Genomic DNA, 72,089 nt, shown 5'->3' with positions numbered 1-72,089 from the left:
TCTATCCATTTAAAGCATTCAGATATCACTTTCATACATATGGAGAACCCTGGAAAATGTAGTTTAAGGGTGCTATCAACTGTAGTTCTGTGAGGTCAGCATCCTTGGGAAACCACAGTTCCCAGGATTCCTTGGGGGAAGCCATAACTGTTAGAGTGGTATAAAGGTAAAGGTAAAGGAACCCCTGACCATTGTGCTTAAAATATGTGGTGTGGATGTGACCTGACACTCAACATTCGGTGGCTACTAAGCATGCCCAATTCTCATTGGGCTGGTTTTGTCGTTGCTTTGAACCCTTAAGTTCCCTGTTTACACACACACACACACACACACACACACACACACAAACACAAACACGAGAAGCTGAGTTTGCTATTAGAGGGAAGCAATTGAAGTAAAAGAAAACAAGAGATAGGAGTCAGAAAAGGGGGCACCAAATGCAGATAACACCTGGTCTTTTCTCAAAAATGGTTGTTTTAACATGACCTATGATTCTCATTCTGTTAGCAAAGGGATTGAAGATGTGCATTTCAATTAGCCTGTAGATGATCAGTTCTAATTGCAATCCTACAATGCATTTCAATTTTTTTTGCAAATCTCAGTTCCTTATGTGGGAAAAACATGCACCCCATGAATGATCCTGGTCTTCAGTCATAAGGTGGTTCTATCTCCACTTCTGTAGGTTCCCGTATAGCCTGGGAAAATGTCACTAGATCTGAAAGTATCTCATATGACCTTTTTCACCCAGTTCCTCTGTGAAATCACTGCACCAAGCTAACTGATTAAACTTCCATAATAAATTAAAATTTGAAGAGACTGGAAAATGCTGAAGTTCTGCAGTATGATTACTGTGGGGCTGTAAAGCATACAATATTAACAAATGAGAATTGTAGCTGCTCCCTGATAAATTGCCCACAGCAGAATCACAGGCTTTCCATTTTACTGAGCAGATTCTTCTGTGCTGCTGAAAATTAGCAGCATAGCACAGTCATGAATTACACTTCTTGCCTTGCTAGAACACAGCTCCTACCACCACCTTTGCACTCCCTGCCAATGTGGATTAATGTAGTAACTTTATACCATGATAGTTGCTTTAATAAAACCACATGTTTATAGTTAATCCATAGGTCCCAAAAGTGCTATACACATTAACATATAAATAACTACCGTATAGCCTTTCTGCTGGAAGAATAGTCTGCTCAAAGAGTTATGCTGTTGTTGAGTGTGAATATGAATGCTCTACCACAACAGCAAAATTAACTCCAAGTGTTGGCTGGATTAGGGGCTAAGGTCTTATTTCTATGTCCGAATGTCACTGATTTTATTGAATACCACAGGTGATGTATTGTTTAGCCATGTAAACCCTACAGCATAGTTGTTACTGGTACTATAGCAGAAGCAAAGCTATGCAGAGGTAACAGAAAAGTTATACAAATGGTGTGTCACTGTCATACCCTCCAACATTTCTCCAATGAAAATAGGGACATCCTAAAGAAATGCAGGATGTTCCAGAATCAAATCAGAAACTGGGACAGCTTTTGTAAATCTGGGACTGTCCCTGGAAAATAGGGGTGCTTAGAGGGTCTGTGCTAGTCCTGCTTCCCCAGGTAAGGACCCTTGAACATAGTACACCCCAGTGCAAGTGGGATTCTGTTAGCAAACCTCAGCAGATATATGTTTTACATACACATGTTCTAGCACAGGGGTGACCAACTCCCAAGAGACTGCGATCTACTCACAGAGTTAAAAACTGGCAGTGATCTACCCCCCTTTTGTGGGGGTCAGGTCAAAGTTGAGCTTTTTTTAGAAAGGAGGAAGGCCCATTTTTGGGTCAAAGATGTTGAGTTTTTTCAGGGAGGAGGTAAAATGTTGAGCTTTTCTTTTCTTTTTAGGGGAGCCACAGTTCAGCTTCTTTGGGGGAGCCAATGATCTACCAGTGATCTACCACAGATGTCCAGTGATCTCCAGTAGATCACGATCTACCTGTTGGGCATGCCTGTTCTAGAAGATTTGTGAATTAGGATCTTTAGACATTGGCAATGCTATGGTCCATAGGGTCACGAAGAGTCGGACACGACTAAACGACTAAACAACAAAGACATTGGCAATAGCATGTCTTGGCAAATTTACCCAGCAATTTACACATACACGTCTTAAAAAACTGGGATATTTATTGCACTCACAGAGAGAAAGGGAGAGAATCACAACATACACATTCATCATTTCAATAGGGAATGCCTCAGCAAAAATGCAATCTATTAACATCAGTGGGGATAGCTCAGTCACAGTATCTTTATGTTTGTAAAGCTTAGCTTAATAATACTACAGTGGTACCTCGACTTACGAATGTAATGCGTTCCGAACGCACATTGGTAAGTTGAAAAAATTCATAAGTCGAATCCCATAGGAATGCATTGGAAGAAAGAATTCGTAAGTGAAAGCAACCCTATCTAAAAATTCGTAAGTCAAAAAAATCCTATCTAAACCGCATCCAAGATGGCGGACGGAGCTCCGTTCGTAAGTAGAAACATTTATAAGTCGAGTCATTCGTAAGTCGTAAGTCAAGGTACCATTGCCATCACCTGCTGCTTGTTCGTGGGCAATGCCAAGGATTGAACCTTCTTCATGCAAAGGATGTGCTCTACCATTGAGCTGTGATCCCTGCCCCATTAATGGCTAACTAAGGTGGGATTTGAACCAGGGATTCAGTGGCTCCCACTCATAGTGACTGCATGATATCTGCTAACATGTTTCAAATCTTCAGCTCCACATCAGATGCCCTTGGTTTCCCTGTAAGGCCTCCAATCCAATTACTTAGCTGGGCACAACCTTCCTTGCGTGTGAGATCTGAAAAGATCATAGCCTGAGGTAGGAGGGCTGCTGGGATTTAGCATTTATTCACAAATCTTAATTAGAGATTCTTTTTTGTTGTGTTGCTTTTCTCCTGATAATTAAAAAATAACAAACACAAAACAAAAGAGTCATAGTGAAACCTGACAGCCGGCAAAGTTAAATGCAACAGAAACAGCAGTGCTGACATTAGCACTTCAAAAGAGGGTAGCTATTTGAAAATTTAACTGCCTTACAAACACAGGCAGAGAGAGAATAAAATAAAGGGTGGAAAAGGGAAGAGGAGAGGAGGAGAAAAGCAAGGAGGGTAAGAGGATGAACTTGACTTGTTAACAGATGTGCCAACTCTTTGGTTTTAAACTGGTCTGATGGTTTTTGCAAAACACCAATTTAAAGGATAAAAGATTCTGTTAATAATGCTCAACATCAGGCAGTTTTGAATATATCTATCTCCTGCAATGAGCTATGGTTGGATTTTGTCTTTTTATGATAGGCGGAAGTCTGCTGTCTCTTTATTGCTCATTGACATCTCAATAACAAGGGGGAACTGAACTGGCCTTTTCAATACAAGACCAGACTAGATGGCATCAGGTGCCTGAAGCTTACTCAGTGTAACTGGCAAGGAAGAATCCCAACTGTACTGAATGTCAGGCTTTGTTCTTGCCAATTGTTGTATCATTATGATGCCTTATGTTTTCTTTCCTGTTTGTGGCTCTGTTGCTCTTAATTTATTCATAAGCAAAGGAAGAAGGCAAGAACTGCTACAGTGCAATTTGCTGAAATTAACCATGCTACTGAGTAGATTTCCCCAGTGAATCAAGTCCAAACTTGAGAAGATATTTGCCACATGGGATACCCTAGCACACAACATCTTTTAAAGAAAAGTTGGCAAGGGGAGAGCCATTTATGTACCATAGTGGGTAAGGGATTCCTGCTCACTTCTGCTATTTAGAACGAGAGAATAGGTCTCTCTGGCACCAATGAGAGGCTTACCTCCTGTTGTGAATAGAGGTGGGCAAGATTCCAACCAGAACTCCAGCAGATGGCAAAGGGTTAAAGCCCCCCCCATATTCCTGATCCAGTCCATCACTTCGTGTTAGCTACATACACACCAAGCTAATGAGGTAACACAGCACATATACATTAGGAGTGAAGAATCTCTCAGTTTCGGCTTGAAACAAAATATAAAAAATTCTTTCCAGTAGCACCTTAGAGACTAACTACGTTTGTCATTGGTATGAGTTTTCGTGTGCATGCACACTTCTTCAGATACAGTTTTGGCTTCTCTCTCTCTTTCACTCTTAAATTCCATTTGCCCCGTTTCCACATCGGTTTGCAATTTTTCAGTAAAAAATGCACACCTTTGTGCACAATTCTCACAAGCATGCTTTTCATGTATTCCTATTGTGTCCATTGTTCTTACTAATGTTTCCTATTGTGTCCATTGTTCTTACTATTGTGTGCATTTTCGCACATTTCTATATGCATTTTTGGCTAGAGAACCTGCAGAGCAGAATTTGGAGAAGTGTGGATTTCAGAGGATAGCTGCTGCTTGGTCTGTGTGGAAAACGCATGTTACATGGGCGTACCCAGGATCAAAACTAGGGGGGGGGCAAGGGGAGGGGCCAAGGCACGGAAGGGGAGGGGCCACAAAGTGGGCGGGAACAGCGAACTCGCGCTCCGCCGGGCTGTGCCCCTCCCTAGCAGCAGGGCTGGTGGGCGGAGGCGGAGGCGGAGCCCAGCCCAGCGGAGCGCGAGTTCGGCGTTCCCGCCCACCGCGCCGCGCTCCCTGGTTCCCCGCCGCGCTTGGCCTTGCCTGAGGGCGCGCCGGGGAGCTGGAGGGAGGGTGCGGCGCGGTGCGGCGGGAATGGCGAACTCGCGCTCCGCCGGGCTGTGCTCCGCCTCTGCCCACCAGCCCTGCTTCTAGAGTAGGGCAGCTGCCCTAACTTGCCGCATGGTGGGTACGCCCTTGCTTAAGTAGGTTTTCCCTGAAATGCAAACCAAGCAAATTTCTCCTAGATAGGCCTTGGGTAACAGCACATAGAATTTTGTTTGCATATGAAAACAAGGCATTAAACATTCTCTGGACACATAGAAGAGGGATGGTTGCTTAGCACTGGAAGATTTGCCACAGTAGCAGCTGTTTAATTGCTGTCCAGAACAAACAGAATAATAGTAGCGAGAAGAAGCTCTTGGAGTGCTGCCCAGAGGTTCCATCTACATTAGGATTTGGTTTAAATGTTACATCAGCCTATAACCCTCTTTGTGTATTCTGGCAAGAAGCACTTCCCCATGGTAATGTGGTGTAATAGGCCAACCTTGGCCAACCCAGTGCCCTCCAGATGTTTTAGAGTCTAAAATTTAGTCTACAACTAGACTGATAAAAATTGTAGTCCAGGTTGGTGTATGCTGTACTATAATATCAGCTTGTAAGATCCGCTGCTCATCTCTTTAATACCACAATTACATGGTATTTCTGTTCTAAAGCTACGTTAAAAAAAATATGAAAGGATATTCGGTGCATGAGCTGTACTCTTTATTGTCCTTATCCTCTAGTCATGGTAAGTGAGGAAGCAGTGTCAGTAAAGAAAAAGCGATTTTTATGTGTTGTATGTGTGATATAACATTGTGCCACTAGATGGCGGTGTGGAGTCCTGTTTTTCTCTACCTGTTTACCCTGTTTAAATTCACAACGCTTTAAACTGAAACGTTTCTTTGATGCGTCTAGATCCAGCCCAATTCTGAGCTCATTGAATTCAGAACAGGGAAAAGAGCAGCAAAACCATGGCCTCATACCTTGTGTCTGACCACCAATTATTTATTCAGGTCCATATCCTATTGAATCATATTTGGGCGCTTGACACCGTTTGGCTCTTTCAAATACTGTATATATCCATTCATATGGGTAATATAGGTCTATGGATATATTTTTTTATGGGATCACTTGAATGGTGATTAGCCTTATGAAGAGGTAAGCAGCAATGTGCATGTCCTGGATCAGGAGTGGGTGATGATAAGACTTCAAAATTCTTGGTCACTAATGATGCTAAGTGACAGAGGTGAGTAGGTGGGATTCAATTATAGGCATTTCATAGAAAGGGACTGGAGATCATGCAATATTTGAAATCACCATATTCTCTTAGAAGCAAATAGGAATGGATGGATGGATGAAATGTGAGAATGGGCCATGACACCAGAACCTTGGTTGATCACAGTGGGCTGGAGCCTGGCATAAGCCATGATGTACATGATGTTTCCCTTTTGCCCTTCACGTGCTCTGATCCTTTTGTCTCCGTAGAATGCTATATGGCATAAAAACAGGCACCCTGGCTTTAATTGCAGTGTAATAGCAACTTTGAAGGAAGGGTCTCAAAAGCAGGCCTTGAAGGATTATTATCCAGTCTTGTTGGCAAAACACTTCCACAGGCTAGAGGTGAATTTCCCCCCAATTATTCATTATTTGTGGAAAGACTCAGGAGTAGATCTAGAGTTCTTTTTCCTCCAACCCTGAAACCCTTATTTCCTGCCTTCAGAGATATCTCTTGGGGATGTATTTTGCAGTCTGGATCTTAAGAAAGCACAAAGGAAACACATATCCTTAACAAAAATTGCATGTCCTGATTGAACAGTTGCCCTGATTGGAGAATATGACTCAGGAAGGTAGGAGAAACCCCAAGAAGGGACATGAACTCTCTTGGTAAAAAGTAATGGGGCTGTGAATGTTAGTAGACTTTGAGGATTTGCAAAGGGAGCAAAGTTCTTAGGGTTTGTCTGTTGGGCCTTGAGTAGCTGGGCTTGTTTACATACCCAGGCTATACTTTATCATGTTACTAAGAGGCCAGAGAGGGATTTCCTTCAAGTCACACTGAGAGGTGACCTATATTATCATAGCAGCATCCTTTGCATTGTTAGGCTGGGTTGCTGCAGTTATCTAGGCATATCTTTCTAAGCAGGACAACCAGAGTTAGCAGCACACATCAGTTCTTCAGTGTAATTGTGTTTGCTTGCTTGTTATATTCTTTACGGGTGCTTTAAGGGGGGGGGAACGGATTTGGGAGACAGGAAGAAAACAAACACTAGTTATTGGTTGCAAAGTTATTGAAAGAACTAGTGTTGTGAGTTTGCTTTTTCCTTCCTCCTCCCTCCCCAAACCTTTCCCTTTTGTGCCTTCCTTTTTAGATTGAAAGTCTGACGGCTGTCTTCTTACTGATGTTTGTAAGTTCCTCTGTGAGTGGGGTAAACATGCTTCCAATAAGGAAACACATTTTTATTTCTACTTTCCCCAAGCCCACCATCCAGGTGGTGAAGGATTCTACCTTGGCATGGGAGGGAGGGGACTCAATTGCCTTTGAGTCCACTGGTAGTTCTGCTGTTTCAGAATCCCCAGAGGTCACCTTGTCTCATAAGAGCTAATTTAAGTCCAAGACTGATTGTTTGCATAATGACATAAAGGAGACACATATTTCCATCTTTGTGTGAGAGGGTTATGGAAGAGATACCTTATTTTAAAAACTGTTCCACATTAATTTTTTGGTGCTGAGAAAATTGAAGCTGGGAATCTTATTTATCCAGGCATTGGGGAATGATCATTATCCTCTTTATCAAGTAAAAGATTCATTATGGTGTAACAGATGACAGGGATACTTGCAGAAGAAAGAAATGCAGAGAACAAAGGGAAGGCTTGCTGGCATTACTGCTTTCAAAAAGAGAATGTGGAGCCCCATCAGTCAGTGAGGTAGACTAGAGGCTGACTGATATATGATTATATTTTGTCCCTTCTACTTATTTGTTCTGACTTTTGCTTTTGTTATCTTAGCATGTGTAGGAAAGTTCCCACATGAAAAAAACAGAACACCGTTTTGATTTCCCATTTTGTCTTCATAATTGGGTTACCATCATTTAATTTTTTTTAAAGGTAAAAATTGGGATTTGATAGACATGCTTAAGACTTGAATTTCTTTGTGGTAGCATTTGGGAGATCCTGGCAACAGGACTGGATATGTAGAAGTATATTTTGAAAGAAATCTCTTTCCTAAAAAAAAGAAGAAGAGTAGTGAATATCAAAAGGTAAATGGTAGGCTCCATTAGATGAAAGGCTTTTGAGTTATCTTTGCTTCCTGCACAGATATACCCATTTTTATTTAAAGGAATGTGAGAAATTGTGAAGTGTTATGAATATACTATGATGGGAGGGGAAATAATGTCAATGAATGGGTTAGTTAGTTGACTGAAATCAGTGTCATTTTAAGGATTTCCTGCAAAATTAGTACATGCCTTTACGTAATAACTTTGTCCTTTCACTTTGAGAAGGAAACAAATCAGCATATATCTTAACAGTAACTAAACATGCACCATAGACCAATCTGGCTATACTTTGATTCGGAAAACAATATACTTCCTTTGGATGAAATTAGTTTCAGCGCCAAGAGCTGGAGACTCAGATTATTCTACCACTGTTTTAAAAACTGCTGGCAATTTGACAGAACTTGGCAGAACATCTTTTGGGGGACTTTTTTGGGGGGGGATGATTTAAGGAGTGACCATCCATCCAATCCTATCCCCTTAAAAATATATGAAAATATATTGCCTGACTTCTACATGAAATGTACACACATCAGTTGTTGTGCAAAAGGTCTTCTTTGCATGGTGGTATACTTTACTGATTGACATTTCCATCCTGTCCTACCTGATACAAGGTGATATAAAAATTTAAATCACCTCCCTGTGGCACCCTCCACCATCAACCCAATGCCCTTGTTTTGGACTACAATTCCCATCAGTCCCTGGCAGCACAGTTGGCTGGGGCTGATGGGAATCATACACTGCAACATTTGGAGGGTACCAGCTTGGCCGAAGAATTGATGCTTTTGAATTATGGTGCTGGAGTCTTCTTGAGAGTCCCATGGGACTGCAAGAAGATCAAACCTATCCATTCTTAGCCCTGAGTGCTCACTGGAAGGACAGATCCTGAAGCTGAGGCTCCAATACTTTTGCCACCTTATGAGAAGAGAAGACTCCCTGGAAAAGACCCTGATGTTGGGAAAGATTGAAGGCACAAGGAGAAGGGACAACAGAGGACAAGATGGTTGGACAGTGTTCTTGAAGCTACCAACATGAGTTTGACCAAACTGCAGGAGGCAGTGGAAGACAGGAGTGTCTGGCGTGCTCTGGTCCATGGGGTCACAAAGAGTCGGACACGACTAAGTGACTAAACAACAACAATAACAACAGCTTGGTAAAGGATGTCCTATGGGCAGCCCAAACCACAAACAGCTTTCATTACTGCAAAAGGATACTGCAATGGAATCTTTTCACATGCTAGATTGCAAGAGAACAAGTTTAGCTTAACTGAGCTATATTGAGTTTCCAATTGAAAAACAAACCATATATTAATACAGGTCGTGAGGTTCAAAGCTGCCTGCAAGGAAACACATGGATTGCTTCTTTGAAAGTTGATAATGAGAAAAATATCTCACAGCTATGATTGCTACATGAAAGGCTTCGAATGTCCTAATTTAAATATATATATATATATATATATATATGGAGAGAGAGAGAGAGAGAGAGAGAGAGAGAGAGAGAGAGAGAGCAGGTTGTGTGTGTGTCCCCTCCATAAATGGTGATTGTCATTTCATTTCATCGCAACAGCAATGCTAAAAAACATCAATTTTATGAAATTTGCACATGAATAAATTGATTCACAATTGCAAATAGATATTTGGAATTTTGCAAATTCATATTACATAACAGTAACCAGGCATCCCTTGCAACTCCCACAAACAACAACAACAACAACAACAACAACAACAACAACAACAACAACACAGTTTCTTTACAAAAATATCAGGATGTGGAACCAAGTAGGAACCAAGGGAATTGCCATGGGTTGGAAATTCTAGACATGAAAGCAGACCCTAGAAATGTTGGAATGATGTGGAATGCTTACCAATTTTTTAAAATAAATAAATAAAGGTGTTTATTACCTGTGTGACTAGCTGTGGCCTTCCTGCTTGTCTAACATTTGCATTAGTCCTTTTATCTGTTATAATCCTCCCCACTGTGAAGCAACACCTCACCTCACTTGTTCTTCTTTTCCTGCCTTTCTCTCTCCCCTTCTCCATCTGCTTCATTCTCCTGATCTGGAAATAGAAGCTTGGGCTGCTAACACCTTCAACAAGACATCAACATTTGCGGGTGGAGTGGGGGGATGGAACTGAAGTTCTGACAAAACTACATTACTGACCTGAAAAAGGTTAACTATTACTTTAAAAAAACCCAAAGTTTCTCTCTTGTGTTTAGTACTAATTAAAACACCAATTTCAGGAACACTAACTTGCAGTTTATGATGGGAGGGTGTTTTCAAGGCCATAGGACTTTGTTGGTTCCTCTTCCTCCCACTGCTGGTGGAGACAGAGATCTGTGAACAGAGCAGGATATCTGCCCATGGACACCTCTTTGTGCAGCCATGTAAGTGTCCCCCTTTGCCAACGGTGATAGGAGGGAGAAAGGGGTGTGTCAGGGCATGTTCACGACAGATCGTGGTAGGTTTTGCAACTGCTGGGTTTAAAGTCCTGTTTTCCCCTCCCAAAAATAAGCCACTATTTTCATTTCTGTTATAAGGTGCTCTGAGCAGTCTGAATGCACTAGAACAGTGGTATAGAAATCTTTTCCAAGCACAATTCAAAGTGTTGGTGCTGACCTTTAAAGCCCTACATGGCTTCAGCCCTGTATGCCTGAAGGAACATCTCTACCCCTGTCGTTCGGCCCAGGCAGAGGTCCCCGAGCCAAGGGCCTTCTGGTGGTTCCCTCACTGCAAAATGTGAAACTACAGGGAACCAGGCAGAAGGCCTTTTCAATAGTTGCACCCGTCTTGTGGAATAATCTCCCGGCATATGTCAAAGAGTTAAACAACTATAGTTTTCCATAGACATCTGAAGGCAGCCCTATTTTGGGAAGCTTTGGATGTTTGACGGTGATGTTTTTCTGATTTGCCAGTTCATCCACTTTCACACAGTCACACACATGATAGGAATACTGTGAAAGCTGACATCCTTAACGACAAATGTTAAGGCCATACTTGTCTGCAACAAGAGGTTGAATTAGTATGTCAGTTTTGGGAGGGTGACCATTTTGACGATGGCTATCCTGTCTGAAAGAGTGAAACTCATACTGTCCCATTTCTTTAGGTCTTTGTTTATTTTTCGCCACATGGGCTTGTAATTATGGAGGTATAATTTATTGAGGTTCTTGGTTATTTGTACCCCTAGATATCTGAATTTGGTGCGACAAAGTTTTATTTTGGTGATATTAGTAAGTTCTTTTTGGATATGGGGAGGGGTGTTGAAGCACATGACTACCTTTGTAACCTAAGAAATCTAAAAGGAAAAAATATGCAAAAATATGCCTGCTCTTTTTATGAACATAATATGTGCCTTGCAGTTGAAGGTATATATCTAGTTCAGCAGTGTTACTAGCTGTGGCCAGAAAGGTACGATTGTGTTCTCACAAGCAGGGCATAAAGTTAATGGGTTTCCCTTGTTGCTGGTCACCAACAGCTAGTGTTTTAAGGTTTACAGCCAAACTCTGTATTTTTCACTCATGAGTTTACAAAGGAGAATTTTGGCAAATAAAAATAAAATGTAAATAAAAAAACAAAAAAAAACAAGAGGTTGAATTCTCTCTTGGTCTATAACCTAGAGACCCCAGCATTTATCAACTCCTCCCATCTCACACTAACACTTCAGGTAGCCAGTGATTAAACATCCACAAACATCTATTAGGCAGCATGCTCTGTGAACTTAACCTGAATATTTTTTGGCAGATAAGTCTTCTGTCAACTAAATCAGGGATGTGGGAACCTATGGCTCTCCAGATGTTGTAGTTGGACTCCAACTCCCACCATCCCTGACTATAGTCATACCTCGGAAGTCAAACACCTTTCGACTTGAACGTTTTGGCTCCTGAATGCTGCAAACCTGGAAGTGAGTGTCCCAGTTTGTGAATGTTCTTTGGAACCCAAACATCTGGCACAGGTTCCATAGCTTCCGATTGGCTGCAGGAGCTCTTCCTTCCCGTGGTTTCCAGCAAGTGATATTCTGCCTTGGACTGTGGAATCAAACAAAGAGCTACATGTTCCTTCACTCTGAACTAAATGACAATGCTTAGCATTTAGACCACATGCAAAGTGATTCACGTGCATTATCTTTTTCGCATTCCTTACGCTGACCCTGTAAAGCAGTTCACAGCTTTTATTCCGATGCTGCAGATGGGAATCCAAGGCTAAAAGAGAGTGGCTTGAAATACTCAGATGCAGTGAATCCACAATAGGAGATTTAAACCAGGAGCTTCGTTTTCACACCCCAGCCTCTTAGACTGCAGTCTTTTATGCACTTTTCCTGAAACGAAGTCCACAGAATTCAATTTGACTTACTTCGGATTGCACTGTTAGCCGTTATGCTACTTGTATATCCTTGGGTTTTTGCTTAAGTGTTTGTTATTCCAGCTGTCCTCTGTAAAAAGTTCTGTTCAGATGCATCTTAAAAAACTTCCAAACTTAAAATAAAAATAAAAATCTATGTAATCTTCAAGGTTGCATAGATTTTGTGTGTGAGTTCCTGCTAAACTCAATGGGAGTTTTTTAATGTGCAAAATCAATTGCCTTTTGTTCAAAGAAAAATAGAAGGCTTGCCGACTCAGAAATGCAGTAAAATAGAAAATAAAGACTTAATCCACATTGCTCTGCCAAACTGTTCTATTTGGTAGCAGGGGTTCTCAGACTTTGTGGTGCGAGGGGTCACTTGGGAGTGCTGAACTTTCACACAATTAAAATGGTGGTTCAGAACAGAGCTAGTCACAAAATGGTGGTGAGCATAGCTGCCAAGTACCCCATTTTCCCTGGGAAACCCCCGTATTTTCTTACCGTTTCCCGCCTGTCTCCCGAATGGATTTATATCCCGTAAATCCCCTGGAAAGCAGCTCCTGCCGGCGGCCATGTTTCTGGTGCCGCTCTGCCCATGTATGAGCACCGGAAATTGGGCGGCGCCGGCATCGGAAGTCGCTTCTCCGCATGTCCGGAAGTGCGTAGAAGCGACTTCTGGCACCGCTCTGCCCATTTCCAAAATGGCCGCAGCACCAGAAGTTGCTTCTCCGCATGTCCGGAAGTACGTAGAAGTGACTTCCGGTGCTGCGCTGCTGCTGGTCCCGGATTTTTCAATCCGGAACTTGGCAGCTATGGTGGTGAGTTGGGGGTGGAACCAGTCACAAGTCATACTCCAGAGAAGCAGACACACCCCACTCACTCACACACAAATACCGACTCATCCATTCCTTCAGTAGCACCTTAAAGACCAACTAAGTTTATATTTTGGTATGAGCTTTCGTGTGCATGCACACTTCTTCAGATACACTAGAAACAGAAGTGTCAGACCCTATATATATACAGAGGGTGGTGGGGGTGGGTGGGAATGGGCTGATGGGCTGATGGGAGTGGTAAACCTGTAGATGGCTGTTAATGGCTGCTGATGGCTGCAATTAGAGATAAGAATCCGATGTCTCTATTCATCCCAGGTGCTTCCATGGTTTTAAGCTTGGTAATGATTTCCAATTCAGCAACTTCTCTTTCCAGTCTGTTCCTGAAATTTCTCTGTAATAAAACAGCTGCTTTGAGATCTTGTATAGAATGTCCTGGGAGATTGAAGTGTTCTCCTACTGGTTTTTCAGTCTTATGGTTCCTGATGTCAGATTTATGTCCATTTATCCTTTGGCGTAGGGTTTGGCCTGTTTGTCCAATATAGAGAGCTGAAGGGCACCGTTGGCATTTGATGGCATACACAATGTTAGAAGATGAGCAATTAAATAGTCCTGAGATGGTATGTTGGATGTCGTTGGGGCCAGTAATGATGTTGTCCGGGTGTATGTGGCAGCAAAGTTGGCATCTGGGTTTATTGCAGGCTCTGGTACCAGTGTCCATGTTAAGTCTGGTGGTTGTATTATTGTGGGTGAGGAGTTGTTTAAGATTGGGTGGCTGTCTGTAGGCAATGAAAGGTCTTCCTCCCAGAGCTTGAGAAAGGGAGCTGTCATTGTCCAGGAGAGGCTGTAGATCTCTGATGATGCGTTGTACTGTTTTAACTTGGGAGCTGAATGTGATGACTAGTGGTGTTCTGTTATTTTCTTTTTTGGGTCTGTCTTGCAGCAGGTTCTCCCTAGGTATCAGTCTGGCCCTGTTGATCTGTTGTTTAACTTCATCAGGTGGATATTTTAGTTCTAAAAAGGTTTGCTGTAGATCTCTTAGGTGAGATTCTCTGTCTGTAGAGTTGGAACAGATACGGTTGTAACGTAGAGCCTGGCTGTATACGATGGATTGTTTGGTATGTTTGGGATGGTAGCTAGAAGCAGCCATTAACAGCCATCTACAGGTTTATCAGCAGCCATTAACAGCCATCTACAGCTTTACCACTCCCATCAGCCCATCACTGCCATTTCGGTACCCCTAGGATGGAAATGGGAAGCAAGTTGATGTGCTCCCGCGGTATGGCAACTCAATACCCCAGCTGCTCATTAATCCTGCTGCTGTCGGAGTGAGCAAGTCAGCAGGCCAGCCAATGATCAATAAAGTGCACCTACTTCCATGCCCCCACTCCTGCTACAGCTCTCCCACACCTATAGGGCACTCCTTCATTTTTAGGTCAATTGGAAGAGGGGGAGAAGGAAGGCAGAGCAGGCCCGTCTGGGCAAGTGGGAAAGGGAAGATGGTGGACGAAGCAGTTTTAGGCCCTTCCAACTTCCCTTCTCTTTTCTCCTGCCGATTGGAGCTGCTAGGTTTCAGTCCCAGAAGAGAAAGCCTCACTCCCAGGTAGGTCTGTATAAGCTTTCAGCCTTACAGAGCAATTCTAACCCTAGCTGGACAGCACTGGGGTGTGATGGAGCAGCATAGCTACTGCAACATCCACAGCCGCACCTCTCATGCTGGCTGGGGAGGGGGTAATGAGGGAGGGTAAAATCTTGCTCCAATCATCACTCTGCAGGCACACGCCCCCCAACCCAGCAAAGGCACCCCACCATGTGCATGCATCACGAGTCACGGCGCATGCGTCAAGATGCATGGCGCATGTGCACACAGGAGGCATACGACGTGGCGCCATGGCGAACCCCGCGAGCAAGCCTCGGAGTGAGGCAGTCTCGCTTGCATCGGGGCTTCTCCTCGATGGCGGTGATGCAAGCGAGACTGCCTCACTCCGCTGCTTGCTCACGGGGTTTGCCGCGGCGCTGTGTCGTATGCCTCCTGTCCAGACTGCTGCCCCCCGTCCAGCCTGCCGCCTGGGACAGCACATCCCCCGCCCCCCATTACTACGCCACTGCCCCAACCCCAGCCCTACAGTGACAGATTGGGGATTTGTAGTGCAACCTTATTCTTGTCACAGCTTGCCCTTAATATTTCTAGAGTAAGCCGATGGTGCTGGGCCCCAGGAGAATCAGTAATAGTCACTTTATAGACAGTTCCTCCCTGAATTCTTGTGCTTTCTTCAACTTGTGTTTATAATCTAAATCAGTAATACTTTTTATGTCCCAGTGTACCCCCTCTTTAAAAATATATCTTCCTTTGGGCTTTATTCCCATACCTCTACATTAAAGGATAGGATTCATCAGATCACAGTCATTTCTGTCTATTCAACAGTTCAAAGTAGCCCGTACCTGTGAATCTTTCAACGGCATCAGTAAGATTTTATGTCAACGAGTCTAAATCCATCTCTCTTTTTGTACCTAAGCTTTGCCATTATGCAGGATAACAAACACCTATACTACTATTTGAAATGGTACACAACAGCCCAGTTATTACACTTTAAAATAGATTGCCTGTGTTGCCCGCTGAGCCAAGAGGATGCAACGCTGGTCACCTGGAGGTTTTTCTGATCAATTACATGACAAGGTGAGGGTGACATATTTATACTGGCAAATCTTCCAGCCCTGGATGGGCCCCCAAATCCCTTGGCTTTCAGAAGGGCTTTTCTGTCAGACAGATGTTTTGTGCCTTTAACAGGTTGTGTTACAGGCAGAAATTTAGCAAGCACGTCTTCCTTTCTCCCTTCACTTCCTTTCTGTATAAGGCCACACATGTTTTTAGAGTTACAGCTGCAGTGTAGCATAGGTTTTCTTGGGTTTAATACTACATAAACCAGGCATCCCAAACTGCGGCCCTCCAGATGTTTTGGCCTACAACTCCCATGATCCCTAGCTAACAGGACCAGTGGTCAGGGATGATGGGAACTGTAGTCCAAAACCTCTGGAGGGCCGAAGTTTGGGGATGCCTGACATAAACCATAGTTCATATGCATGAATTTATTTTTTTGCACGAATGAGTTCAAATGCCACAAAAATAGAAATGGCTTAATTTTCTGGAATTTAAAATACAAGAACACAGATGACTTGACATGGTTTTGGAATTTCATGTGTGCTTATCTGTGTCCGTAACTGTATTCTAGAAACATGATTCTTCTTCATTTGTTTTTGTTTTCAAAGCAAATTCCATTGCAGCAGCTACTTTGTACTTTTTATAGAAACCACCTTTGCCAAAGACATTTCTGTAAATATAATACATTCAGTTGTTGAAACTACTTTGGGTGAGACAATGCTTGCGTGGCCTTTTTTCTTCCTTGTTAAAGGTTAATATTTTCATGCATTTGTGAAGTACTGTAGAATAGCTTGCTGGCATGTGGGCTGCTCATTATCAGATAATTGTCTCAAAGATTTGCTGAAAGTGCTTAAATATTAAATATGTGCCACTTATAAGCAAATAGTCACAGGAATTTCAGCGCTGATGCTCGAAAAAAAATGTAGGTTAACTGTAATGGTGGCTGAACACTCAAGATAACAAGGCTGTGGGAAGTTATAAAGTTATGCTGCAAAACATACCTTGTTTTGTATTTATTAGTTGTTTGTATCAACAATGGAAAAGATACCGATCAGCTGAATACAGGGGAAATCTCTTCATAACACAGACAAAAGTTTCTGCCTTGAGAGGTGAGCAGGAAGAGGTTACCCACAGGCATCTGGTTGGCCACTGTAAGAAGAAGAAGAAGAAGAAGAAGAAGAAGAAGAAGAAGAAGAAGAAGAAGAAGAAGAAGAAGAAGAAGAAGAAGAAGAAGAAGAAGAAGAAGAAGAAGAAGAAGAAGAAGAAGAAGAAGAAGAGTAGTTTGGATTTGATATCCCGCTTTATCACTACCCGAAGGAGTCTCAAAGCGGCTAACATTCTCCTTTCCCTTCCTCTCCCACAACAAACACTCTGTGAGGTGAGTGGGGCTGAGAGACTTCAAAGAAGTGTGACTAGCCCAAGGTCACCCAACAGCTGCATCTGGAGGAGCGGAGACGCGAACCCAGTTCCCCAGATTACGAGTCCACCTCTCTTAACCACTACACCACACTGGCATACAGGATGCTGGACTAGATGAGCCATTGGCCTGATCCAGCAGGCTCCTTTTACAGTCTTATGTTCTTACATAGAGTTAAGGCAAGTGTTATCCCACACTTTCACATGCATTTTCTCACCATTTTCCTTAGGGCAACAAGAAGTATATTTTGGGGAGGCAAATTTGTTGTGCAAGACCTCCCAACCCAATCAACTGTAACTGTACAACCTAAATTTGCCACTATTTTAATCCCACCTGAAAATAATGACAGTCTGGAAACTCTCCAAATTTCCTTCTTTTAACAAACTGGATGATTCTCTCCAAAATAGTAAAAATTGGCCATAGTTCTCCCTAATTCATTTTACATTAAAAATGATGAAATAGCAGAAATTAAATCTAGAGTACATTATCATCCTGTACTTTGTAGATGTATTTTCAGTGCTAACCGTCTATTTAAACCTTGCAGTATAATTCCACTGACAGGAGTTTGTTTCTTTTTAGAATTTGCCACCTGTTGTATCATTGTGTATATGAATGGCATTTTTCACCTTCATTGAGTTTAATAGAGAGTGTATTTGTATAAGGTTCCATTCAAGAAACTTACACTAATAGCAGTAACTATCTTTATTCACGGATGACAATGTCAGATCTGCCTGAGAAGCGGAATCCCATTTCACAATATGCTGGTTTGTTATTAATCTGCACTACACTCGAAATGAGGTATCTTATATTGATTTGCACATTCTATCACAGTTGTTCAGATTGCAAAAGTATGGGCTTCCACATACTTTTGGAGGTAGATAGTTGCAATCATACCAAGTCACTTAGCGTAATTGGAATGTATCTACAGTACTTAGCGATTCCAGTTGTGGATTTCCACGCCAGATCAGAACTGTAGGAGCACAGAGGGAGTTGAAAGATTTCTCCCACAATTTGGCAGGATAATACAGGATGGTTACATGCTCTTGGTGGGAGCTTACCACTTGATAAGTGATGTGACTATTTCTGTTCATAGGCACTGGTCATACAGCTTCACGGGTTTCTCCAGCCGTACTCTCCAATAATTCAGTTCCACTGTGAACTTGTTCCTTTAAAGCATGGTTGGGTGAAGCTGTGCCCCTCCAGATGTTGTTGGACTGCAACTCCCATCATCCCTGACCAGTGACTATATGCTGCCTGCAGCTGATGGGAGTTGGAGTCGAGCTACATCTGGAAGGGCTCAATTTCCCCAACCCTCAGAAAAGGGGGCCTAAATCAGGCATCCCCAAACTTCAGCCCTCCAGATGTTTTGGACTACAATTCCCATCTTCCCCAAACACTGGTACTGTTAGCTAGGGATCATGGGAGTTGTAGGCCAAAACATCTGGAGGGCCGCAGTTTGGGGATGCCTGGCCTAAATGGTGCTGAGTGTCTCAGTGAATGGAGAGGAGAAATTTGGGGCCTAGTTTGATGGAGCTTAGGTGCCTTTCTCTCTTTCTCAGAAGTTAACTGCTCCTTTCTCTAAATATGCTGACCATGGTGGTTCTGCCAACCTGCTGTTGGGCCTGGTGGTGCTGTACTGAATGCCATGGAGGACAAGTATCACAGATACCTGAGTGGACAAACAGGGTGCAGTTGACCTCAGTCAACTATGCCTACCTGGGCACTCAGGTCAGCATCAGCTTAAACCTGAAGTGGTGGTGGTGTTTTGCTGCATTCTGTAAGGATTCCGCTCATCCTCCTCCATCCCCATCTCCAGGCTTCTTGTTGGACTGTGTACCACTTTTCAGTGCTTGTATATTGGGCTGGGCAACTGGGACAGATTGCAGCTTCTGCCCACTCCACTGTGCAGCAGTATTATTGTCTGAACTGATGGGAGATAGTTTTGGTGCTGAAGACCACTAGGATGTTGGAGACTTCAGCATCCATTCCAAGACCTCCTTATCTGGAGCACCCCAGGATGCTATGCCAACCGCAAGGCTTTCCCAACATGTCACTTGCCTGACACATATAGTGGAAGGATGTTCATCCAGAAGGAGGACAGAGTTTTCAGTAACTCCTTTGTTGTGCTCAGATCAGTTCCGAACTCTAGACTTACAGTGGCCCTTCCTCTTTGCAGGAGCAGATGACCCATTAGCATAGTTCACACCCTAGAAGCAGATGGACTCTACTGGCCTCTACTGGTTGGCATGGTTGACACTCCTGTTGATGCCCTGATCACCCTGTAGGATATGGAAATGTCTCAAAAAGCTAATGCAGTCCCTCCCAAGCATCTCTTCTAGGGGCCAGTTGAATCTTTGATGTATTGGGTCATGGAGGGTAGGGAGATGGTTGCAATGCAAACACATCTGAGGACACACAACAACATGACTCCAACACCCCAATTATTTGATCAATTTTCACTTTGCATTTGCAACCACACTTGGGGCTTCTTGTGAATACTCCTTCTTCTTGTGTGCTTCTGCATATTATGCATGTATGCCTTGTATTGCCGCTAGGCCATTTCAGTTACAAGCAACAGCAAAATTAATGACACAGTTTCATCAGCTTAAACTGCCACAAGAGGGCAGCGGGTCTTGTCCCTCACCTGCATGCATATGGTGTGCGATACACTAAGCTGCGCATACCACTGACATTTGGAAGCTTACCTGTCATAATCAAGCAGAGAACTTGATAGAGGAATGTATTAAAGTTGCATCTGTTTGTTTTTAAAATAGCTGCAAACTAAAAGAAAAAAGATGAAGCGCAGAATTGTCAGCCTCTGGTGTGAGAATATAATATGTGTTGTGGCATTTATTAGCACATCATTAACATATGAGTTAGAATACAAACATGCCATACATGGAGAATTTCTCTCCCTCCACCCCTCCGAGCTCATTTGCATTTATATAAAACCGCATCAGAAGGCTGGTTTGTTTTCTGGGGAAAGGGTGAAAAATTGGTGCCCCAAGGTCAGATGCTAATTTTAAAGCAGATCACACATTGTGAATAATCTGTTTGATTATTTGACCTTATCCATGTTATTTTCCAGAGATGGAGCTTTGGTTAACTTTTCAGTAGTGATACTTTTAAAAAAGAAAGAAAGAAGATTTCCTCTAAGATTTTCAAATTTTAAATGGTAAATACATTCTCCAGTCAAAACCAAGCAAGGTACCCTTGACATAGAATTATCCATGAACTAGGTCTATGTACCATTTATGGCTAAATATATACTAATAGTATTGGCATGCACCAGATTGGTATGTACCAATAAACAGAAAAGGAACACCAGGAACCATGGCCATGCTACACATTTCAAAATCGCATGGTTTTCTCTTACATGCAGGACTTTTATTTCACAAATAGCCCAGCATGGAAGGTCTGATACAAAGCTGGACGCTGGCACAGTGGCAGTGAAGCTTTAACCCCTTGTTCTCCACCACAATACCCATCCAAATTGGGCCACCACACCTGCTACTTGCAGAGGAGGAGATTCCACTATGATAATATTAATAATGTTATTATTTGTACCCCACCCATCTAACTGGGTTGCCCCAGCCACTCTGGGCAGCTTTCAGCATATATTAAAATATAAAAACCATCAAACAGTAAAAACTTCCCTATACAGGGCTGCCTTCAGATGTCTTCTAAAGGTTGTATATTTACTTAATACCTTGACATCTGATGGGAGGGCATTCCACTAGGTTCAATGGGAGCTTTTCCTTCCTCCTGGAAATAGCAGGGATGGGGAACCCCAGCAGTAGGTATAGGGTTAAACCCCCCAGCATCCCCAAGCCTGGGTCCCAAACTGGATGAGGGCACCCATGCCCACTATTTGTGCTATAAAAGTTACGCGCTCAGAGCAAACTCCTTGATGAAAATAATATCTAGTTTGGCCCCTAGCATACCATTCTGTGTTACCTTGTTACGTAACCTTCATTTCAGCGTGAAGTGATGGTGGAACCAGGTACCATTCTAAGGTACAGCTTGGAATGAGTTTCCAACCAGGTACACTTTGTTCCTAGGATATTCCTAGGAACTTGCCTACTTATTGTGATAAGAACATAAGAGAAGCCTGCCAGTCTGTAATCATATATGGAGGCTCTAAAAGCAGGAGGGGGGGGCTTGTTATGTAGCCCATCTGCCTATCTGTGGCCAGAGAACTTGCTTGGTATTAGTGCAGGGACTGTGGCGCTCTCTCCCATTCAGTACCCACCTGGCACTGGTATCTCTGCAGCTTATCCACTGGGGCACAGCAGGGTGGTGTGAGGTTAAGGCATGTTGGCTCGACTCCATCGGTGCATCTGAGTAGTGCTGACCCTGTTGCTGTTCTGCTGTGCCCCAGCACTACCCAGATAGCCACCACCCCAGCACCACTGATGCCATTGTTGGGAGGGCAGCTCTGCAGTGCAAGCCTACCACGCTGGCTCCTACTGTTATCCAGGGAGGTTTGTCTTGTCCCTTCTTTACTAGCTTTCTGCGAAATGGCAAGGCTTTATTTTTAAAAGAAGGCCTTTGATTTTTATGAGAGGTATCCAGTTCACTCATCCCTTCAGTGCAAGGATTTGTGCAATGGGACTTTGTCCCCTCCTCCAGCTTTGGGGACTATATTCCTTAGCAGTCTGATTTAATTCTGAAGCTTTTGCTCACATTTTTCTTAAGAATGATTACAAAGATTATTTCCATTTTCCCCCACAGCAAGACCTGAGATTTTCAAGATTCTGATGCAAATCTCTGGTGGCTGCATCAACTGCTGGAATCAATATTACCTGAGGATGGAACTGATAGTTCAGCAAGAACTGTGCTTAGGGCTACTTACGATAAAGATCCTGTTTCCCTGAGCATTGATTTTATATGAATGCTCAGAGTTACCCATAGCTTGTAATCAGCCGAACGAGCAACAGGATGAACATCAAAAGCTGGTATATGTGCCAAAAGGGTTTTCAATCAGCAGCATAACATGGCCTATTTTTGTACCCCTTGAATTATCATAGTAATTTATTTAGATGCCATTGTTTCCATGCAGTAAGGAGTGGGCTTCCCTGCTTTCTAACTATGCAAATCATGCAGACAAACTATAGTTTATTTTACTGTGTTGAAGGGTAGCGGTGTGCATGCACAAACCCTTTCTATGTACAGGATTTGTGATTTACGGAGTGCTTCAAACATGCTTGACCAGTGACATTTTTTGCTTCATCAGAGTTTCTTCCAAATGATTGGTTGCAGTTGCTACATGAAGAGCAGTCAGAAACAAGAGCTTGTTTTTGCTAGCACTATCTCTTCCTCATTCCACCCAGTCTTTGATGTACCAGTAAATTTAAGATGAAAAGGAAGGATGGTTCTAGACAGATATGAGACAGCTGTACAAAATGAAACATATATCCAGAATACTCATAACCCATTTATCACTAAGCAATATCAGCTTCGGCAAAGTTGGGAAGTTTTGTTTTAAATGAACTGATATCACTGCAGTGTAGCAACCCCCCCCCCCATAGATTTTTCTAATAGGAAAAGAATCACTAGCTTGGTAAAACAGTATGCTCCAGAGGCAAATGAAATGTGGATAGCTAAAACAGTTTCCAAGTTAAGAAAATTACAGTCAGTATTTTTCTGCTTCGGAAGCTCAGAATGAGATAGCTGGGAATTTACTTATTTTTATTAGATTTTTATCTCACTTTTCAGACCAAAATCCTGCTTTCCCTTTCCCTTTATGGCTTAGAGCCATTTGGAAACCTTACACTGGTCCTGTATACAGACTATTGGTTCTGTAGAGTAATCAGTGCCAGATTTACTGGATCTCAGTGTCCGGGCTAAACGATGGGGGTGGAGACGCTCCTTCAGGTATACAGGACCGAGGCCGTTTAGGGCTTTAAAGGTCAGCACCAATACTTTGAATTGTGCTCGGAAACGTACTGGGAGCCAATGTAGGTCTCTTAGGACCAGTGTTATGTGGTCTCTCTCTCTCTTTTTTTTAAATACATTTTATTCCATTTTCCAAATTCAACAAATTAACAAAACCAATCTTTTATACAAAATCTTATATTCACATCTTTTACCTTGCTCCGCCGAGCTATGACTTCCCCCCCTCCCTTCATGCGGGTTTCTTATTAATTCCCTTTTTTGCAGTTCCTTTTTTGTCATATTGGTCAGTTCGTAAGGTTTATTTTAATCCTGCGAGAGTTTTTAACGATCTACAGTTTTTCTCCATATAGTCCACATATTTACTCCAGTCCTTTTGAAACCTTGTCTCCCCCTGGTCACGAATCCTGCATGTCAATCTAGCAACTTCAGCATAGTCCATCATTTTTGTCTGCCACTCCACAATTGTAGGTAATTCCACAATTGTAGGTAATTTCCATTTTTGGGCTAACAAAGTCCTAGCCGCGGTTGTTATGTGGTCTCGGCGGCCACTCACAGTCATCAGTCTAGCTGCCGCATTCTGGATTAATTGCAGTTTCCGGGTCACCTTCAAAGGTAGCCCCACATAGAGCACATTTCAGTAGTCCAAGCGGGAGATAACTAGAGCATGCACCACTCTGGCGAGACAGTCCGCGGGCAGGTAGGGTCTCAGCCTGCGTACCAGATGGAGCTGGTAGACAGCTGCCCTGGACACAGAATTAACCTGTGGCTCCATGGACAGCTGTGAGTCCAAAATGACTCCCAGACTGCACACCTGGTCCTTCAGGGGCACAGTGACCCCATTCAGGACCCGGGAATCCCTCACACCCGCCCGCCTCCTGTCCCCCCAAAACAGTACTTCTGTCTTGTCAATCTGTTAGCCGGCACCCACCCACCCACCCATCCTCCATCCATCCAACAACTTTGTTGTTGACAATGGAGAGCTGGACATATAAAGGGCCCCATTACCTTCAGTAGCTTAGGGCCTCTTCAAACCTAAATCCGGCCCTGAGAGGAAAAGGGACAACTTCCCTCTTTAGCAAACATTGCTGCTGTGTAGTGAACGATAGACACTATTTGCTCCTGGTCCCTAAGTGCAGATGCCTTCTCTACTGAGCTCCATTAGGGGTTAGTGGAAACCTGAAATTGACTAGAATGGATCTTAGGAAGCTTCTGACCCAGTCATCTGCACATCTCAAAGTAAGGTTGAACAATTTACATATAAGGAAATGGTCTGGAATGGCCAGGCATTGCTGTTGCAGTAGATTGCCTTCCCTCCCCACTCTGTCCTTGACCAGTGTAAGGGCTGCAGATGCAGAGGGAGTTCTGGCTCCATTACAATTCATCACTGCCTGGCTAGGGTGTGACTAGGGTTTATCCTCCTGAAGAGCTTGAAATAGGGTTAGAGTTCCCATTAAATTTTGTCTTGCATCATTTTGGGCTTTCTTTGCTGGATCTATGAATTCTTTTATTTATTTATTTATTTTTGATATTATTATTTTTTAACCTACCTTTCACAATCAAGTTCCAGTCCTTTGTGGAGAGGAAGTTCCACAATTAATGGGATTAATCTTACGGTGCCACCTATCATACTGTATACTGGCTGTGCACAGCCCAAAATGCATTGCTTGAAAACATATGCCTCTTGTTTCTAACACTTCTGAGCATTCTATTTAGGATTGAGGCACATGGCTAGAGGACATAACCTTTTTTTTCATTGCTTTGTTCAGCTACAGAGATAAGAAAATTGTCAACCATTGTAGTGGACATGGTCAACAAAACTGTACAAAGTGTATGCTTGAATGACCTTTGTCGATTCTTTGGTGTAGAATATATATATATTGTAAAGTCTTATTTCGAGGACAATTTATTCTTAAATTGGGGGAAAGCATATTCCATAACTATTCTTTAAAAGGTCAGTGCTCAATTGAATTTCCAATCATATAACATGAGTTTTCTGAGACTGTCAGCCTGGAAGTCAACATGGGGCATTGCCATTGCTACCAGAATGGTCCTTTCCAACTAGGAAACATAGGGGGGGAAGGAGGAACTGGAGATATATGTAAGATCAAAAACCCACACTAATACAAATATTTATTTGACACTGGTACCAATAATTGCTTCCTACTTTTGCATTGGTCATTGGTAAATATGCCTACATATTGTCTACTAAACAAGGTTCAAAACCTGACACAAGTAACACTTGGAGAACTGCAAATCCTGGCTTTATAGGAGCAAATCCCCCCCCCATTTCCATACAATGGATTTTACAACACCTCACAGTGAATGCTTTCAGGCATAGGAATTATTGAGCTGGTTTTCCTGGTTATGTTGTTGTTGTTTAGTCATTTAGTTGTGTCCGACTCTTCGTGACCCCATGGACCATAGCACGCCAGGCACTCCTGTCTTGCACTGCCTCCCGCAGTTTGGTCAAACTCATATTTGTAGCTTCGAGAACACTGTCCAACCATCTCGTCCTCTGTCGTCCCCTTCTCCTAGTGCCCTCAATCTTTCCCAACATCAGGGTCTTTTCCAAGGATTCTTCTCTTCTCATGAGGTGGCCAAAGTATTGGAGCCTCAGCTTCACGATCTGTCCTTCCAGGGAGCACTCAGGGCTGATTTCCTTAAGAATGGATAGGTTTGATCTTCTAGCAGTCCATGGGACTCTCAAGAGTCTCCTCCAGCACCATAATTCAAAAGCATCAATTCTTCGGCGATCAGCCTTCTTTATGGTCCAGCTCTCTTCCTGGTTATAATGCTAGTGTTTCACTCCTGGTTTCTAACATTCCTTTACACTGTTACATTATGGAACTGTAGCTTTTTGGTTCCTATAGTGCCATGTCACACTAAATTTCATTCACATCAGTGAGTGTGGTGTGACACGACAAAGGAAGTAATTGGACAAATCGCCACTTTCTATGTGCTTCTGTTGCTGCCTGCACCTGGCTGCTCCCGTACTGGCCCCCCGTACGTTTCCGAGCACAATACAGGTCCTGTATACCTGAAGGAGCGTCTCCACCCCCACCATTCAGCCCGGACACTGAGATCCAGCACCGAGGGCCTTCTGGCGGTTCCCTCATTGCGAGAAGTGAGGTTACAGGGAACCAGACAGAGGGCCTTCTCAGTAGTGGCACCCGTCCTATGGAATGCCCTCCCAGCAGATGTCAAGGCGGCCCTGTTTAGGGAAGTTTTTAATGTTTGATGCTGTATTGTTTTTAATATTCGGTTGGAAGCCGCCCAAAGTGGCTGGGGAAACCCAGTCAGATGGGCGGGGTATAAATATATTATTATTATTATTATTATTATTATTATTATTATTATTATTATTATATAGGCCAGGGGCAGGCTGAATGCAGACCCCAAGCCCCTGCCATTGGTTGGCCTTGCAGGCACGGCCTGCCCACACCTGAGAGGCTGTTGTGGCTGGAGGCAGTGGTACCAGGTGACCATCTCCTCCCCTGGCTGTGCTGGAAGATGGCAGTCTCCTCAAACCCACTGCAGCGGCGCCATGTGGCAAACGTTGCCTCCACCTCACCCCGAGCCTCAGGCAAGTGGTTATTCCCCATGATTCACCCATGAAAACAGTTGGAAAGTTCTGCCTGCCTGAATACCACCCCCAATTTCATCACATGGCATAAGCCCTGAAAACTGTGTGAAAATCGCAGCACAAAAGCAGATTTCGCAAATGGATATTTTCTGGAAGCAATCAACATGGAAATATGCACTAAACGTCTGCTGGATTCTGCTAGATTTCCAGAAGTGACTTTTAAGTCATGTGACAGATCGCATAAAATGTGGAGGTCATCAAGTAAAGGAATGTTGGGGAAAATGGAATGACATGATCTGAATGCAGCCAATGTTCAGGGGTGTCAAATTCAGTTAATGAAAATCTGGCAGAAGAATTCCGATTTCCAAAAAAAACGGGGATGTTACTCTTCCCCTCCCAGTTCAAGAAATTGTTGGTTTTTAAAACATATTTTCACACACAGAAAATCGTTTGGTATCAGTGAATTTGCAATAAGATTTTTGACTTCTGCTTTCCGAATCTAAACCCTATGGTTACATACCCAAGGATAACTAGTGTCAATTGCATTCTAAATAACACTCTAGAAGAGGTAAGGAAAATGACTCATTTTTTTTCCCTTCCTAAAGCTAAGTCATGCTGGTTATAGGCAGTTGACATGAATTTCAGCAAGTCACATTATGTCACTGAAATACCATCTTGCTCGAATGCCAAATTAAAAAGAATGACATTTAACACATCATGTTTGTATGACTGCTGCTACTTCATCACCCAACTGGCATTAAGAAGCTGAGTATAAATAACACAGTTTTACATCTTTCATTTACTTTGTTGCACACTTGACTAGCACGATCTTTCATCAAAATCCAATTCAAAGCCTTGGGGGGGGGGAGATGGGGGAAGACATTGAAGAGATCTTATCCATTTCTTAGATAAAAATGGTCAATTGCAAACAACTGTATTTTCCTACCTACCTATCCAGAAGTAGGCACAGAATGGTGTGTTTTAACAGCAGTGTGCCCCAGAATATAAATAAATCATACTGTCTGTTAATAGGTTTTCTCCCACACTGCCATGAAATATTACTGACAAGTACACACAGAATCTTCAGGCATCATATTGTGGAATGGCATATGTGTCAAGAGCATTGCAAATTGTACATGATGAAATTATAATAGAAAAATCTAGAGCAGGGGGGAAATCCCACCAAAAAGTTCTCTTTCACAAAGTTGATGTTGAGTCCCCCCCCAATATTCCCCTGACATTTGACATCAATTAAACATCCGTTCCAATATTTGATAGCTGGTTTAAGTATTTGGCAATCAATGTGAAACAGTATTTAGTATTTGATGGTATATTGCATTTACATGCAATAGTTTTCGCATTTGACTGTATTTGATAGTTGCTGTGTGTTGTATTTAGTATTTGATAGTGCTCAATAGCTGATATGCAATTGTTTTTGACAATATTTGATAACCTTAATGCAATAGTATTTGATGTTTGAAATATTTCCCAGTTGCCACCTTATGGCATGTCATCATGGGCAGTTGTCGAAACATTCAAGAAATGGCAACACATCAAAGCACTTCAACCTTTTAAAAAATTCAGGTTAGAATACAAATGGGGAGGGGGGGCACTTGCTCCAAGAACTTGAATTAAAAAACATAGATTTGGTAAATGTAAACATATTTGGAAAAACTGTTTCTCTTATAGAAGAATCACTTAAAAGAATGAGACTATAATGCAGATCATGAGAAATAACATCAGCTCCTGCCAACCTAGCAGTTTGAAAGCACGCCAAAAAGTGCAAGTAGATAAATAGGTACAGCTCCGGCGGGAAGGTAAATGGCATTTCTGTGAGCTGCTCTGGTTTCGGTGTTCTGTTGTGCCAGAAGCGGCTTAGTCATGCTAGCCACATATACCAGAAAAACTGTCTGAGGACAAACACCGGCTCCCTTGGCCTGTAAAATGAGATGAGCGCCGCAACCCCAGAGTCATCTGCAGCTGTACTGAACTGTCAGGGGTCCTTTACCTTTTAATGGAGTCAGTAGCATAAGAGCACATTGTTTGTATGATTTTTCTGCCTCCACTATGAAAGGCAGCATGCCCCTGAATGCCAGTTGCTGTGAATCACAAGTGAGGCAAATGCTGTTGCACTCATCTCCTGCTTTTGGGCTTTCCATAAGCATTCAGTTGGCCACTGTGAGAAGAGGATGCTGATCGAGATTAGCAATCGAATCTTCTTGTGTTCTTATGAGGGCCGAGCCTGACAGCCTCCTAACTCTTCTGGGCCCTGGGTTTTTTGAGTAACACCATCTTGCCAAATGCAACTATAAAGATGCAAAGCAAGATCCAAGTCTTTGTACAGTTGCCCTGCACATACACATGGCCAGGGCTTGCTAATTACTATATTCAAAGAGCTTTCTTGGCAGAGAAGTACATCTACTAATCTAATGACTTGGAATACTCGAGTGATTTGGACGCCAGTCTAGTGATTTGGACAGCAAACTGCAGATTGCATTAAGTGCTTTGTTTTGTCATTTGATGGCTATACTGTAGCTATCTGGGGGACATGGGCATAGAACGGCTGCAACAGAATCAGTGCTACAGCTATCAGTAGAATAAAGCTAAGAATAAAATCCCCCCCCCCATTTTCTGTCATCTGGGAAAGCCTACAGAGAATTTTTTGGAGCTGTTCCCAACCATTTCTCTTGTGCTAGATGAGTTATGCAGAGCAAATTCATAACCTCCCAGTGGAACAGATGGATGCAGAAGATCCTCCCACCTTCTGCCTCAGGATAGATCATGGTTGGTGCTATAAGAAATTAAGACATTTTTCAGCATACCATGACATGCCCTTTCCCTTGGCTTCAGATGTAATCATACATTAAATATATGGCCTAATATTTGGTAAAGAAAAATTACTTATCTATATAAGTGATGTTCTGCTAGAAGGAGTATTCTCATGAAGCCAGCTATACTGAAAGCTGCTTCATATATTACATCTATCTGAATCAACATGGATATTAAGATCCATATCAGTCTCATTTGGGCATTTTTCATTTTACTTCTGACTTCACTGTGGTGTGCTGCAAAGCCCAGACCAAGCAGAGGTGTTTATTAAACATCTTCACTTGAGTCCTACAGCTGGTTCACATAAAACATCCAAAGAAATAGGTAGGAAGCAATAACCGCCCAAAATTTGTGAGGGTCAACATGGATACCCTCAAACACCTTTAAAAAATACTAAGCTACACGAGCCTGAGTACCCTAAGGTCGGCTTCTTTCATACGTTACTTTCTATGTTGTTCAATCACCATCTGAGGCTCTGCTCCAGATCACAAGACCTTTCTAGACATGACTGCTGGCAATCAGAGCTAGGGCGTTTTCTGGGGTGGCTCACACCCTGTGGAATGCTTTGCCCAGTGAAGGATGTCAGGCCCCATGACTATATGATGGTATAGTAAGGATGAGGCTGCTCAAACAGGCTTTTGGCCAATTTATTTCTGTCCAGTTCCTTGTTGTGTTTGAATTATGACTGACTTGGATGGGAATGACTTAAGACTGAGTTTAACTTGGGTATTGTTTTACGTTTGAATTTTTATTTTTTTATTTTTTGGCATTTTGATCTGTTAGTCACAGATCAAAGTTCTCCAGAACGTTAAGTTTTTAAAAGAAACTAAATAAAGCAAAGCTTCAGTGCCTGGTTTCCCCAGTGAATCTGGGCATTGATGCATTCTGCAAGAAGAGGTTAGCCAAATATCCCAAGGCAGATTCTTTCTATACAGCAAGGGTGAGACATTCATACATGAAGACAATTCTTATCAGAACAAAGGTGGCTTATCATAGAGTAAAAGCAGTGAAAAATAGCACAAAATGAGAAACTGCATGATTGGTTGGGAATTTTGACTTTAAGATAGTATTCATATTTTAGCAGGTTTCCACAAAATTACATAGACTCCATCTCTGGCCATGTTCCCACAGGCTCTAGAGCAGGCATCCCCAAACGGTGGCCCTCCAGATGTTTTGGCCTACAACTCCCATGATCCCTAACAGGACCAGTGGTTGGCAAAGATGGGAACTGTAGTCCAAAACATCAAGGCCGAAGTTTGGGGATGCCTGCTCTAGAGATTTCAACCAAGAAAGATGCACTCAAGAAGACACGTAAGGAAGGAAGAGAACTGAAGGGCCCAGGAACCAAGAGTACTGTACGTGAATAAGAAAAGCCCACAGAATTGGGCAGGTGGATCTGTCTCACCTCTAGAGACCTCCAAAGCAATGCTTTCCGAAATATGTTCCGAGGAACCCTTGGGCTTTCTGGAAGTTTATCAGAGATTCCTCCATGATGCCACTGAGCCTTGGTGATGCTTTCAAAGAATCCTGGGACAGATTCTGACTTGAGATGATGAATTAGAAATAGGACATAAGCCCAGACCTGCACATTGCTCCTGGCATGGGTGGGAAGTCCTTGCATTGTGCTGCCCTAGGCTACCAACACACCATACACCATGCAAATAAAGCACACAATTTCCCACCAAGAACCCTGGGACCATAGCTTGTCATTCAGAGCTGCAATTCTTTCAGAGCTTTACTCCGAAACTTGGGAGAATGCATTCTAACCCCATATGGTAAAAGAAGGTATGAATCAGCATTATGCATATTCTGTGGCTGTACGTCATGCTGAAATGCACCAATTATGCATCAAGAGTGGTCAAAGGCTTGAATTCATAAAAGTGAATTACTTAGAGGTGCTCTGGGTTGTTTCAAAGCTCCAGACTAGTAGAAAATGCATTAAAGGCTGAAATATGTATTAGTCTCTTTTCCACTGGGGGAGGTGGGAATCTTACTGTGTGGAGCTAAACCTCCAGTCTAGCAAACCCTTGCGAAATAATGTCTATGTGATAGCAAAATCAGAGCTACAACGTTCAAAAGCACATCAATAATCTTGCTATTAGGTGCACTGTGGCATCCATTGTTGTATTCTGATTGTAGAGTAACTAAAGAAAGGCACCTTCTCCTTTTTCCATACAAGATTACACATAATCAAACCTGAATTGCTATTACGGTAGTAGTCAAAAGTGATGTAAGCTAAATAAAAACAGTATTTTATTTTATTTTTTAAAGTGATGTGAGTTGACAATATTGAGAAGTGGATACAAGTTGACCATTCCTTTTATGTTGAAATGGACACAACTTAACAAATGATGTGTGTTTATTCAGAACATCTTGTGAATGCCTAGTTGCAATCTTAAACAGACTTACAGGGGAATATCGTTCCCTCTCTTCTATCAGGGGTGAATTTGCCCTTACTCCCCTTCCTGAAAGATGACTTGGAAGATTCACTCCCAAAGGGGGGGGGGTGTTGAAGGGTTAGACCATGTGGGGCCTTTTGGCCAATAGGGAATTCTCATTAATGCAAGGAGGACAAGCTCAGAGGAGAAGGTAATGAAATATTTGCCCCATATCTCTCACCCTGGCTGTAGCAAACTGCTCGGGTTATGGGCAGAATCTATACATGTACACACAAAATATTAGTGTTTTGCCCAGGACGTGGAACACAATGGGTCTTGATTCAGAATGAGCATCCACAGAACTGAGACGTACATATATTTTAATTAATTCTGCGTCATGTTTTTTGTAATTTTAAATTTTTAAGTACGAACATTCCCCTTTTAAAGGAGTCAAGTATCCATTGTTTTCTTTAAAAACACGAACCGATTCCCCCCCCCCTTGTTGGAAATAGCAGTTCCTGGTTTAAATGGTTGGTGTTCATGTTTTGAACTACAGCTCCCATAATGCTTCATTTCCTTCACCTGTATTATTGCATCTCAGGTAGGCTGCTGCTCTTTTGGGTGCTACAGTTCCCAGAATGCTCCAGATCTCCCATCACCATTGCTGCATCTGAAGCTGGTTGCTGCTAATTTTTGCCCAACAGTTCCCAGAGTCCTTCAGCGTTGCAGTATCTCAGACTCTCACCAAGCCTAGGCTCTATTCAAACATGTGCGACTGTATTTTTGTCCCTCACTTTGTGCCTTTGATTGCACAATCAAGTGATAAGACGGCAAGTCCACACATTCATTTGTGAATCTTCAACCGTTGAGTGATCAAGTAATGAGGCATAGAGCGAAGAACATGAAAGCACAAATCACCCCCAAGTCATTTTAATGGAGGTTTCATTGCTGGTTTGCTATAATATTAAACTCCAGTATGCAGTGAGGCTTCTATAGCCAGCTTCTCATTGCTTTTGCCAAGCATAGAAGCCAAACCAGAACCTTCCACAAACTGTCAGAGGCACTAAGCTTCTGAATACCAGTTGCTGGGAAACCACGCGGGAGGGGAGAGAGTTACTCCACTCAGATCCCAATTGTGGGCTTCCCAAAATGGTTCACTGGTTGGCCACTTTGAAAACAGGAGGCTGGACTAGATGGGCCACTGGCCTGATCCAGCACTCTCACCTTATGTTCTTCCATTAACAACAGAAGGTATCCTTTCTGCTGAATAAAGCACGGCAGTTTAATTAATCTGACATGCCATTTAATTTGTCTTTCCATTAGCATTCTTAATATGATTCTCAGCCCCCCTCCCTTTCTGGGGAGACCATTTACACAAAAACCTAAATTGGAATTCTGCTTCCCAAAAGATTTAGTAACACCGAAGCAATAAACAGCAACAGGAGGATCTGACAGGCTCTGCATGATTGCAAGCTTAGGGAAGTGTTGCTCCATGAGTGCTTTTGAGAAATGATAGAAGCAGACTGAATCAAAGGGGTGGGAGGGAAGACAAGGCAAACAGAAAAGGAGTCATGGAGCTCGGAGTTAAACCACAAGGGTGGGGGGAGTGAAATCTCACAAAGTGAGATGTTTTGCCCCGAGAAAATTCTAGGGACATGACATGAAGCAGAAAGATGACCAGAGGCTTGAAATTTCAAAAGCAAGGAATAGGGTTTTGAAAGTTCTCGGCGCGGGGAGACAAAATGGGAACTCAAGCATGGAAAAAGGCATGTGACCTCTGTTTCTTTTCATACCAAGGGCAGTAATGGGAGAGTGCCATTCCTTTCAGAAGAATTATTTAGGTCTAAAGACCTAGACTGGTGATGTTCATATGTAACAGTGGGAGATGCTGCTTGCCATTGTGTTGTGCTTCTGAGCTCCCTGCAAGCGTCTGGCTGGGAAATGGGATGCTCAGTTAGGTAACATTCAGCAGACTTTTGGACAGGAAATGAGATACCTGAATTTCAGCTAATGTGCACAAGTTCAATCCTGCTTTCCAGTCATAGAACCTAGCCAACTCTCTACCTGCTCTACAACTAACACCTCATATGATGGAGAGCATAGTTATTTTTTTTTGGGGGGGGTGAACCAGCTTGTGGGCCAAATGGGCAGGCCTGGTTTACCAAATTTGGCCCATGGGCTTGAGATTATTGCCCATCCCTGATCTAAAGTATATGTGTTATATGTATGAATAGATGTTAGCAGGGCCAGATTTAGGTTTGATGAGGCCCTCAGCTACTGAAGGTAATGGGGCCCTTTATATGTCCAGTTGTCCTTTGTCAACAACAATTTGTCACTGGTCTTTATGTGTTGAATATTTGCTATATGGTAAATTATGGACCTAGCAGGTATCTAAAGCCATTTGCCACTGCTGCTGTATGTAGGTTTTATTTTATTTGTTTTTTTTATCTTATATTTTGGAAATTTACATCCAGGTTTTTCTTTCCTTTATTTTTTTTGAGGGGCCCCCATAGAGTGGGGCCCTAAGCTGTAGCTTCTTTAGCTTATACGTAAATCCGGCCCTGGATGTCAGTAAGTATGTAAGATCATGGGACAGCTACCTCAGCCCTTGTTCTTCAAAGTCTTGCAAGTGGCTGAAGGACAGGGAAACAGAATGTTTCTAGGACTGAGGTAAAACTGTGCAGCTTGCTTGTTATTTTTGCTGTTGGATGCTGCATGCTGCAATCTTGATATATTTATATTCAATCTTGATATATTTATAGTACAGTCATACCTCATGATATGTCCGCTGCGTGTTGCGTCTTTTCAGGGTTACGGACGCGCCGAACCCGTAAGTCCGGGAACGGGTTACTTCCGGGTTTGGCGCGTCCTGCACGCATGCATTGCATTACGCTCGTGCGCAGATGTAGCGCTTCAGGATGTGGCCTTTTCATGTTGCGAAAGGGCCTCCGGAACGAATCCCGTTCACAACAAGAGGTACCACTGTATTGTAATGTGGGGGTGGGGTTGTAAGCTGCTTTGAGCATGATTTTTTGTGTGTGTGTGTGGAAAAGCAGCATACAAATAAAGTGAAGGACCAAATGAAATGAGTATTTGTATTATGTGTAGATGTGTTTGACATCATGTGTTTGCAGTTGTACACTAGTGTTAGTGTGTCTGAGAAAGCATATATAATGTAGCTTCATCCATTTAGTTATAAAAATATTGATATACCACCATTTCATAGAAAATATCCAAAAGGGCTTTATAACAAAAATACACAAAACCATATAAAAACCCGAGAACAGACTTCAGTTAACCATTTTGGAAATATGTATCCTTAATTCCCTTCACAGCCTGGCAGAATATGAATATTCACGATCCAATTTGTGGCAATTCTTTTCCCCAAATGTCAGAATCCCCTCAGTTCCTGCTTCTCAAGCAAACCCTGGGGAAAGAAGCAATTTTATCTGCCTGACTCTTAGCATTCACTGAAGGCATCACTAAGCTTTTGGACCGCTACAAAATGTCAACTTTTCCCACATTTTGGACCTACACTTTGTTTATTTGTGGAAAGATTTATATTGTACTGTTTCAAATCAAACTTTATTTGCTTAGCCAGCAGTCCATAGCATCGAAGAAAAGGAAAAGGCACAAAGCAATAATACATTACAAATATGGTCACCAATAAAACCTATGTAGACCAACAAATTAGGCTAGCTTATAAACTCCGATCCAGTTGGAGAGCTGTCAGAGAGGCCACTTACAGCCTGAGATAATAATGTCCAAATGGCCAGAGGTGGTATATAGGGATGACTTAAAACTCTTATTTCTCAGAAATTGACACAGATAAAAACAAATAAGAACTAAACGAGGGATCATGAGGACTATACTATAATCGTTCATATGTCAGCTCTCAGTCTCATTGCCCTCTCAATGAATCTGGTGACCTTCTCTGTTGTCAGGATATTCCGATCAGCTAGGAGAAAGAACAATATCGCCTCGCGTGAGCGGCCCGGGATTTCAGATTTGAGCGGTGTGATGATCTTGTCCCTCAGGTCTTTATATAGGGGGCAGGACAGTAGAAGGTGTGACACGGTCTCTACATTGCCAATTCCACATGGGCAAAGTCAATTCTTGGTTGGTATTTTTTTGAATCGGCCTTCAAGGACTACAGAAAGTAGCATGTCCAGTCTGGCCAGCGTAAAGGCTCGTCTATATTTTGGGATGGTTAGGTTAGACAAATATAATGCCCGGGAATCAAAGTGAAAGGGAGGAAAGTGATCGTACCAAGGACAAAATTTCTTAATAATACCGTGTTTCTCATATTATAAGACATGTCTTATATTTATTTTTTCCTCAAAAAAACACACTATGGCTTATTTTCAGGGGATGTCTTATATTTTTCCTCCTCCTGCTGCCGCAGCCGGTATTGCTGCTGTGCCTATCACTATGTCTTATTTTCGGGGTATGGCTTATATTCCTTGAATGCTTAAAAATCCTGCTATGGCTTATTTTATGGGTATGTCTTAAAATATGAGAAACAGGGTAGCCAGGTTACTTTGCTGTTTGATATCCTTCAAACCCTGGTCTATGAGGTTTTTTTGCCTCCGGCAGACCCATCTTAAGTAAATGCTGTGCATTCAGGCCACATGTGAGGAGTTTTTGATGCACGGTTTTGAACCATGGGCATCTGTGTGCGTCCTGTGTAACCGGGGGTAATAGTCCAGATGGGTTTAAATTTAGGCAGAGCCAATAGTTGAGTGTTCTTTGCCATGTCCGAGTTTCAACAGAGAGAAAACTGGCCTCAAGATGTAAGGCCGTGTTTGGTGCACATGGCGGGACAGCAAAAATCTGTTTTGAGGATGTTACAATGGTTCCCCGTCCAGATTTGGGACATAAATCCATGACAGGGCCCCATAAAGTAATTGCGCCATAGGTTTTGATTGTACTGTTTCAGTCCTTAAACACCACTTGGGGTGGCCAACAATAATTATAATGAACTCTGAAAAGCAGTAACATTACAAAAATACAATATAACAAAAACAGGGAGAGTTTCAGCAAATAAAGCAGTTTCAGCAAATAAAACAAAGGCACCAGATAAAACAAGTTACCTATCCAATGAAAACAAAAATCCTGCCAAAGCAAAATAGATTTTGTCATATGTTAAAATACTGCAGGAAAGCAGGACATTTTAGATGCAGGCAGTGAGAAGATGCTTTGAACCTCCACCATAGGACACAGAGGTCAGTGGGCAGGCTGGCACAGCAGACTTTAATATATCTTATAATAAAATGAATTGACTGTTCCCTTGCTTGTGTAACCCCAGCCATTGATGTCCCTCCCCCTGAAAAAAAAGTTTTCTCTTGTTATAAAGCATCTAGAATATGCTTAGAATCAGACTTTGATGAATCACAGGGGGAAAGAGCTTCACAAATGTGGGTCAGCCACAGGAGAGATCACTTGGCTAGATGCAGAGAGCGAGAATGCCTGCACCAGCAATCTGAAGACAGGGCACTGGCAGGGAAATAAATAAATAAGGTCTAAATGTGGTGTATAATTAGGGTAGCATAAACAGTTGGAAGTCACAGTGTTCTGTGTGGGATTATAAAACACATTTCTGGAATCACCATCAAGGGACCTTTTTGCAGCCATAAGAAGGGTGGCTATATAGCAAAGGTGTGTGCTTATTTTGAAATGGATCTGAGAACTAGTAACAATGCAATTCCACATGCATAGGAAATAAAAATGAAGACTTGAATTAGGCTATACGTTGTCTCGGAAACTGAACAACAGGCACATTTCAGGGACTGCTCCACTTTCTATAAATTGCACTCTGGTTTATTATTCTGATTAATTCACTCTGAAAGATAGATTGCTTTCTAAACGACAGTCACAAAGAGGGTCAAGATATATTGGGGAAAGTATTGAAATATGTTGAGGACTAACTTTTTTTTTTAAAGTAATCTCTTCTTGGAAATTTGAAATGTCCTAAATTCCAAAATAGGCAATACTGAGCAGTATAGACTAGTGTCTCCGATTAAGGCATTTTGCATTTTGTTGACAATGCTGAACACTGGCATGGCTATAGTTTTCACAAAATCACAGAGTTGGTAGGGACCACGAGGGTCATCTAGTCCAACCCCTTGTAATGCAGGAATCTTTTTGTCCAATGTGGGACTCGAACCCATGACCCAACTGACTGAGCTACTGACACATTACATTGTGAATGGTTTCAGGTGCTATGCACATCAACTCAGATAAGGCTCAAATGATGACCCTGTGTGTTTGGTCTTCAGAAATATTCAACAAAGAGGGTATGAAATTAACACAGGCATGGGAAAATATGATTTTGGTCCAACAATTCACCAAATCTGTCTGTCTGTCTGTCTATCTGTCTATCTATCTATCATCTATCTATCTATCTATCTATCTATCTATCTATCATTTGCAGATAAAATGAAAGACAAAGGGCTACATGATAACAGCCTACCACACAACGAGGTTTAATTGTTAAGACTTTGAGCGATACTATAGCATATGCAAATGATAACTCTAGTGTGTCAGAACAATAACGCAACCTATATTTCATATTATAATTTTAAAGACCATAATATAGGAGTATACCATGTATGAGAATTTTGCCTTCGGCTCCTACATTAAGTTAATTAGACTCTGTGGTTCGTATTGCCGGGTGAGAACAAAAATACAATTTTTTACTTCCATTTTTATTACTGCTGCACTAAAGATTTTACTAATATCTATAAAAATGCACACATTCTCTGGGATTTATTTGACCCTAGGCTCTTAACACTTAAAATGCCTTCCTTTTAGGTGAAAAGGGAAACCTAAGGAACACCTCTAATCTTTCATAAGCCTTAGGCAGGCTTCCTTTGAGAGAAAGAAAAATCAAATCAAGGCAGCAGAATCACAGTTTATTGGCACATTACTATAATGTTCTTGCTGGATGCAAGTATATATTTCATAGCTTACTTCACAGCATATAACTGAGTCTCAGGAAAGAAAATAGTCTGCTTAGGTGTTTTATAACGAAGAAGCTGATGGTAGTAGTTCCAAGTATCAAATGCCTTTCACTGCAAATTTCAGAATATTGCAAGGTAAAGTGTATTTTTTTTTAGATGGAACATGGTCAAACTTTCATATTTTTGCACCACCATCTAATAAAACCATGGGGACCTTATTCTTACCCCAGGGGCAGCAGTTCAAGTCTCAGCAAGGCTGTTTTCAGTATAATAATATTTGCAGTAGAAATCCTTAGTATTCTCATGATTAAATTGCAAGCATTGGCAGTGCTGGTCAAGAGTATTTCTTGCAGTTACTTTTTATATCTCACAATGAACAGAAACACAGGTAATTCTGTAGAAGAATGGCATGTGCCCCAAAACAAGGGGAAACAATTCCCCCTCATGCCCTCCCTAACCCCTTTTATTTGAGTCAGCATTCTCTAAAATAGGGTTGCCATATTTTAAGAAGCTTTTGGGGGACAATTGACCCAAGTTGTTGAGCTTCTTGGGCGACTGGCAGCGGCAGACGGTGGAGTGGTGAGCAGGCCCTAAAAAGTCTCTCTCTCTCTCTCTCTCTCTCTCTCTCTCTCTCTCTCTCTCTCTCTCTCTCTCTCTCTCTCTCTCTCACACACACACACACACACACACACACACACTTTGAAGTTTAAGCTATAACAGAAAGTTATGTAACCCACAATAAAACCAAATTATTATGCATGGGTAGGTAAACTAAGGCCCAGGGGCTGGATCCGGCCCAATCGCCTTCTCAATCTGGCCTGCGGACGGTCTGGGAATCAGCGTGTTTTTACATGTGTAGAATGTGTGCTTTTATTTAAAATGCATCTCTGGGTTATTTGTGGGGCTTGTCTGGTGTTTTTACATGAGTAGAATGTGTGCTTTTATTTAAAATGCATCTCTGGGTTATTTGTGGGGCATAGGAATTCGTTCATTTTTTCCCCCAAAATATAGTCCGGCCCTCCACAAGGTCTGAGGGACAGTGGACCGGCCCCCTGCTGAAAAAGTTTGCAGACCCCTGGGTATTATGCATGCTACAAATAGAGAGAACAGGAAAAAAGTAATTGTACTGAAATATACTCGGAGTCGAGAGTGAATTTCATGCTCTTTATTCAGCTCATATTCATCAAGGAGAAGAAGAGAAGACGAATCGCTCTTTTCCCAAAACCATCTGCTTATATACATTATTTACACAATGGGCCTTGCGTGATTGGCTACTTCAGGGCTACACCTGTGGGCCAATTATATTGTGGATTGACTTCTGCCTGCAGCCTGATTGGCTGCTCCTACAGGCCAATCAGGTAGCAGATTCACTTCTGCCAGCCGCCTGATTGGCTGCTCCCGCAGGCCAATCAGGTTGCGGATTAACTTCCACCTGGAGTTGGATTGGGTAGCTCCTGCTGATTCTGAATCCTATTGTTCTAGGATTCAGCTCAGTACATAACATGTACCAAGGCAAGAGGAGCAGCAGAAGTCAATTTGATAAGTGATGTGACAATAAGCTCAAAACACAAACTTTACCAGGAGGATCCAGGCAGCTTCCTTCCCATATGCCACAGTGGTAGCTCATTGGAAGAGGAAGTTGCCACAAGAGCACAGCTGCACAGGGGATCCTATTGGACTCTTGTGTCATGAGGTAACTCAAGGAACCAATAGGGCGCCACTTGGTCATAAAAAGGACCTGGCTGCCCTGCCTCTTCACTTCAAACAATTTATCATGGAAATCCAATCTTGATATAACATTAAAGGAGTCTAAGCATTTATAGTGCTTGGGTTCTGTGTCTTAAATAGCAACTTCAACTGTAGGGATGGGATGAGTTGAGAGGGAAGGGGTGCAGGATTGGAACCATAGCAAATAAGCTATGGTCATTAGTTGTACTTTTACACACAAAAAAATGGTGTCGCATTAGCTGCATTTTTACAACTTTTTGATTGCTGGCGCTAGTGGGAGATTCCCTCCCCCCCCCCAGTGCTAATTGCCACAGGTCGGTGTGGCAATTTTCACACAGATTGCCACGGGGGAGGGAATGTTTAAATACCCTCTTATCCACTGTAGTGCTGATGACAACTGCCCCCACCTCCAAGGGGAGATGTTTCTGGCATTTCATTTAAAAAACAATGTAATTTCTAATCACATTGTTAACGTAACAAGTAAATAGGCCCTGAGACATCCTGACCCAGACATAAATAGTACAGATTTTACCATTCAGAATGCAGCTTTGCACTTATAACCAGCACAGAAGCTCATATTCCCAATGGGAGGCAACGTATTTCACTGGGATGTAAAAGTTGATTTCCCTTTCGTGCATCTGAGAGAAACATTGTACCCAGATGTAGTCATCTCCAGATATGAGATATTTCATTAGCCTCCTGAGTGAACCGTGGGGTGTAAGAGCTGCTTGGTGGGTGGCAATCAGAGAAGTTCCATTTGATTTCACTGGCTGATGCAGAGTTTGCTTCAGAGGACTGCGTGCTAGAACATCTTGACCTGAAGGAGTCCAGGAGAGAACCAAAGAGCTGTTCATAAGCAGCATGTAAAACAATGATTTCTTGGGTTTCATGATCACTGCAGATGGTGACAGCAGTCACAAAACTAAAAGATGCCTGCTTCTTGGGAGAAAAGCAATGAAAAGCATCTTGAAAAGCAGAGACATCACCTTGCCAACAAAGGTCCGTATAGTTAAAGCTATGGTTTTCCCAGTAGTGATGTATGGAAGTGAGAGCTGGACCATAAAGAAGGCTGATCGCCGAAGAATTGATGCTTTTGAATTATGGTGCTGGAGGAGACTCTTGAGAGTCCCATGGACTGCAAGAAGATCAAACCTATCCATTCTGAAGGAAATCAGTCCCGAGTGCTCACTGGAAGGACAGATCCTGAAGCTGAGGCTCCAATACTTTGGCTACCTCATGAGAAGAGAAGAGAAGAGAAGAGAAGAGAAGAGAAGAGAAGAGAAGAGAAGAGAAGAGAAGAGAAGACCCTGATGCTGGGAAAGATTGAGGGCACAAGGAGAAGGGGATGACAGAGGACAAGATGTTTGGACAGTGTTCCCGAAGCTACAAACATGAGTCTGACCAAACTGTGGGAGGCAGTGGAAGACAGGAGTGCCTGGCGTGCTCTGGTCCATGGGGTCACAAAGAGTCGGACTAAATGACGAAACAACAACAACAAACCAATGATTCCTGCATTGTTGTTCATATGAGCTTTGCTGTGAGAAAGGGACTAGTCCCCCTCCCCACCTCAATGTTGAATCTTGCTGTGCATTCTCCACATCCCTAAAAAGGGAGGAGTGCATTGCCTTTGGAGCAAAGAGAACACTGAGTGTTTGTTTTTTTAAAAATAATATTTGCTTATAACTATAAAGGCAGAGCAAAAAGGAGGCAAAAACATGTGCTCCTATGAGGTTGCCACCCCACAACAGAGGCACATTTTTTGCAAACAATTCCCCCTAATCTAATGCTACACATTTGCTTCCTTGCTACATCTATGCAGATGTCTGGGGCAGCTGGCATAGGTGCCTGCTATGCTATTGGCCTGCACAGTTCAGCTCATTGGCTGGCCCTGGGCAAATTATCCCATTAAGGCAGGTGCGCAGAACCTTTGACCTTCCAGGCATTGCTGTGAATCCCCCTCACCACTGGACATTGACCATGCTTGCTAGGGCTTGTGGAAGTTGTCATTCAGCAACATCGGGAGGGCCAAAAGTTCAGTTACTGTTTTGTAAATTTGAAACACGGCGGACTTTTAGGGAGCCGTTGTGAAGACAAACATGCTATGGGTTGTAAGGCACTTAACACATGAAAAAGGCTGTGTAAATGATTAATCATAATAAAATTATATGCTATAAATAATTCCAGTCTACAAAAGTTAGGAGAGAAGAGGCACTAGCAGCACTAATGGAATGTATTGAAGAAAAAACCAGTTCCTTTACCTTTAGGCTAAGATAAACAATTATAAGTGGATTGCCTTAAATCACGGAATCATTGAGGCAGGGACTCTTAGATACAAATGTGCAAGAGTGCATGCAAAACATATTCAAGCGCCTTGCATTTCCTCTGGAATGGGAGGCTCTCAGCAGTGATTTATGTCTTCCCCTCAAAGACGAGCCTCCTGCCCTGGACAAAGATTTCAGCTGATTCAAATGGCAGTTGCTACAGAATGGGACGGTCCTTTTATCAACGTAGGGAGCAAGCAGGAAATCATTTTCCCCAGCTTCCAATATTGGCACTGCAGTCCTAATAAGTGAAAGGACTCAATTAGATTTCTCTTGGGGGGCAATAACTCTGTATCTGAAAGTGGAAAAGATGCTTGAGAAAGACTTTCAAGGCTTGCTTAAAGGATAGTCTCACCAAGGAAAAGGAGAAGAGCCAAAAGAGGTGTCAAAGGACATCCCTATCATATGTTTAAAGCACACTGCTTCCTCCAAAGAATTCTGGGAACTGTTGTTTGTTAAGGGTGCTGGGAATTATAGCCCGATGAGGGTTAAACTACAGCTGCCAAGATTCTTTTAGGGGAAACTGTGGACTTTACATGTATGGTGTTGATGTGACTGAAAATTAGAAAGTGAGATAAAAGGTTAAATAAATAAAACTGGGAACAGAAAGGTGGGGATGAGAGAAGAGAGCTGCTACAAAACAAAAAAAGTAAATGCAAAAGGGCCAGAGGGGAAGGGATGAAAAAGAAATTGGCAGGTTGAGTGTGGTGCGGGGGAGATAAAGTACAAGCTGAGTGTGAAAGACTTACAGGAGATGTGTAAAAAAAAAAAGGAACCAGCAGATTCTGTCTAAAATAGGGCGGCAATATCTCCAGAGCTTGGAAAGCTGAGCAATGGAACTCCATGTCACAAGGAAAATGCTATGGCAATTTCCAAAGGTAGATTTGATATTAATAGAAAATTATGTCAGTAATTGCCAGTGGATCTGCACAGATTCCACCTCCACCCACCACCATGTTGTGATGGATTCTGCACCTGTGCCACCATTTTGTAACTGGGGGGGGGACAGTAATGTCCAGCTGTCTTCAGTGGTTCTTGGGGGTTGAAAACCCCTGTTCTAATCCAAGGGAAGAAGAAGGATCGTGGTGGGCCAAGCCTGGAGGATGGCAGTGTACTTAAAGGGAGTGCACACTGTCAGTTTCGTGTGCCTCTGCCTATGAGGGTCCTAGGCTTAGTTGGAAAAATGCTAGGAAAGATTTGAACTGAACAAAAATGCTTTTCCTTAGAAACAAAATTATACAGAGCAACAAAGTAATTGCCCACGTTAGAGCTAAATCCACAAGTGCAGTATAATTAACACAACAACAATGCAACCGACTGTCGCTCTTCGTCCAAACTGAAATATGTAATTGTTACTTGGAAAGCTCTGTAGTCAGGCAGTGTGCACATGTTTCTTGGCTTTCTCAAGCTGCTCCTCTGCAGACTATTTTAGACCCAGAGCAGCAGGACAACAGCAGCAAGTGAAATTTGTACATGGCTGCTAAGAGTGGTTGACAAACTTTTTTCAGAATAAAATTTTTTACTCCATCCTTTCAGGGATAAACCCTGAAGGTTACTGCCGTATCCAGAACACTTGCGTGCACATGAGTGCGAACATACTTTCTCGCACACCCCTCCCCCCAGAAGATTATATATGGCCTAAATTGTGTCCTCCCTCAAAGAGGGCACGTGTTGTGTTGAGACCTAGCAACCAATCCCTTCTGTTGTGGGTGGGTACGATTGGATAGCCACAACACCCAATTGGTAGGTCCCTTGTTACTGGGTTCAATCTGACCAATGGGACGCTAGCCAAATGGATCAAGGAACCTATATATGCAAATACACGTGACCCTGAGATTTCTCTCTTGGTCAGTGCATTGTCAATATGGTGCATTGGCTTAGCAAGCCAAGCTTCCATGTCACAAACCTCAACTGTTTTGCATAAGGAAACTCAGGAAACTAATAACCTCCCCAGTGATGTCTTTCACCCTGGCTCCTAGGTTGACAGTGCAATCCTATCCATGTCTAATCAGAAATCCCATTTCATTCAGTGAAAAGTACAGTACAGTATTCAGAGACAGAGTCGTCGCCCCCCCCCCCCCAAACTTCCAAATATAGTATTTGGATCCAGAAGAAAGCACATGAAACCATTATCCCCTATTCATCTACACATTTCCCCCACGCATCATTAGCTGAAGCAGGAAAACGGGTGCCTCTTCAAACAGTATGATCTTTGGCATGGTAACAGCAATTTCCTACCAATTCCTGTATGCTGTCAGTGTACAGATGCCTTCCACCATGCGGGATAAGGCAGGTCAGATGCCTCTAATAGACACTGACCCATAGTGAGCAATTCATGTAAAAATGTGCTGTGCTTTTAACCCTCATGGCTGGGTAAATAAATCTCAAAGACAATAGCAGCATATGTTGATGTCTCAGAAACCAAGATATGAAATCAAAGCAAGCCCATATGCGTCAGCTTCTCTCTCTCTCTCTCTCTCTCTCTCTCTCTCTCTCTCTCTCTCTCTATATATATATATATATATATATAAAGATGTTGATTGAGTTTCTCTCTCTCTCTCTCTCTCTCTCTCTCACACACACACACACACATATCAGTTTTCTGTTTTACAGTTTAAAATATTCATTTAAACAACCTTAAAATATCAATGACTTTCCTTCTTCTCTTTCCATGGTTCATTTTGCATAACGCAAATCCCTGCATATTTTATATAAACTAAACCATTCAGTATTGCATCCACCAAAGCTTATTTACACTGTTGAATGTATCTTAATGCTGCCAACGTTTTCAAATGTACACAATTTCCCCCCATATATTCAATAATCATTTTCCAAACTTCTTTAAAGTATCTTAATGCTGCCAACGTTTTCAAATGTACACAATTCCCCCCCATATATTCAATAATCATTTTCCAAACTTCTTTAAATGGATATTAATGCTGCCATTTTCAAATGTACACAATTTCCCCCATATATTCAATAATCATTTTCCAAACTTCTTTAAACGTATATTCTTCTTGTTCTCTTACTCTATAAATTAGGTCCGCAAGCTGCGCATATTCCATCAGTTTAAGTTGCCATTCTTCTTTGGTTGGGACCTCACTTGTTTTCCATTTGTGGGCTAACAAAACACAGGCTGCAGTAGTGGCATACATAAATAACCCTTTTTGACACCTGGGAATTTCCGTCTGAATTATCCCCAACAGAAAAGACTCTGGGTTTTGGGGGGGAAAGTGCCTTTAAACATTTTTTTCAATTCATTATAAATTATTTCCCAATGCTCTTTTACCCTTTTACAGGCCCGTCACATAGGAAAGAACGTACCCTCGACCTCATTACATCTCCAGTTTCTTTCCACACAGGGGATGAGAAGATATACTACAATATAGATGTGCATATGAATTTGATGTATATAAACACAGAGAGGCACTTTCTGTATGATCATCATCATCATACTTAGCATTCCTATAAAGCTTTATGTCACATGGTCTTACTGTAATCCCCCCAACAGCTCTGTTAGGTAGGTCAGTGTATTATCACCCCCGAATTGTAGATTGGATGAACGTGCTTGCGGGGGCTGTCTGCTTAAGGCTGCTTGATAAGCTCATGACAATGGTGAGATCTGAATCAATGGCTTCCTCATGCTCTTAGCTGCTGTGCTGTACCAGTGCTGGCAGTGACTGGCATGCAGACAAGATGCTAGCCATTTATTTATTTAACACTGCATTTCTTCCACGCAGTGGTATTCCAGGCAGCTCTTGGGAAAATAAAAAAGCCATTAAAATAACAATACAGAAGCAGTAAAAACCCAATAGCAGCAGATAAAACAAGCCCATATTTGCAAAGCAGCAGTAATCAAAGCAGTGCCGGCAGTCCACAGACCATAACAGACCACCAGCGCCTTCCCAAACGGCGCGAATAACTCACTAATAACTCTGTCTACTAATTAATACAATGTAGAGCATCGGGGATCAAGAGCCCTTTGGAAACAGGATAGCCTTTACCTGGAGCATAGGAGGATAGCAAAGGTATGGGCTATATGCAAGTTATCTACCCATGCAAGCGCACACTCCATTGGTGATATGATAGAAGCATGGCAAAATCTGTTTCTTTTGTGTGGCATTTTGTGTGCACTTTGGCCCATAGCATGGAGGACTTCTAGTTCTGCACGTTGAACTGGTTGTAGGCTTGTAAGTCATTTGTAAGTTTTGTCTGTTTTATACGCGCTGGCACCAGTAAATTAATAAATGCAGCCCTGCGAGCCCCACGTCTCAGCAAGTCTCCCAAGAGCCCTTTCCCATTTTTCCCCCTGTATGAAATGTGTGCTTTTGTAGGCCATAACTCACAATCATGCTGCTTTTGTATGTTTACTTGCTTTCTGCAATAATACGTTAATGTAGTTCACTTGGGGTTTTATGGGCGTTCTATAAACAACAGTGTGATTTATTCTGCATCGCAGGTGGCCATTGTGCTGCAGCAGACAATGGAAAAGGTCACCCTCGCAAAGAATTTGCATCTGAAGGTCTCCTTCCCCAGTTATGGGGCTGCAAAAGCTCGGGAAGGGAAGCTCTAAAAGCACACAAAGGAAATGCCTAGCTGTCTCTTCAGGGCAACTTACCAGCTAATTTGTACCGCCTGAGTTCTGGCCTAGGGGATTAAACTCTTTACGGGTTTGTGCTGAAGGAAGCACGCTGAATGAGGCTTCTCGAGTTTGCCCTTACCCCTCCTGAAATAAATTGGGAAGTTTCCATATTGGGAATAGAAAAGGCATCAGATGCTGTGAACAATTTTCGGAGTAGTATACACAGAGGTCTTTTTAATGCAGATGCTCACTGAAATATGGGCAAAGACAGAACCCCCTAAGCCGTAAGTGTCCTTGGCTGCACTTCACCACCCATCTATTCTAGAGTAGCCCTATGAAAGTCAAATGAAACCACCTTGGAATGAGTGAATTGTGGATTATGACCCTTGAGAGGCAGGGAAACCTAAGGGTGTGAGGATTTTTTAATAGACCAGCTATTAAGCATATCATGTTTGCTTAGGGAGCATCTGCCTGCCCAGTAACTGTGAGCATATTTCCCATTTTGAGCACTACTTCCTTCATTTCTCTGTTGCATCCAAGGAGCATACAAGAGCATGTGCCCACCCGTCAAATTATGTGGACTGTGTGTTAGAAACAGTAAATATATATATTCTGTTCTTTCTGAAATACTAAAGCCTCACTACAACCGTGGACAGCTCCCGTTCACCTGTGCCACCAGAACACTTACTGGGGAATTTAGAGAAATGCTTTCGTTAAATCATATTTAATCTGGGACAGCCCAGTGGAAAATACCTGTCTGGTGCTCCACTTCTGTTCCAGACTGGCACACTGGAATATTACTCTAAGCTGGCAATGGGGCAACAGCCCCAATGTACCTGAGGAGAGTGGGCTACTCTAGAGCGCTCAAGGAAGATGGAGGAAGACTTCTGCCGCCAGCTGCCTCACTCTATGTAAATGGTGCTGGGTGGATTCAAAGGGTAGGAGAGGCTATTATTTATTAACGATCCTTCTTTACTCACTTGTTTGAGTTTAACATCCAGTTTACAGAGTTTAAAATTACCATCCCTTTGCAGGGACAAAGGTTGCTTAACCTTATTAAGAATCATCCAGGATTCTTTAGCTGACAGGATCTTTCCCTTTTTATCCCTTGGAAAAAATAACCCCACACAAGTCTGTAATGTAAAATATTGTTTATTTATATAAAGCTTCAGAATCGATTCAGCAGTAAGCAGCTGTGAAAAATAAGTCAGGGAGATTGTGCTTCTAGATTACAAAATACATGGTTGAAATTAAAATGGAGTCTGTGCTCAGAAGAGCACAGGACTAGCACATAGCTGTCAAGCTCTCCCCTTTTTAAAGGGAAATTCCCTTATGCTGAATAGGCTTCCTCACGAGAAAAGGGAAAACTTGACAGCTATGGACTAGCATCCATTCTCATCAGCTACTTCCATGGCAATGAAAGAGACTGAGCTCTGAGTAGGAAGGAAGTAATAAGGATCATTTTCCTATTGTTACATTTCCCACCAGGAATTTACAGTGTCATGACCCTTCGCTTATTTAGCAACACACAAAATTTTATTTTGGCTGCATCATTAATTCCCACAAATGGTAGGGCCAGCCTTTTATTTACAGCAGGATATTCTTTCACCCAAACAAGCTGTGCCACAGCAGCAGTTTTCCGATGAGAAAAGTCTCAAAAGCACAAGCCTAGGTGGGCTATTTACTCCATGAAAGTGTTTCTTCAAAGATGACGTTTTCCATGCATACGGCGATGTAGCAAAAACCACGCACACTGTCCTTGGTATACATCCAGAAACCTGCTATACATTGCCACCAAGTGTGCACCTATCAAAATGGACATTTTCACAATCCCTTTACACACCAGTGCACACTGAACGGAACCCCGCTACACCCACCCACAACTTTCCTTGTGTACTAGGGTAAACATTTGGTGTGAGTACCCCCCATCCTATCCAGGGCACGATAGACATGCTGGTGATTTGATTCGCACTGAGATTCCATGGTTCCTTTTGTTTGACTCCCTTGTTTCATCCGCCAAAGTGCGAAGTCTGACAGGGTTTCAGATGCTTATATTTTTGGCAAAATCCCAAGTGAAGACACAGCAAAAGGGGGGGAGGGTGGAAAGGTAATGACTTTTATCAATGTTTTGTTTCTTCAGAAACATAGTGCTGTACATTTACATTGCGCGAGTTAATAAATGATGGCAAATTCCTCCAGGCATTATCAAACTGTGTGAATTTGTGTATCTGATCAAATATTTATCAGCTGCAGTCTCTTTCTCGTTGAATATATTTTTCCCCCTTTCATTTATTGCTCTAGGCCTTACTCCACAGCACCGTGGTGATACTCGTGGGTTTTTGCCCCTGAAGGAAGGCAATCATTATGGGGAAAAAAACCCTTCTTTAAAACCACAGGCAGGATGAATTTTATTTTATTTTATTTTATTTTTGGTATTTCTCTGCTTAAGTAAACTACTATGCTGTTTAATTATCTTTTCCAGCTAATTTGCTTGACCTATATTACAACTATGCTGAAACAAAATTTCATTACCAGAGCTGAAAAGATATACTAATTTCCACTGATATGGCCTTTTTTTTAGTCAGCTTACTCTTAGATGAAAGGGATTCTCAGTGCCTCATGATGTCATAGTACAGAAGGGATGATACCTTTGTCATCTGTGTGCTGCTACATTTCAACAATCTCAGTGTCAATACTGAAATAAGGTGTCATGTGTATAAACATATAATGTTGCCTTACGCTAGAGACGGATGAATCTGTCTGTGCCAGTTTCTCTTAGTTTCTCACGTGTAATTTCAGTTCTCTTTATTTCTGTAACAGCATGTGCTCTTTTTTTAAAAAAAAAAAGTCTGGATGAAAGCGTGTACACCTTTGTGTGTACATTTCTTTTGCAGACATGATTTTTAAAATCTATTTTTGCCCAATATGCACATTGTTGCATGCAGTTCCCCCCAACATGATACATTGCTGTGCATTATTTTCATTAATATGCACACTTTTGATCTCACTTAATGTATGCCTTTGAGGGTGTATTTTTGACTAAACCACATCTCAAAATTCAGAAAGATGTGAATCTCAAAGTATATCTGCCTTTGGGAAGTATGAATAAGGTAGGTTAGCAGTAAAAAGTGAACCACGTGCATTTCCCCCTTTACATTACCTTATACTGTCAGAACAGTGGCCCATCTAGCTTAGAATGGGCTATCCTGATTAAAAAGTGACTGTCTAGGACTAGGCTCACAAAGCAGACATCATTCACTTCCTGTACTATCAATGATCTTTTAAAACTATAACTACAGATGCTAGAATAGAGCTGCATGCAAATAATGTACTCTCCATCACTGAGCCGTGTGTGTGTGTGTGCATGTTATTTCTTTATTGCCAATCCAAATTATGTGTGTTGTATTCAGCTAACTTTTACTGACTAGACCCACTGAGATTAATGGCCATGACTTAGGCCCATAAGTTTCAGTGTTTCTATTTTGAGTAAACGTTGGTTGAATGCATCCCATAATATTTAGGTTGTGGCTTTTTAAAGGGTGTGTGAGTGTGTGTAGCGGAACCAATTACATTTCCTAAGTATTGTTTCCTAAGTGTAGAAGCCCATAGATACTTTACACAATAGTGTTGCTTGTTGTAGCTACATTGGTGTTGCCTAGGGACTGAAGTTACTTGGACTCCACAACAGTCTGGGGGATCAGGTATGAATGAGGGGAAATTTCGGCTGTGGTTTCTGTGCAGTGTAGTAGAAATAACACGGCATTATTCCAGCTCAGGTATAAAAAACAACTGGGGACAAAGCAATTCAGGGTGTGCTGAGAACAGCTCAAACAATCTGAGCTGAAGGGTCAAGTAAGATGTGTTGTTTCAATTAAGATGCCCTTATCTTACTTGGAAGAAACCATTGCCTTACTCATACAATATATTGTTACACACCATTCCAATCTCCACAGCAGTGTGTGATTCCAAGAGTTCCAGGCACACTTACCCAGAGTCAATATGTTTCCTTTTGAGCAATGAGGCACAGCAGAGACTGTGGTGTCTTTAGGATATATGGTTTATCACACATATACAACCTGAGCCTATGATGGAGAGGGCCCCAGAACTATAACCCCCAAAGTCTTGCTTCTTCCATAGCCACAGTCTGGATTCAAGTAGTCCTCAGCTATTTCTCTGCCCTCTACTTTCTGCTTGTCCTGGTCACGTAACTCCCTCCTCTGAGTGCCTAGCGCACATGGGATTTTCTGTTGAGTGAAAGGGGCCCTACCCATCTTTTACAGAGTTCCTTTCATCTATTTTGTTCCTTTAATACAGAGCTTTCCAAACTGTGTGTCGCAACACGTTAGTGTGTCAGTTGCAGTGTGTAGGTGTGTCACGCAAACTCTTCTCAGTGGCTGGAAAGGGGTTAGTTTAACGTCTGGTTTGCTAGCAAAACTGGACTACTGTGTCGCGAAAGGATGCATATCTAAAAAGTGTGTCACCAACATGAAAAGTTTGGAAATCTCTGTTTTAATGGCTCACCCCAGGCCCTACTTCATGAGGAAGTTAGCTTTGCTTAATTAGCCCATAACACATGCTAATTTCACAGGATCAAATGTGTCTAGTTTAATTTTAACACTTGATGATTGCAGGATTTAGAAGCGTCTAACACAGCTTAATACACACATGTCTGTCCTAATACACATGTGTCTAACAAACAAGGTCTGGCTATTTCCTGGTTTTAATGCTCCAAGCATTGATTCCATTCTAACACTATTAGACCCTTCAATTTAGAGCTAGAAGGGGCAGACCCCCTTTACGAAATCCTTGAGAGTTTCTGCCAGTCAGTGTAAACAGTACTGAACTACATGGAGATGTAATCTTTCTTTGTTCCTATTCTGGATTGGATCCTCAGCATGGTATCACCCCCTCCTAACGCTTCATTTCTCCCTCTATATTTTTAATGGACTGCATTGCCGCTGATCTTGGCTTTGCTTTTTGCTTTCAGAGCAGCAAAACTATATACCATATGAGACATATGGCTATCACCCAGAACTGTAGAGCTGCATCACTTCTCTTCTCCCTCTTGGTAATGTGGAGCAAAAGAGATTTTTGGGCGTGACATCATCAGGTCCAGAGTTTTCCTCCTCTATTTGGAGGGGATGGGACTGACAGGATCAGGGACCCCAAATACATAGCTGTGAAGCTTGTAATCTTTATGAATGTGGATTTCACTTTCTTAATTCCCGAAAACAGCAAGTGCTGGGAACCTTGAAGAGGTGACTATACTTGGAAAGGAGCGAATAACTTCTGCCACTCAAATCCTCCAGCTTTTGTCAATTCAGAAGGCTCACTGACAGATTTGAAGTAACTCTCACTTAATCCTCAACGAAAGGACAGGACAGCAGAATGAGCACAGAAACATTTAAAAGCAACTTGGAGGGGTTAAAAGGCTTTCAGGTCAAACCTTTAGCTGCCAGACTTCTTGGGCGCTCCATGGGGCACAGAAGAGGAAGTAAATAGAATATCCTTTCTCGGACTATTTGGCTGTGTACACATTGCCAGCTTAAAACACAGAGTGATTTCTTCCACTGAATTTCAAATCACATTTCCACATCAGTATGGTTGGGTGTGCTTTCAAGTTGCCTGCTGTCTGTCCACACCAGTGGACAGAGAGGCGGCATGGCTGTCTTCATATGGCTTACATTTTCAAATTGGATTGAAACTGATTGGGGGGAGGGGAGACACACGCACATCAAAACACAGCAATTTACAGGATAGATGTGGATTGCGGCTAACATTGTGTGTGCATGGTTTCACAAATCAGCCGTGGGAACACGTGGATGCAGAATAAATGGGAGTGTGCACACACTGCCTATAGCTAATGAATAAGACTTATTCCATTGTGGTCGCACAAAAATGGATTGGGGGGGGGTATTCAAAGCAAGAGGATGGAAACCCCAAATCTTCCTGGTCACCCTCCATAATAGGTACAAAAGAAGTAATAATCAATATCAAGGTGATGGCTGAAAATGATATAGTATAAGACTAGAACAAGTGGTGCATATTGATATACATATACCTATATAGAGATAATATATTATTTTCTGATTAATCAAAGGGATTCAAGATTATGGGGACATGAACTCACAAGACTTACAGCATATCATAGCTAAAAGCAGTTAGGAACTTACAACATGAACAGAAGCAAAGCGAGGACATAAAGCATGCTTGTGCAAGACTTTTAGACAGAAGTTTATTTTTGTAAGGACAGTGAAAAGGAGATAAAAGGATACAGATGGCAGAGGGAATGGAGGAACTGCCTAGACTGTGAGCAAGTGTGCAGGAGAGAAGCAAGGACGATAATTGCATGTGTTGCTAATTCTTTGGTGTGTTATTTCTGATTCTTTAGTCTATCAGTTCTGTTCTAGCTGCAGCTTAGTAAATCGTTAATATAATGTCAACTTGTATGATGTGTTCCTGCTTGATTCAGATATTGGGAAGGCTCCAGCAAACTTCAGATTCGCACCTTTAAGTGAAATGGTAGGATCCCTGTTGGAAAGTGTACTTTAAAGAGCCTCATAGACATCAACATAAAATTCCCTACAATAGATGGACGTCATCAGACTATGTGGGCAGATAGTTCAGTCACCAGAAAGTTGGACAAGGCATGAAACGGTATCAACCAGGAAATCTGACTCTGTTGAGCCAGGACAAAGCCCAGGGCTAAGAGACAGATGATGCCACAGGGAGCCAATGGAAAATTTTGAGCCGGGGGATAGGGAGGGGGTAGAGAAAGTGGCGCTACATTTGGTTGGAGCTCTTTTTCAAAGGTTAGAGTGAGTCTAGGAGCCCTAAAATACACTTCTAAAGGTCACTGTACATGATATGCAATTAGATGGATGAGATTCTGTATAATTTGGCATATGTCAGTGAAAGAAAATGCCCCCGCAGAACAGCATTGTCTGGAGAACAGAAACAATGTGACTTTCCCCAGCACATAACGACAGTCATGTTAAGGTTTAGCCGGGGGGTGGGGTGGGGATCTACTCTTCATTGTTAAAATATTGAAATGTGTTCCAATAGAATATATATTGCTGAAATAATAAGGAAGCACAAAAACCACATTACTTTATTTTCCACAGTTTTCTTGTTAGGTAATATGTCCAGTCCTGAAATGGCTTTCGGATCTGAAATGAGAATCTGGAAACTTAACTGGAAGTCAATAAATGATGCTATTAAAATGCATTTAATCTAATACATGTAAGTACATGTATGTAAGTAGCATCATTTATTGACCTCCAGTTAAGTCTCCAGAATGGGGAGTGGCATCCTGAAGATAAAAACTCATTGCAGATTGATCTACTGTATATCATATATGCATATTGATTCTGTACCTATATAGTCCTAGGAGGGCATTTACACTTGCAAGGTTTGCTTCCCTTCCAGCTGCAGTTCTAGATTCTGTATCTTAGTTTTTAAAGGTTTAAACTGTTTAGAAGCCACTTTGGCATGTGAGCAGTATATAAATTCATCACCAAGGTCGGACCTAACCTTTGGCCAAGTGAGGTTGTTACCTCAGGCAGCAGATGCTAGGAGTCCCAGTGAAATAGTGGAGGACAGAACTGCCTAGGCCAGAGGTTTTCAGCCTTTTGGGGTCCACAGCTCCCTTGAACTACATTCTTTCTGCAGCGCCCCATGGGGCTCATCAGTCAAGTTCTGTCACCCCTTGCCTGCAGAGCTGCCAGCCTCTCACCCTTTTTTCCAACACCCTCCCTTGTGGAGGGTTCCCTCAGCCTCCTTTCCTCTCCCCTCTCTGGGCCTCTGGGCAGCTGCAGCTGCTGCCTCTGGTCTCTGAGCTGTCACCCCCATCCACCCAAAAGAGAGGGGCCTCCTGGGAGCCTGGGAAGCACCATTTGCCCAGGGAGCTTGTAGCCAAGGCTGTGCAAACCTTTGGAAGGCAGAGAGACGTGAGAGGGCATCAGAGGAGGAAGGAATGGAAAAAAGGACAGAGGCCAGTGTTGCTTGCTAAACTCCTGACCACCATTCAAGGCACCCCAGGGTGCCATGGCACACTGGTTGAAAACCACTGGCCTAGGCCCATAGCTGCCAAGTTTTTCCTTTTCTCGCGAGGAAGCCTATTCAGCATAATGGAATTTCCCTTAAAAAAAGGGATAACTTGGCAGCTATGCCTAGGCCATGAAGCCTGCACGATGCCTCCTATTCTAGTCTGCTGCTTGCTGCCCTCAGTTATGGTGAAAGCTGCTGTCCCATTGTTAGTGTTGAAGTAAGATTTAACTACCATTCCAGTTCACTTCTGTAAATGGAATGCAAATGGGATGCTGTCTTGGGCCAGCCCTGTCACCAGGCCCATGAGACAACCAGAATTTTTGTTTTGAAGAAGAAAACTCTTTGCAACATGGCTCAGAAAGCAGAGAGGAATTTAGGAAGCAAGCTGTTAACAATCTCACAGAGTTATTGACACATATATCACAGGGGTAGCGGCTAGCCAAGGGCTACTTTTATCGAAAATATGGAGGTCTATAACTATATAGTGAAAAAAGAAAGGGGGGGGAGGAGAGAATGTCAAGCATTATTTGAAGGCAGATTGAATTTTCAAATCTCTTTAGCTTGGAAGCTAAGAAAAACAGAATGTTTGTCAACTTTGCTTTTTGAAGTAAACACACAAGCAATCTCTCTCAGGAGGCAGAGGCCTTTGGAAAGTAGTTTCACACATTCCTATCGTCCAGTAGGCTGAGGATTATTTGCAGTACACTGTCTAATGAATAAATTTCACCGCCTCCCTGCATCTCCAAAGGAGGCATGAAAGAGGTGTGAAGACAAAAGGAGTGTGCTGAGGTGTGCACATTGATCATGTGTCTCCTAAAGGTGGCATTCAATAAAGACAAATGTTAGCAAGCAAATGATGTAGCCCCGGGAGTCGAGGGAGCCATGAAAAATGAATTAACCTTTCCTCTGCTGGAATCCCCGCGACATCATTTTCAACTCCGTCGGGTGTTCCACCGTACTCAGTGGCGTTTCAAAGCGCGGCAGGTACATCTGGCAAACATCTGTCAGACATGCCAAGGAGGTGCAAAGTAGCCCAGAGCTCCTGCAGGAAAATGCTGCCATATGGATAACTATGACGCACTGCAGAAGAGTCAACAGGAAAGAAACTTTTATGCAATCTGTACATTCTCACAAAGGTCAGTGCATACCTTCTTTCCCCCCACCAAATATCACTGCACATATATGCATCAGTGCATTGCTGTGCATCTTCAGTCTTCTGCTCTCCTTGACCTAACAAATCTGGATGCCACCGTATTTAGAGGCTTCCAAAGCAGGACTACCTGTCGGCTAAAGGAAGAACATTCACGTATATTAACTAAGCAATCCTGACAGCAGCACTTAACAGCTGCCATAATCCTTGCAGCAACTGTTATTATCACCTGGGGCGATGGAGCACAGATTACAGTGGTGTGACTAAGGCAATGGGGCATCTTGAGCTGAGCAAAACCAGGGTTTGAACTTTCTGGCCTGGTTTCACTTGTGCTTTGCAGGGCCCAAACTGGAAAACCACTCAGAACAAACACAAGGCAAGCAAAGGTTGTTGCTGCAGGTGAACCTCCTCACTCTAGCCTTTCCTTTGATGATCAGCAAGACAGGAGAACAGGCAACAACAGTGAGGAGAACGAGGAGCAGGGTGGCCAGGAAAATCCCTTGGGCGAGCAGTTGCCTTCTAACAGGGGCAATGGCCTGGACAGGTGCCTGACAATGAAGTTGGGCCTGGACCTTAAACTCTCTGCTCTCAGCCACTAACCCTTCCATGCTAACTCAATCTCTCACAGTGATGCAATTTCTCCGCTCTTGTCAGGTGCGGCATGAATCCAATGTAACCTACAGAGATGAGTGTGTAGCAAGCAATCACAAAGCTACAAGTTGGCTTGTCCACTTCTACTATAGCAGGCAGAGGAAACTTTTCCAGCACGAGGGCTGCATTCCTCTCTATGCAACTTTCCAGGGGCCACATGACAGCGGCAGGCGGGGCCAAATTGGGCGGAGCAACAAATGCAAATTTTACCTTTGTACAGTAGGTTGGTTTCTACACACACTGGCGCACCCACCCTCTCCCCCCCCCCATCCAGGCAAACAAGAGACATTCTCAAAGTTCAGAGTTCCAGTCAGGCACAACCACTCATGGTGTGTGTGCAAATAAGGTCTAGAAGAGTGTGTGGCTTATGAGGGGTGTGGTCTGGGGAGAGTCCCAAGGGCCAGATAGAGAGCCCTAGAGGACCATATTTTGTACCTAGTACTGAGGCTGTAGATTGGAGGATTAAGTGACTAGCCCAGGCATCCCCAAACTTCAGCCCTCCAGATGTTTTGGACTACAGTTCTCATCTTCCCCGACCACTGGTCCTGTTAGCTAGGGATCATGGGAGTTGTAGGCCAAAACATCTGGAGGGCCGCAGTTTGGGGATGCCTGGACTAGCCCTTAAGGCATAGCTGCCAAGTTATCCCTTTTTAAAAGGGATTTTCCATTATGCTGAATAGGCTTCCTCGCGAGAAAAGGGAAAACTTGGCAGCTATGCCTTAAGGTGAGGAAGGAGAGGAAAGCAAAGCTCTTCTCAGCTGTTCCCCATATTCTTATACTCCTTGAAAAGAAAAGTGAGTCATGCTGTGAAGGAATAAAGTTGCTCTTCTCTCTGGTTTTTCCTTCTCTCATGATGATATCCTTTCTCATTTGGAGGGAAGTGGGCTGAACAAATTTGGCCAACAAATGTTCCTCTACCACAGCATTCACAGAAACACACACAGAGATTTTAAAATTTATACCGGTATATATCAGGGATGGGAGAGAAAGGGAGGGAGGAAAAGTTGATGTCCTACTGTTCTGTTTTTGAAAGAAAACAAAAACAGCTCAGGAACATAAAGAATTGCACTTAAAAGAGATATCTTTTTATTGCTCATGTAAAAACCATTCTAACTTATTGCCAATATAAAAGTGTTATTTAAAGATTTAAAACGGAGTCAATCTAAATCGGAAAATAGTTGCTGGAAATTCTCTGAGGTAAACTTTTTAGAAGCACCTCAGTGAGCCAGAAGCCCCAAAACTGCTCAGTGAGAATTCTGCTCTGCTCAGTGTTAATTAACATTAGAATCATAGAATCATAGAATCATAGAGTTGGAAGAGACCACAAGGGCCATCCAGTCCAACCCCCTGCCAAGCAGGAAACACCATCAAAGCATTCCTGACAGATGGCTGTCAAGCCTCTGCTTAAAGACCTCCAAAGAAGGAGACTCCACCACACTCCTTGGCAGCAAATTCCACTGCCGAACAGCTCTTACTGTCAGGAAGTTCTTCCTAATGTTTAGGTGGAATTTTCTTTCTTGTAGTTTGAATCCGTTGCTCCGTGTCCACTTCTCTGGAGCAGCAGAAAACAACCTTTCTCCCTCCTCTATATGACATCCTTTTATATATTTGAACATGGTTATCATATCACCCCTTAACCTTCTCTTCTCCAGGCTAAACATACCCAGCTCCCTAAGCCGTTCCTCATAAGGCATCGTTTCCAGGCCTTTGACCATTTTGGTTGCCCTCTTCTGGACACGTTCCAGCTTATCAGTATCCTTCTTGAACTGTGGTGCCCAGAACTGGACAAGTACTCCAGGTGAGGTCTGACCAGAGCAGAATACAGTGGTACTATTACTTCCCTTGATCTAGATGCTATACTCCTATTGATGCAGCCCAGAATTGCATTGGCTTTTTTAGCTGCTGCATCACACTGCTGACTCATGTCAAGTTTGTGGTCTACCAAGACTCCTAGATCCTTTTCACATGTACTGCTCTCAAGCCAGGTGTCTCCCATCCTGTATTTGTGCCTTTCATTTTTTTTTGCCCAAGTGTAGTACTTTACATTTCTCCTTGTTAAAATTCATCTTGTTTGCTTTGGCCCAGTTGTCTAATCTGTTAAGGTCATTCTGAAGTGTGATCCTGTCCTCTGGGGTGTTAGCCACCCCTCCCAATTTGGTGTCATCTGCAAACTTGCTCAGGATGCCCTCAAGCCCATCATCCAACATTAAACTAATGCCGCATTAAACTAATGCAGGTGGTGCTGTGGTCTAAACTACAGAGGCTAGGGCTTGCCAATCAGAAGGTTGGCAGTTTGAATCCCTGCAATGGGGTGAGCTCCCGTTGTTCGGTCCCTGCTCCTGCCCACCTAGCAGTTCGAAAGGAAGTCAAGTGCAAGTAGATAAATAGGTACCGCTCCAAGCGGGAAGGTAAACAGTGTTTCCGTGCGCTGCTCTGGTTTGCCAGAAGCAGCTTGGTCATGCTGGCCACATGACCCAGAAGCTGTACGCCGGCTCCCTCAGCCAGTAAAGCGAGATAAGTGCCGCAACCCCAGAGTCGTCCGCAACTGTACCTAATGGTCAGGGGTACCTTTACCTTTAATGCCTACTCTAGGGTTGACAATCTTAGTTAGTGTCACAATGGGCAGATCAATCCAATGGAGTTGGGGGGGGGGAAGAATCCATGGCAGAAGAACCACCACATCCTAAACTCCGCCTAGCCACACACCAGCCAGAGTGGAAGGTGAGGGGCCAGCTTTTTCTCTCCCATCTTTTTGTTCTTTGACTCACAACAGATAAAATAAAGTACTTCTTCATGTAGCACAAAGTTAAACTATGGAACTTGCTCCCACAGGAGGCAGTGGTGGCCACCAAGTTTAGTGACTTTAAAATATGACTGGGCAAATCTATGGAGGATAAGGCTCCTAGCTGTGATGGCTATGCTCTCCCTCCACAGTTGGAGGCATGGATGCTTCTGAATGCTAGTTGTGGAAAACTGCAAGAGTGAAGATTGCTGTTGTATTTGGGTCCCGTCTGAGGGTTTTCCACAAGCATGTGGAAGGCCATTGTGAAAACAAGATGCTGGACTAGATGTGCTGATAGAAGGAAGTCACTGGGAAACAGACAGCAATTTAATGTCAAAGAAGATTGTTTGCACTTGACTTCCTCGAAAAATTAGAAAAGCTAACATCTAGTTGGAAATAGATATTAATTGGCTGTTATCAGGAATTACGGAAGTTAAATGGAAAGAGATGTGAAAATTGCTTAAATATCTCATGGCATTATATCAGGGAATTATCGCTTAATTAAGAGATGTTTTTCCCCTGCAAAGCATTCTCCCTGGAGACCAGAACTGATGAAAAAAGAATAAAAAGAAAAACAAAGGCATTTCCCCTCATGTTATGCAGGGATTATCTATATTATGGGAAAGGTGCATTTTGAATTTGAGCTTTATGAGCAAGAGCTGAAATCCTGGTGTCAACTCACAAGCTGTTTAAAAAGCTAGATTTCACTTGTGTTGAATTCTTCCCAGAACAATGGCAAGGGATGATGAGAGCTGCAGTTCCGCGGTATGTGGAAGGGTCACAGATTAGCCACCCCTACTCTATGTGCAGCAATTGTGTTTCTGGTTGCTGTGGTGGCATTTCCTATGTCTAGTGCCAGCATAGTATAGTGCTTATGTCCACCAGGACCTGGGAGACCACAGTTCAAAACCATGAAACTCACTGGGTGACCTTAGACCTGTCATTGTCTTTCAATCTCACCTACCCCACAGGGTTGTTGGGATTAAATGAGGACGGATTGAACCATGTATGCTGCCTTGAGCTCCTTGGAAGAAAAGGTGGGCTATAAATGCAACAAATGTGCAACAAAATGTGCAACAAAATGTGAAGGTAGACTTGCAGCCGTAAACATGTGAACATCTGAAGAGCTTTGATTGGCTCCAGCTCTCTAAAATGTGTCTAATTTGTGTTTAGGAAATTAGCTAGGTTCCTGCTATGGAGGGCATGTGGAAGAAGTATCTGTTTTTTACAAAGCTGTTTCTTCCCCCTGGTACTTTCCTGCTATAATAGCCAGAAACTGACTGCATAAACTGATCTGATTATTGTTCTTTTGGATGCTAGTGGTTCTGGTCCATGACAGTCTTTAGGGTACACACACTAGAAGGGTTAGCATGATTCCTGAAATCAGCAGCATGAAATCTTGCACCTATGCAATGTAAAAGAGAGGTGGGGGACATGTTGCCCTCCAGATATTGCCGGACTACAACTCCCACCATTTCTGTGCAAAGGTCATGCTGATGATATTTGGAGACCAACATGAGCTGGAGGGCCAGAAAATCCCTATCCCAGAAAGTAAAGGATGAATGCTGCTTCCTGAAAAGCAGCAGCTGGGAAAGGATTGGGCTTTCACAACTAATGCAGTTCATGCACACAGTATTCCGCCATCTGGTACCTGAGCTTGCATGTAAAATGTAAGGTAAGAAGCTACCCCCCCCCAATGCTCTGAGGCCCACAATGATGAAAAAGCCCAACATCACACATAAGGTTGTCAGAAGATCCTGAGAACTCCGGAGCTTAAGGGCTCAGAAGCTTATTGCGCTATTCCTTGTGTGGTTTCAAAATATGCCTTATTCATGTTTACCTATCAGGGTGAAACTAGATGTTAATGTGGCTTTGCACCTAATGTCATGTTATAAACATGTAAATAACAGTCACTGGTGGGTGTGTTTGTGGTGATAATGATTAGAATTGCAGCAGGTAGGAAAGTGGGGGTTAACCCATTTATTGCCTGCTGCATTCGTGATTAATACTCCTCTTGAAGCTATTAATTGCACTGGGAGGAATCCCTCCCTCTATTTTATCCAATTCATTCTCCATGTCTGCTGTAGTCCTGATAATTACCGGCCCCTCAGAACATGTTTGCAACTGTCCTCGTCATTTGCTGCTCTCTGGGAGGGATTTGGACCATGCTGGATTCTAACCCCAAAGTCTAGCCCTAGCTGTACCCCTTCCCCTTAGCTTTTAGCAACTCGTTTATTTCCCTGAAATTCTCTGTTCCCAAAGATCCTGGCAGAAGGCAAGGAAACAGCAGATCCTAAGATCTGACAACCCTGCAAGACAGAAGAGGCATTAAAAACACTCACCCTATAACTGAATAATCAGTGTCTCCTTGGCTATTCACAGGCAGACTGTTGTGTGTGCAGCCCTGACTAATTCTGAGCTGGGAAAATAGAATGAAGGAAAGATGTAAACATGAAGCCTTATTAACAAGGCAGCCAGGTTTACTGATCTCATGTTTCATCTGTTCTGAAGATTAAGGGAAAGCTAGTGTGGCTTTTTAAAATTAAGGCTCTGCACACACTATGCATTTAAAGCACATGGCTTCCCCCAAAGAATCATGGGAACTGTAGTTTGTGAAGGGTGCTGGAAACTAACTATGTGAGGGGCAAACTACAGCTCCCAGAATTCTTTGGGTGGATTTGAATTAAATGCATGGTGACTGTGTACACCACCTAAGTTCCTTCCTTCCTATCAAATTACTGGCTAGACAACTGCCTAGTTGGGGAGATTTCAGCTGTGATCCGGCCATCAAGACCGTCTCTTTCCAGTCAGTATTTTTGTAGCTCATACTTGCCCATACGACTCCTCTTCACGTTTTCCTGCATTCATGTCTTCTTTTGTAAATTCCTGATCCAAGCACACACGTTTGTTCCTTTTATTTTATTCTATTCTATTGATTTATAGCTTTTTCTTTTGGTTCAAACCACAAAAGGCAGCTTGCATTACAGCATGACAGCCCCCATAAAAAAGCAAACACATTAAACATTAATAAAAAACAACGATTAAAACTTCAGCAAAGTCAACAGACTCAACAGCATGACTATTGAGCAAACTTTGTTGTTTTTGTTATATTGTTATGGCTGAAGGTCAACCACAGTTTCGTTAGACGGGTGGCTGTTTCACAGTCCGTTATGGTCAGCTGACGTTTTGTCAAAATAGAGTTAATGGTGAGGTTGGAGTGACTTTGTTTTTGAATAAGAAAGCTCATCAGGTCTGGGGAAAGGTAACACCCCTTCTGTTGAGGGAAGAGGAAACAGGAGCATTTTAAAAAGCTGGTCAAAGGTCTACCTAGCCCAGCATCCTGTTTTCCATGGTGGCCAACCAGATTCTTGTGAGAAACCCAAAAGCAGATCATGAGGACGTTAGCCTCTCCCACTGTTGTTCCCCAGCAATGGCATTCAGGAAGTGTCATTATGGCTATATGTTTAGCAGCCATTTATCCTCCATGTTATAATGTCGTGCATTATAATATGACTCCTTGGGGTAGCAAATTTCATAGGTTACTTAAGTATGTGCCCTGTGAAGAAGCGCTTCCTTTCATCTGTCCGGAATCTCCCACCATTCAGCTTCATTGGATGGGCTCCAGGCCATGGTATAATGAGAGATGGAGAAAAAACTTCACTCTGCCCACACCAGGCGTAATTATTATATCAACCTCTATCCCAAACACTGAAACCCACATCAGGCATAATTATATTAACCTCTATCCCACCTCTATCTCACAGGAATGATGCTTCAGCCCCTGATTACGTCGGCTGTCAAATGCCAATACATAAATAAAAATGTGTGTATATGTGAGAAACAGCAATTGGCAGGTTTTTTTTTAGAAAGGAAGGGGAGAGCCGAGAATTTCTAGCTGAAGTTAGCTGTTACTGAGTGGGTGGAACTAAACAGGTGGTAGGCCTTTGAGTCCTAGTTGCTGGAAATCACAAACAGAAAGAGTGTTATTCCACTCATGTCCTCCTTGAAACCTTCTCACAGGCATCCAGCTGTCACTGTGAGGGCAGGATATTGGACTAGATGGGCCTTTGGCCTGATCCAGCAGGGCTCGCTCAAGGTGCTCTCTGAGGGTCTACTTAGTAGGAGCACCCATTTTTCTCCAAGCATACTTGTATATTTTGTAAATATAGCAACCATCACAACTAGACCATATGTCTCTGATATGCTTTCATCCAAAGGAAATTAAATCCAGCAACACCATCAGCCTTCTTCCTGTGCAGAAACTGTGGCGCATGCAACGAAATAGTTGGTGCACACATGCCATGTCACAGGGAACATAAACCTAAAAGGCACATGTAGCATTCAGACCCAAATTTTAACAAATTAAGGTACTGCAAAATTTTCATTTTTGTTGATAATGAACTCTCTGCAGCCAAGCAAATGTTGTTGACAAGCCTGAACCGCATGCTTAATAGAATTTTTATGGGGAATAATGGTTGGTCTGAGAGCCAATGCTGATTAGCACATATTCCCAGCACTATGTTAATAGCTAATAATGCCGCCATTAACCTCTGTCACCACAGCCTTGTGGATAATTCATGTTAAATGGACAGAATCTTTTTTCAAATGCAACAACCAGAATTCCAGACCATACAGGTGCATGGTGGTAGTAACATTAAACAGGAGTTGGCTCTCTAGCAGCCAGATATTGGCCTAAATGATATTCTTACTTGCATCAGCAAACTGACTGCTCTAAGTGAATTGAGAGCTAAACAGAGAAACTGCTTCAAGATGCTTTATGCCATGCGATATGGGCGATATAACAATATATGACGGAAGATAATATAGTGGGAATGGATGGCTTACATTTAGTGATGCAAGACTAATTTGGAGAGTGAGTACTTGATTTCAACCATGGTAAATGCAGTGCTTGAATGAACTCATCAAGGAAATGTCCATAATGGCCCCTGCTTTAAATGGCACATTACTCAAAATTGTGTTGCCTTTGGAATAGCAGTGACAACAAGGGATGGGGGAGAAATTCAATTCAGTACACATTTAAAGTCAAATCTGTCAAAGTTGCACTTTCTGAAACAATGTGAGAACCGCAATACAGCCATCCTTCACAATTTGCATTTATCCAAAATTTGTGACGCAGTTCCCTAGCCAACCAATATTTACAAAAATGCACATTCCAGCGTAAACAGTGCATAAAAAGGTATATTAGTGTAATACAAAAAGACATTTTGTGGGGAATCGCTTGAAAACCTGTGTGCATTAGTCAAAAGTGCATACAGAAATGTGTTTTTTAGAATAAATTCACCACAGAACGCTGATGAAGTTTAAAATAAAAAATCAGAAATTTTGACAGAAATGCAGAGAACTGAATTTAAGATTAGTGGATACCAGCGTTAGATTACCACTAGTCCACAATGTCATCAGAACTATAGTGTCCAGATCAAGGGAAGTAGTAGTACCATTCTATTCTGCCTTGATTAGACCACACCTGGAATACTGTGTCCAATTCTGGGCACCACAATTTAGGAAGGATGTTGACAAACTGGAACTTGTGCGAAGGAGGGCAACCAAGATAACCACGGACCTGGAAACCAAGCCTTATGAGGAACTGTTGAAGGAGCTGGGTGTGTTTAGCCTGAAAAAGAGGAGATTGAGAGGAGATATGATAGCCATCTTCAAATATGTCCATTTAGTGATGGGTCAGTTGTGACCCACCACAACAGCAGTAATTGGTGATGACACTGTCATCCTAGCATTGCTAAGTTAATTAACTATCATCCTAGCATTACTAAGTTAATTGTTTCTATGATTCTTGGTAGTACTCCTTGTGAAGAACAGCCCACAGCCATGATTTTTTGGGTAGATGGTCCACATCTGTGAATTTTCAGAAATGGAACCTTGAAAGTAACCTGGAGGCTGTATAAGATTAAATTCACATATGGAGGATCCTTGCTTTTTAACTGCAGCAGTGTCAGGCTCATGTGTGTGTGTAGAGCCATCACAGACCATTGCCAGGAGTTTTATGCTACCTCCCATCATCTACAACATGTTTGGGTAGCCAGTAACTTGACTGAGGTTTATACTGGGCAATAGTATGATGGAGAGGCTCCATGGCTCCACTGGTAAACCATGTGCTGTGCATGCAAAGTGTTCAGTCCTTAGCACCTCCAATTCAAAGGAACTCAGGCTATAGGGATGGGTAAGACTCATCGTCAGCCAGAATAGACCAGGATTCCACAACCTAGTGCCTTTCAGATCTTGTTGGTCTATAATTTCTGACCATTGGTCATGTTGGCTGAGGTCAACAATAAGGATGGCAAAAGAAGGCATAAACTCTCCTGGACTAGTCAGACCAATGGTCAGAATAATAGAGTTTCTAGTGCTCATATTTATTTCCTAAGATGCTTTTCATTTCTTTCTCCATCTCGTATCTAAACTTTATACTGCTCACCAAGCCCAATTTTCCACATTTTTCTAAAGTCATGCTGTGGCTTCGGTTTTGTAATATGACAATATTTCACTGTTGGTACTTTTGATAGGATGTAATTTATTATTTTTGATGATCTGTCACAGGTAACCCAGTGAAGAAAATCATTGTTGTAATACCAATTTTGTGTTCCCCCTGCAATTAATTGAAAATGTAGGTCAACATCTACTTCACACTGATTATATTAAATGGAAGGTGTGTGTGTGTGTGTGTAAGCTGCATAACAATAACTATTACACATTTATTATGTTTTAAAATAACAGTATTCTTTCAACTCTGACAACTGATTTGTGAGCGTACAAGGGATTTTTTGATGCATGTAAACATTCCATTTCAAGAGAGCAACATAATGAAAGCACTATTTTTTCCTTTGGAGTTTCAGTAATTGCCGTGCTATAAACACACAGGCCTGGGTACAACTAATGAGTGGACTTAAATATAGAAACTAGTAATTAAATCGTGCTTTCTTACCACTCTAATTGGTATTTAATTCATGCACCTGATTTTTCAGGTGTGTGTATGCACTCATTAAACGTGACCTCCAAGAAAGTTAGAGGCGCCAGAGAGGAAAGGAGGCAGAATGACTAGTCTGTTGAAGTGAAGGTTACCCTTTTCCTCTTTTGCTGGGAAATGCTTCCCTAAGTACTGTAATTACACAAAACAGAAACAGTGGGTCAGCTTCAGGAACTTTTCACATTAGGCAACATGACCATAGTGCCTGCTTCCTCCACTGCTGTTCAAGACATGTCAGCATTTCTCTTCTAAATCTTTGTTGAGAACTTTTTTTATATGAAAAATTGCACTCTAGCTGCAAATGTGTTTCGCTCGCCTGCCAGAAACTGTTATTTAAGGTGCTGTTGTGCATGTATTTTAAAAGCATCTCCCCTCTCCCCCCACTTTTGTGCCTTCAGTTTCTCAGAGAGAAAAGCATCTTTGTTCTGCTGTTGCCCATCTGAGCAGAAGTCCAGGGCCCCAGTTAGCAGAATAAGCTGGAGGGTCCCTCAAAACAACGGGGCTGCCTAGCCACATTTTGAAGTAAGTATAGTAATGCACATTAGCATCTACAGAGCCTCAGAGCCTAAAAATGACCTAGCTGCACCTTTGGTTTTTCATAGAGCTATTTGGGGACATCAAATTGATTGATGACCTACCAGCAACTTATGTTATTCTTCTTCTTTTTCCTCTGGCAATTTGGTGGGCCTTTTGAAGCCATACAGCATGGATGAAGAGTATTTTGCAGGCTGAGGGTCACATTCCCTTATGAACAACCTTCCAAGGGCCACATACCAGTGGAGGGTGGGGCCAGGGGCAAAAGCTGCTTTTGTCCAAAAGGCTAGCTTCTACACACACACACACACACACACACACACACACACACACACACTCTATCCTTTATTTAGGCAAGCAAGTAACATCATCAGAATTCCAGGACACATTTCAGCCGGGCAAAAATACTCAAGTAAAATATGAAGCAAGGTTAGTGAGTGTGTGCTCTGGGGAGAGGGGTTGTAGAAAGTGGGGGGTGGGGGTGGAAAGTGGCCCAAATAGAGTTCTAAACCTCAGACAGAGGCTCCTCACCCTTGCCGGATTTGACCAAGAGGCTCCCAGTTGCTGACCTCCATATTGCCAACATTTAGAAGAAAAATAAATAAATCGAAATGTGTCAACATCTGGAGTAGGAAGACAAATGAATTATTTTTATTTGTGAATGTATCCTGGTTGGGAGGTCTAATGAATTTGGAATTACCATACTTTTCCATGTATAAGACGAGGGTTTTTTTATATATATAAAAACCTTAAATATTATGTTTAAAATTGGGGGTCGTCTTACACATGGATAGTGCATTGGGGGGGGACATTGGATTGGTTAGTGCCACGAGCCTGATATTGTCTGCAGCATGTTATTGGTGGCTGCGGCAAGGGGTGGTGTTGATTGGCTGCCGCTGCGGCAATTGGGTGGGGATTGGCTGCTTCTGCCGGCGATGGGGCAGACGATTGTTGGATTTTGCTGGGCAACCCCCCCCCAAAAAAACCTGAACAACTCTGGGCAATTTGGAGTCCCCAAAAATAGGGGGTGTCTTATACATGGGGCATCTTATACATGGGGGGGGGGGGAACCGGTAACTAGAATATTTATTATTACCACTGAAACTGGTTATATCATACACAGAATCATTATCTTATTTCCTAGGCGGTAACCCTCAAATGGTTTTGGTAGCACAGACAATATCCCCAGTTAACTAAATACCCTATGCAAATGAAGTACCATTAGTGGGGGAATGCTTAATTCACAAACGTATCTTAAATATTACATGCCTGCAAATTACACAGAACAAAGCTGTCACAAACTGTGCCTCCAAAGAAGAAAGATTCCCAAAGGGAAAATTGTTGTTTTCATAAATAAATTGTGTACACGGGGATCCTCTTGTTCTCCATATATCCATGTGATTAATCATTAAATATCCTTGTGTTATCAACGCAGGAAGCAAACGCCTTAATATTCTCTTTGTTTCCTTTCCAAGTTGTGGAAAAGGGTGTCTGAAATGACAACCATCTTCTAAGAAAAAGAAAGTTGACAGAAAGTGTTCCAAATTAGGCCAGTGATGGGCAGGATTCTACTCTGGCTCTTGTAGCAAATCATATGGCCCTGCAGACTAGGGATGCACATATCTGTCCGTTTTGGGTTTCCTCATTTTCCCAGTTTTAAGTTAAGCTCTCCACATTTCCACAACAATTGGCTTTTTTAAAAAAGGCCCTCATGACAGTTAATCACAAACTTTTATATGCAATTTTGCCTAATATGCATATTTTTTGCAAAGCTATGTCCCCTAAAATAAAGCATATTTAATCTTATTCCCCCTTAATATATGTATTTTTACTTGCAATTTACACCAGTGTGTGAATTTGTGTGCACATTACATGGCTGGGGAACTGAAGGGCAAAATTCACGGATGTGCAAATTTCAAAGGCTGTACAATGCATTGTTTTGGGAAGGGCACATTGTGTAGGTTCACTTTTAAACGTGAGCTGAAACAAATTTCCCCTCCGTCGGCATTTCAGCTTCTGTTGGCATTTAACAGTTATGCACATGTTGAGATGTCTACATGCACAGAAGCTCTGCATGCATACTGGTGAATACATGCTACTGAAATATGTGAGTTTCAACTTGTTGTGATTTTGTAAACAATGAGAGAAACTCATATTTTGGTTTGCAAGCCTGAGGATAAGGACCCACTGGGCTTTTTCTGGATTTCCTTTTCCTTTTTCTAGATTTCAAAGTTGTAGTGTGCTCTCTTTGTTAACTTTTGGCACCAGCCGCTTTGATCCTTTTAAAGAAACTCCATTGGCCATAAAAGCAAGCAAAGATCCCTCTCTTGCAGCATCAAGTCGCTTTCTCTTTACTCCCATTTTTTATTACAGTGGCAACATTAATGAGTTGAGCGGCCACATCTATTCTTCCTCCCACACCATTCTTGAGAACAATTTACTTTTAGACCAGGTTTGGGATTTCACTTCTGGGCAATGTTGCTTGCAGCAAGCCGGCAGTTGTAATATGTTATGAATCATGTTTGAATGGTTTGCAAAAAAAGAAAAAACCTCCCATTTTGTTTTATTTGAAAAATAAAATATTAATGTTTTAATTAAAGAAATTGCAACTCTTTAGGCTAGGAAGGCAGAATGAGGTCGTGGCAGAGAGGCACTTTTAGGACAAATTTTGTCCAGGTGGTAAGAAAGGATCCTCTCAGTGGCAGCTGGTGACCACTAGACCTGGTTGGGCTGCTAGAAAGCCATGGAGTGTAGCCAATAAAGTCACGTGGGCATGGCCAAATTCTGGTTTTATCCCCATTCTTCTCCCTTGTAAACTAAACTAAAATATGTTCTACTTTGGTTCAGAAGGGGGTCCCTACTGTCCCAGTTGCTTCTCTGGCATGGGAGAAATGTTCTGTGGTCTCCACCTTTCCCAGTTCTTTTCCTGTCCTTCTGTACTAAGTTTTATTAAAACTTAGTACAGTACCTCCAGAGCTTTAGTTCTATGCTCATTTTCATGGATGTGCACACAGTTAAATCATACCTCCTCAACAGTAAACAGGTACCCAGGTCTCTGCTCATTTAGTAATGCTTTCTCAATCCTAGTTTTTTGTTTTTGTTTTAAAAAACACACATTTCATAGGTCATGAATCTGATTCGTTGGGGAGACACATCACAGTCCTATTGGCACTTGGGAAGTAAAGCGCGCGCACGCACGCGCACACAGGTTTTATTTCAAACCATGCAGGCAAAAACAAGTTATGTCATTGTGATTTAATATGATTGACAAGTTGGTGGCATCGTTCACCTATCAAATTTGTCCCACGGATATGTGTGGAGAAAAATACCTGGTCTGTCATCCAACTCTGGTTCCCCTCACCTGCACTATTGCTTCAGAGGGCAGGACTAGAAATAATGGGTCGAAATGGCAAGGAAGCAGATTTTTTATATACTGTATGAGAAGCTTTGTAATGGCAAGTGCTGCTGACAACAGAACTGGCCAACTTGGGCTGTATTGGACTCTTCTTCGCTGGAAGAATATAAGCAGAGGTTGGACTTCCATCCATCAAAGATGCTGGAGTGGTATCCCTACATTGTAGGCCCTGCACAGAGCAGTGATCTAGGTTAGATGGCATCCAAGATCCCTTGGAGAATTTCAACACTGGACTAAGTTAATGTCCCTTAGCTGCGTACGGCTTGTGCTAGTGGAATGGCTTGTGCAAGAGAAGGGCAGGACGCCAGTATGGTTCTTGTGCCTGGTTGTGCGACAGATTGCTGTATCCCTGATACTACTGCACCACAAGCTTCCACTAGCCCAACTGTTGTGTTGGATTTCATATTGTGCAACCCTTCTTCTCACCCTTATGTTAGCACAACAGCCCTTGCACTAGCAGTCAAAGAATACTGAATCCAGGTATAGCTCGGCTCTCCTGCTCAATCACCTCTTTTTCTTTCATATATCCAAAACACACCAAGCTCTGAACTGAGTTTGTGCAGAAGACTTCCCCAACCTGACGTCCTCCAGGTGTTTTGAACTACAACTACCATCATCCACAACCAGCATGGCCAACTGTCAAAGGTAACAGGAGCTGGTCATAGCCCAAAACATTTGGAGAACATCAGGTTGGGGGAGGCTGTTGTTGAGAAATGCATTGGATCTATTTTTATTCCATTCCACTATCATATCTCACTGCTGCCAGGTCTTCAGATGAAAATGCCAGAGGAGAGTAGACATCCCAAAATGTTTTCCATCTGTATTAGTCAACCACTGCAAAAAAATGACAAGCATGTTATGTAAAACCTGAGGGTATGAAATGACAGTGTCGGGCAGAACTTTAAACCCAAAGATAAAGGTCTACAGTAGAAGAACCAAATATTTAAGAAAATAAAAAAATTCCTTCAGTAGCACCTTAAAGACCAACTAAGTTTTTATTTTGGTATGAGCTTTCGTGTGCATGCACACTTCTTCAGATACAGTGAAATGGAAGTT

The sequence above is a fragment of the Zootoca vivipara genome, chromosome 5, assembly GCF_965207765.1.
Source record: "Zootoca vivipara chromosome 5, rZooViv2.hap1.1, whole genome shotgun sequence".
Taxonomy (NCBI): domain Eukaryota; kingdom Metazoa; phylum Chordata; class Lepidosauria; order Squamata; family Lacertidae; genus Zootoca; species Zootoca vivipara.
This window is presented reverse-complemented; position numbering follows the sequence as displayed.